The sequence below is a fragment of the Choloepus didactylus genome, chromosome 12 (assembly GCF_015220235.1).
Source record: "Choloepus didactylus isolate mChoDid1 chromosome 12, mChoDid1.pri, whole genome shotgun sequence".
NCBI lineage: Eukaryota > Metazoa > Chordata > Mammalia > Pilosa > Megalonychidae > Choloepus > Choloepus didactylus.
In genome coordinates this window covers 27,513,063-27,585,151 of record NC_051318.1, presented here as the reverse complement: position 1 = coordinate 27,585,151, position 72,089 = coordinate 27,513,063, and the positions used below count along the sequence as shown (strand labels likewise).

The 72,089-nt window shown below is 36.6% G+C and overlaps 2 protein-coding genes, 1 non-coding gene and 1 pseudogene across 4 annotated transcripts; 2 read left to right on the top strand and 2 right to left on the bottom strand.

Moving 5' to 3' along the window:
• Positions 1-1,712: 1,712 nt before the first annotated feature.
• On the top strand, positions 1,713-1,819 carry LOC119507510. The gene has a single exon (XR_005211268.1). It is a non-coding gene; the product is annotated as a U6 spliceosomal RNA (small nuclear RNA).
• Positions 1,820-27,920: 26,101 nt separating this feature from the next.
• On the bottom strand, positions 27,921-35,218 carry LIG4 (DNA ligase 4). Its single transcript, XM_037800090.1, has 2 exons — positions 35,091-35,218; positions 27,921-31,376 (listed from the first exon to the last, which is right to left on the bottom strand). Exon 2 carries the CDS (start codon positions 31,347-31,349, stop codon positions 28,611-28,613), a length of 2,739 nt encoding a protein of 912 aa, XP_037656018.1. The 5' UTR covers positions 31,350-31,376; positions 35,091-35,218; the 3' UTR covers positions 27,921-28,610.
• A 2,392-nt stretch (positions 35,219-37,610) lies between these two features.
• ABHD13 (abhydrolase domain containing 13) lies at positions 37,611-55,281 on the top strand. Of its 2 annotated transcripts, XM_037800331.1 has the most exons (3): positions 37,611-37,870; positions 52,512-52,584; positions 52,752-55,281. In XM_037800331.1, the coding sequence occupies exon 3, from the start codon at positions 52,784-52,786 to the stop codon at positions 53,558-53,560; it is 777 nt and encodes a 258-aa protein (XP_037656259.1). In that variant the 5' UTR covers positions 37,611-37,870; positions 52,512-52,584; positions 52,752-52,783; the 3' UTR covers positions 53,561-55,281. The 2 variants fall into 2 exon arrangements, with proteins under 2 accessions (XP_037656259.1, XP_037656258.1); XM_037800330.1 differs by having other exon boundaries at positions 52,512-55,281.
• Positions 40,693-41,425, bottom strand: LOC119506795 (annotated as a pseudogene).
• Positions 55,282-72,089: the final 16,808 nt, after the last annotated feature.

Below are 72,089 nucleotides of genomic sequence, written 5' to 3'. Positions count from 1 at the left end.
CTTAAACTTTCTACTTAAAACTTTGATTCGCTGCATTGTGTGGATTCTTGAATGACTCCAACCTGACAGGTATGATATCAAAAATGTACAGGTAGATAAGCCTGCTAGTAGCAGTGAAAGAAACAATCAATTTTTCAAAAGCTTCTTAGATGTAATACTACTTTAACTGAAAATCTTTGATGACGAAGTTTAAAATTGTGATCTTTACTGATTTGTATGTCTTTAATGTAGGAGACACAGCTGTTCGAAAAGTCTTTGAAGAGACTAGTATAAAATCAGAATTCAGTTCCCTCTTGAGTATTTGGCAACAGCACACCAATCCTGGAGCTTTTGGAAAGTCAGATATGTATATCATCTGCCAACTAAAGCCATAACTATTCACTATAAATTTTTGCTAGCATGTATGCTTACGGTGTGAGTGGATGGATCTCAATGACCTGGTGAAGACTGAAAATACAACTCCCATCACCAGCAGAGTCACGAGGCTGCTGCTCTATAGGTACAGAGAAGGGTTTGACAAGATTGATCTAACTATGGAAGAACTTCTGGCAGTTTACACAGGCCTGTTCTATAAGCTTTATCACAGAGAACTACAAAACTACAGGAATGTATTAAATTCACATTTACATATTAAATTTTTTTAAAAAAGGGAAACATAATACCTAACATTCAAGTTCTTGATAAACTAAGATATAGAAAAAATTTGATTATTATTATGGTAAATTTGATTAAAGAACACTAACATGGATGGTTGATCTGAATGGCAATTCCCAGAGTGGATGTCAGAGGAAGCAATGCAGCAAAGACAACAGGAGGGAATTTCAAAGGCAAAATAAAGCTCCTTTCCCTTTATATTCCTGTTTGCCCAGTGGTTAACCCAAAATCTGATTATAATCTCTTGAGTGAAGGAAGTCATATATATTCCCCACCCTGTTGTTTGATTTTTAAAATTGTTATTATTTTGATTAATTCAATACATTTGAAATCGTTTCCTGTGGAACATTTACATTAGATATTAAATTAACCCACCTTCCCAATCTGTTCAGTGTTAGTGGTATTAGAAGAAACCTAATCGTTTTGCAAATACATCAACTACCAAACAAGAACAAATATTCATACAGGGCAATAATGACTAAAATCCCATGTATGCTTTAGGCCAAACAGTCAAGTGTTTATTGTTTGTGATTACTAGGCATTCAAACTTTGATGGAATAGGGAGAAAATGCAGGAAGCCAGATTCTATCTCACACCTGCTTCCCTGCTTCACTTCCTCTATATCTGTTAAAATACAAAGAATAATGTGCAATTGGTATTCCTGAATGCTCCAGTACTCCTGAAAGCAAGATTTAGCACGCAAAAACTAAGGGGCATCTCATCAATATTGCTGTAATTATAATATAATTACATGTTAGAAATTGATCTCATGTAGTATAATAATGGGCCTCCAAGAACTATTTAAATTTAGAGCTTTGCAAACATTTTAAAAGAAAGGAAATAGTTCTGTTAAAACTCTTTTTAAATATATAGCCATTAAATATTTTTCCAGTAAAGAATGAATTTCCAACTCAAGGGAAAACTTTAATTTAGAAACATTAGGAAACTGAACTGTCAAAGGTAAGAATTCAAAATTTGTCCTGGAAATACAAGACAAGCAAAAACAGAAGAGACATGGTTTTTATGTCTTGTCTAACTCCTTCAAAAAGTCAGACAGAGTGTTCCATTTGGCAGCACATATACTAAAATTGAAATGATACAGAGAAGGTTAGCATGGCCCCTGTGCAAGGATGACACACAAATTCATGACGTGTTCCATACTTTCGTGGAATTGTAACCTATAACATTCTTTGAAATTTGCTCTCTATTTGCTAAATTGTACTTGGAAAGCTACCACTTTTATGTATATATGTTATATTCTACAATAAAAAAAATATGATAAAAGAACAACTAGACTAGCCAAGAAAACAAAATAAAGAACATTTTCAACAAAACCAGAGGAGAAGTGTCCCTGTCATCCCCCAAATATGAGTGGATGGGGTTAAACCAACTATGAAACAAGAGCTGTGTGGAAAGAGTAGCCATGCTGGATGAAGAAGAGAGAAGACAATGGACACTTATTTTGGTTCTAATAGTTGGGAAACCCAGAAATGACCAGCAATTACTTGAGGATTCTCTACTCAGAGTGCAGGACATGAAAACAATGTTGAAACTGGAGGAGAATTTGAAAACGTTAACATCTATGAGTGCAAGGGGACTGGGCTCTGGAAGCCTAGCTCCTTAGGGATCTCTGAAATGCTTTATGAACGACAGAGCCTCATACTAAGATGGATCTGTGGAAATATAACTCACATTTATCTGGACAGGAAGGCTGACTGTAAAGGAAAAAAAATTGAGATATTAGTGTTGAAAGGAAGAAGAGGAAGCAGATAACATCAAGTATTAGAGATTGCTACATGAAAAGGCCAAAGTTGCAGTACTTTGCAGAAATAGTAAATGAAGGAAACCCATGATTATGAAGCTAGCAAAGTAATGTTGGCCTATCTCCATCTCTTAAACAGGAACTTTCTCCTAAAAGTACAGGAAAACCAATTTTACTGGAATACCAGCAATGTAAAAGGTCTGCTGTCAAAACTTGGGCAAAGATATTATAAGAAAAATGAGATAAACAATCTGAATAAAAATCTACAGAAAATGAAGACATACTTAAGGCATATGGTCCCCAAAGAGAGAAAAGCCATAATCTAATATTTCAAAACATGCTATAGTATTTAAGAATGCAATAGAATCTTGGGGAAGAGGGGCAATGAACATCAAAATTAGAAAACATCAGTACTGAGATGTCTAAACAGCAGGAAAAGCTAAAGAGAGAGCTTTGAAATAAAGAAAATATTATTTCAGAAATTAAGCCTAAACTAAAGAATTTGAAATAAAAGGAAATAGTATTTCAAAAACTAAGCCAAAGCTAAAATGAACTGTATTCGTTGCTAGGGCTGCCGTAACACAGTTCCACAAACCAGGTGGCTTGAAACAACAGAAATTTATTGTCTCACAGTTCTGCAAGCTAGAAGTCTGAAATCAAGGTGTCAGCAGAACCCTGTTCCCTCTGAAACCTGTAGGGAAGAATTGTCCCTTGCCTGTTTTATCTTCTGGTATTTGCTAGCATTCCCTGGCTTATAGATGCATCATCAGTCTCTACCTCCATCTTCAAATGGTCTTCTTCTCCCCTATGTGTCTGTGCCTTGTCTCCTCTTCTTATCAGGGCACCAATCATATTGAATTAAAGGTTCACCCTATTCCACTATGACCTCATCTTAAATAATCACATCAACAACAGGTCACACTCTAAGGTACTGAGGGTTAACACTAAAACATATGTTTTGGGGGGACACAATTCAACCCACCACAGGAACATAAATGTGAATAAAAAGCACATAAATCATTGTAAGAAAACGTAGAAAGGAATGCTTTGAAAAAGTAAGCCATGCAGAAATGAAGAAAGATAGAAAGGATTCCAGAGACAATGAGAGAAATGAAATCCTAATATAGGTATAGTGGGACTGTCAAAGAAGAAATTAAACAAATAGAACAAATACTTAAGAATATAGTACAAGAAAAGTTTTGAAATTATATTTTGAAAGGGCATACTGTGCATGTAAATGAACTAACCCAGAATGCTTAACACCAAGAAACATTCTAGGAGAACCTGGAATGTTTTAAAAATGATTCCTTTTGGAATCTGGGCAAAGTCAGTTAAAAGAAAAAGATAATCTAATGGGCATCATACTTTATTACAGAAATGCTTTATGCCAAGCAATGCAATAATATATTTTAGATACTTAGGGAAATAAAATGTGAGCTTAGAAATTTTATTTTTGATTGACTAAATTTCAGATAAAAAGGTGACAGGTGAGCTATTATAAAAATGAAGGAATTTGGGAATAGTGATTCCCTAAGTCCTTCCTGAGAAATATATAGAGACCATGTATCAAATCACAAACAAATGACTGTAGAAGTGTTGACTCTATAGTGATTATTGAAGTTTTAAAGTACGGAGCTAAGAATGACATGATAATAGATAATGATGGATAAAGAATGGATGAAGAAGGCAAAGAATATACTCCTTATTGTTTTTCAGGTATTAACTTGGATTAAAGAATACTATATTATATCATATCAAAATACACACTGGGAGAAAGACAAACGTAGTGTAGTAGCTAATTTCAGTATAGCTCCAATAGAGAACAAAATAGTACATCTAAAAAGAAAGAAAAAAAAGGATCGAAGGTATTATGATGTTCAATTGGACAAAGCTAACCATTAGTACAAAAATACAAAATTTCCCAGTTACCCCCCAAAATTACAAGGAAATGAGGACACACAAAGAATAATATGAATCTCTCTCTAAAAGGCTGGTACCACCTCAGATGATAATTTTGACCTGCTCTGACACTACAGCAAGAGGCCTTTCTCTACCCCTTCTTTATCACATCCTTCAGGCACCAGCTCAAATGCTACTTCCTTCCCAAATAAACTCAATTAAGAAATATTTCTTCCAAATATGCATAGTTGTCACATTTTCAATTACTCTGATTATTTTAATGTACTACCCACTTTTGTAATTATATTGGGAAGGAACTTTCCAGTATTTGAAACCCACTCCCCACCGCATTAAACATCATGCTCTTGAGTATAGAAGATGTAAAATAAACCTGTGCCAAATTATTATGTGAATGAAAGAACCCACACTGCAATACTGAATTAGTACAAAGAAGCTAAGGAGGTATTAGACTCTGACAGTAAAAATCTCTTGGACAGATGAGCCTTTAAAGGTCATAGCTCCAACATCCCACTGACCACTGACTGTTTCTATAGAATCCAGCACAAAGGGTCACTTTGGCTAGACTTCCAGTACAACAGAGAACACAGCTCCAGAAGAAGCTCATTCCAAATTTATTCTGCAATTTCTTCTTCCTATTGAGGAAAATTCTACCACTTTCATATTTCAATATTCCTATTCTTTTCCATTATGAGAGAAAACATTCCTTATTTCACATGTTAGTTCTTCAGAATTAGAAGAATGTTGTCATGTATCCTAAGACTTTTCTTGGTCAAACTTCAAAATTCTCTGATAAGTCTTCCATAATTCTTCTCTATTTTTCAATTTCACTCCCAAAATGAGGTACCCAAGAATGAATAAATGTAGTCAATATGAGTGTGAAGCTGATTCAGAAATGCAGAAGTGTTTAAACAGAATTTGACAAAGTCAAATTCACTACTCTGACTTTTGCTTCAACAAGGACACCCAATCCAGATTTAACCCAGTATGTCACCAATAAATACTTTATCCAGGTCGATACTACATTAAAGATAATACTACAGGCATTTTAGAAGAACACAATATAAGTGTTACATAAATCTAGATGATAGAGTCTGTGCCCTAGTAGAAAAATATAAGATTAATAGGTATACTGAAACTTAAATAAATGTATATTGTCAAAGTATAATAATATCAGAAAAGTATACAATTATAATCCATTCAAAGTACAAAATTATATTTCATTCAAGAGAAAAAAACATATTGTATTATACTCAGTATTTCATGTTTTCTTAGGTGTTTGCAAATCATTTTATTGTCTTCCTCATATCAGTCACAATTCCAATACAATGATTCACTGGCCAAAAGAAAATAATATATAAATGTAAATAATAAAAAGGTATTTCTATAAATTATTTTTGCTTCTTCATAATTGTTTAAAGTTGTACTATGGATTCTTATAACTACCTTGCTCTACACATAGTGTTGAAAAATTGAAAGAAATTGACTTCAATTTAGAAAAATGTCCCAAAGTAAAACCCGTAGTTTTCTTGATCTTAATGAGCCGATTTATATACAGTTAGATCCTAGTTATCTAAAATTGGCTTAGGTGCCCTGATGCCTGTCTTTCTCACTATAAACATTCCAACTTATCAAAAATAATTCAGTATCACTCAGATTTTTGAGGCTTGGCTGTGCTAGTGAACAATTAGGGTCACATCACAGGCCTCCTGGAATAGAAATTAATAATAAATATCATTTACATAGGAGTTCCATCTTCAAACAATTTTGTAAACACTAATTAACCCACATACCACCATTTTAAAGGAGGTAAGCAGGTAATTAGCATTTTATAATGGATGAAAAACTGACTGCAATAAACCTGGGATTATGCATGGTCTAAAGGGGTTACTAACAAGTAATAGAATATCTTTTTCCATTACATTTCGGATAATTCTATAATAGGTTTTCTCAACCTCAGCACCGTTGAAATTTGGGCCTCTATAATTCTTTGATGTGAGGGGCAGTTCTGTGCATGGTAGGATATTTAGCAGCATCCCAGGTTTCTCCCCACCAGATGCCAATAGCACCAACAGGTCTTGACAATCACGAAATCTCCATACCTTGCCAAATGTTCCCAGAGGGGTAAATTCATCCCCAGTTGCGACTCTAAAAGAGAAGACAAAGAAACATTAGGTATGCTTGTTGTGAAGTTTTTCTTTGCAAATGCTTTTCTTTGTTCCAACAAAACACATTGCTATTACTTTATATCACAGCACCTCTGCATCTATTAGTTTTTCCTGCTCACATCCTGTGCAAAAATAATAACCGACAACACAGCATTCTAAGCATTGTTCTAATATATATGCACATATATTTTAGCTATTTATATTTAATCCTACATTTAATCCTCAAAATAACTATGAAATACACACCATTATATTCCTATTTTATAGAGGAACAAATTTAAGGAATAGAAAAATTACATAATTTGCCCAAGAGAAGTCAGGCATTTACTGAGTCCATGCTCTTAACTACTGAGCTATAAATGTATGTAGTTTTTTGCTTTGTTTTGTTTGAAAACCTCCCAGCAGAGAGGTTTTCAGCAGAAGTAGGAGACTCAGTTAATTTCACATATGCTGCTAGAAAGTCTCTAAAAACCAAGAGTAGTTCTATGGATAACGAAAGAAGGAAAGGGGTGAGGTGATAGTATATAGCTGTCCTTAAAATATATTTGAGAAACACTCAATAAACAGAAGACACAGTGAAGGATAAAAATGTTACGTAGTATTGTTACCAAGAAATGGGCTCACTGCCTGATGCACACAGAAGCCAATACCAAGATGCCAAGATTTTGAGAAAACATAAAGTTTTATTGTGAGGTCTAGTGGCAAGGAGACAGGAGGCAAGCTCAAATCTTTCTCCCTATTCTGTGAATTAACAGAGTTTTACGGGATGAGAACAAAGGGAGGTGATAACAATGGCAGGATTTGGGTTGGCATATTCTGATTGTTTGCTTATAGAATTATTAATATATGGTAGAAATATGCCAGTGGACTGGATTTTCCTTCTCAAAGGACCCCACACATTTTATTTGCTTTTGATGTCACTTCATCCTCATAATCTTGGTTCCAAGGAAGGTGATTTTTGTTCCTGGTGTCTCAAAATTTGTCAAAAGACGAGAATCTGTTTTCTGTGCATGCTCAGGTTATATTCTCATAAACCAGTTTTGACCTGCCAATGGTTTCAGCATTATTCATATGCCCAAAGAGCTAACTGGAATATAATCTTGGATAAATAGTTTATGAGGCAAACAATCATAGGAACACAAAAATGTCCAACTGCCTGGGTGGTAGGGAAAAGGGAATTCATTATTAAGGAATTAAGGTAGTTTTATGGATCAAGATGGCATATGATCTGTGACTTAGATTTAGATCTTTGGGGATTTGAATGGCAGGTGGTAGGAGAGGGCATTTCAGATACAGGAAACAGGACATTCATGGAAGTAGGAAGGTTGGAAAGTAGTAAGTTGATTTGCCTGGAGTTGGCTAAACAGAGAGATAAGATTTAAAAGTTAGTTGAGGGTCAGATTGTAAATGAATGTCAATCTGGATTTTTCTCCAGTAAGCCTTTCAGAGCAAATGAAGAAGGAGATGGAAGAAGTTAGTTTTTTTTTTTTTAAATGCATCTTATGCTGTGAATACTGCTGAACACTTTGAGAAATAACTTATTTAATCATTGAAGGGTTCAGAAAGAGAAGAGCATAAGAGATGTGTCTTAATTATCAGTTACTGTGCTTTCATCTACTGACTCAAACAGGAAAAGCATCTCTCATGGTTGTTGGTAGCATTCAGTTCCTCATGGCTATATGATCAATGACAATTCCTCTGGGGAAGATGGTAGAATAGGGAGCTCCAGGAGTCAGTCCTTCCACCAAGACAGCTATAAAACAGAGAGGAACTGTCTTAAACAACTGTTCTGGGGCTCTGATAGCAAGAACATTGTACAGCATCCAAGGAAGAATGGGAGGAGGAGGCTGATAAGTGACAGAAAAAAAACAAACAAACAGTGAGCTGCTTTCACTACACAGTGGCTGCTGGTGCCCATCCCCACACTAACATTGGGCCACATTGGGGTTCAGTACCTTGCTAGCTCACTGGTGAAAGAAAATGATGTAAAACATCCTCTTCCCCCAGAACAGGGGTGGGCATGCTGGATCACTGATAATGGCTTTTAACTAGTGAATTCAGAATGCTGGGTCCTAGCTCTGAGGTAGTGTTTCAACCTGGACAAAGTTTGCAGCAGCCATTTTCATTCCTGCTCCAGAGAGGGGCAGAGACCCTGGAGATTTAAAGACACAGTGCTTCCTCAGGATTCTGGGGGATGGTTAGCTTGAGAGCTGTATTTGCTGGGTAGGCCAAGAAAGCACAGATTGGGGGAGCCATCTGAGAGGTTTATGGCACCCTCCCCTCTCCCCAGGCCACTTTGGAGCTGGTCTGCACTCCCTTCATGGGTCCCTGAACCTGCCCTGGCTGGTAGATAATGACTTAAGAAAGTCCTCTCTGGGGTGACCCTCTTCCCAGAATTTGCCTTCTAGGCAAAAGCAGAGACAATGAAAGGAGTTTGATAACCTATATAGGCGAAACAAAAAAACAACAGAACAGAACAAGATTCCCAGGGAATGAAGGGAGGAAAGGAAGGTTTCTCCTGGAGATGAAACAATTGCCCAAAAAGTGTAATCTTAAAAACTGTACTGTATATCAAGGGTAAGAATCAGATGAAGAAGAGCTGAAAAAAAAATATGAACAGTTAAACACAGGCTATTCTGAAGGTATGGAATAAGGTGGACCAAGTGCCAGAGAAGGGCTTAACAAAAAGCCAGTCATCAATAAAACCCTAAACAAGAGAGAGAAACTGACCTTCAGAGTAAACTGATCAGGATAATCAGATGCCTGGATTTCTGCAAAAAATTACAAGTCATATTGAGAAATCAGAAGATATGGCCCAATCAAGGGAACAAGTTTAAACTTCAGAGGAGACACAGAATTTGGAACAACTAACCAAAAAGTTTCAAACAAATCTAAATCAATTCAAGGAGACAACAGAAAATATGGATATAGAGCTAAAGCATATTAAAAAGACAATGTGTGAGCATAGAGAAAACTTTGAAAGTATAAAAAGAAACAAATGGAAATCATGGGGATGAAAGTTACAACAGAAGAAATTAAAACTATACTAGCAGAAGAATCAGTGAAGTAGAAGACAGGAAAATCACAATCTTACAGACAGAACAACAGATAGATAACAGAATGGAAAAAGAAGTGAGCAGTGTCTCAGCGATTTGAATGACAGCACAAAGTGCACAAACATACATGTCATGGGAGTCCCAGAAGGAGAAGAGAAGGGGGAAAGGTCAGAGAGAAAATTTGAGAAAATAATGGACGACAACTTCCCAACTGTTACAAAGAGCATTGATATCCAGTTCCAAGAAGCACAACGTACCCCAAACAGAATAGATCCTAACACATAAGACACACACTAATCAGAAAGTCAAATGTCAAAGATAAAGACAGAACTCTGAAGGCAAAAACAGAAAATAATTCATCACAAATGAGGGATCTGAAATAAGAGTAAGTGGCCATTCTCATCAGAAACCATGGAGGTGAGAAGGCAGTGGCATGATATACTTAAGGTACTGAAAGAGAAAAACTGCCTGCCTAAAATTCTTTATCAGGCAAAACTATCCTTCAAAAATAAGGGAGAGTTTAAAATAGTCAGAGAAACAGAAAGAGTTTATTAACAATTGGTCTACCCTACAAGAAATACTAAAGGGAATCCTGCAGGCTGAAAGGAAAAGATAGAAAGAGTGGCATGGAGTAATGTGAAGAAGTGAAGATTATCAGTAATAGTAACTAATAGGGTAAAAAGAGAGATAAAAATGAGATATGACATATAAAAAACAAAGTAAAAAAACAGTTGAAGTAAGTACTACCTTTACAGTAATTAACATGGAATGTTAATGGCTCAAACTTCCCAGTCAAAGACATGGATTGGAATAATGGATAAAAAAGCATTATCCAACTTTATGTTATTTATAAGAGACTTAACTTAGATGCAAAGTCACAAATAGTTTGAAAGTGAAAGGTTGGAAACAGATATTCCATGCAAATAGTAATGAAAAAGATCTGGGGTAGCTATACTAATATTGGACAAAATTAAATGCAAAACTGTTATAAGAGACAAAGAAGGACACTGCACATTAATAAAAGGAGCAATCCACCAAAAATAAATAAAATCATAAATATTTATGTACCTAACAATGGTGCCCCAAATACATGAGGCAAATGCTGGCAAACTGAAAGCAGAAACAGATGTCTCTACAATAATAGTTTGAGACTTCAATACATCACTCTCATCAACAGATAGAACATACAGACAGTTATCAATAAGGAAACAGAGATCTTGAATAATATGAGAAACGAACTAGACCTAACAGACTTATATAGAACGTTGCACCTCAAAATAGTAGGATATAAATTCTTTTCAAGTGTGCATGGATCATTTTCCAGGATAGACCACAAGTTGGGTCACAAAAAAGATCTTAATGATTTTTAAAAGGTTGAAATCATACAAAACACTTTCTCTGAGCATAATGGTATGAAGCTGGAAATCAACAACAGGTGGAGAACTGGAAAATTCACAAATATATGGATGTTAAACAAAACACTTTTAAACAATCAGTGGGTCAAAGAAGAAATTGCAAGGGAAATCAGTAAATACCACAAAATGAATTAAAAAGAGAACACAACATATAAAAACTTATGGGATGCAGTAAAGTCAGTGCTGAGAGAGAAATTTATAGTCAGAAATGCTTACATTAAAAAAGACGAAAGAGCTGAAATCAAAGATCTAATTTCATACCTGGGGGAACAATAAAAAGAACAACAAACTAATCCAAAGGGAAAAAAAAAAAAAAAAAAGAAAGGAAAGAAATAACAAAGACTAGAGCAGAATGCAGAATTCAATTTGAGAATAAAAAACAAATAGAGAATCAACAAAACCAAAAGTTGTTTCTTTAAGATCAATAAAGTTGACAAACTGATTGCTAGACTGACAATGAAAAAAGTGGAAGTTGCAGATAAATAAAATCAGAAATAAGAGAGGAGACTTTACAACTACCCCACAGAAATAAAAAGGACTCTAAGCGGATACTCTGAACAAATGTATGCCAAAAAAAATTAGATAAACTAGATGAAATAGACAAACTCCTAGAAACCGCAAACAACCTACACTGCCTCGAGAAAACATCACAGAACTCAAATGACCATTTACAAGTAAAGACATTGATTTGGCAATCAAAAACCACCCAACTAAGAAAAGTCCAGGACCAGCTGGCTTCACAGGTAAATTCTAACAATCATTACAAGAATTACTACAAATCCTGCTCAAACTCGTCCAAAAAATTGAAGAGGAAAGAATACTACCTAACTCTTTCTGAGGCCACATCACCCTACCAACAGCGTAAAGGTACAAGGCAAGAAAGTTACAGATCAATTTTTCTTACAAACATAGATGCAAAAATCCTTAATAAAATACTCGCAAATCAAATGCAACAACACAGTAAAATAATTATACAACATGATCAAATGGGTGTTATCCCAGGTATGCAAGGGTGGTTTAAAATGAGAAAACCAATTAATGTTATACACCATATTAACAAAATGAAGGGGTAAAACAACAAGATTATCTCAGTTGACACAGAGAAGGCATTTGACAAAATCCAGCATCCTTTCTTGATAAATACACTTTGAAAAAATAGAAACATAAAGAAACTTCTGCAACATAATAAAGGACATATTTGAAAAGCCCATAGTTAACATCATACTCAATAGTGAAAGACTGAAATTTTTCCCTCTAAGATCTGGATCAAGACATAGATGCCCACTGTCACCACTGTTATTCAATGTTGTGTTGAAAGTTCTAGCTAGAGTGGTTTGGCAAGAAAAAGTAATAAAAACATCCAAATAGGAAAGAAAGAAGTAAAACTTTCACTAGTTGTAGATGACAGTATCGTGTATATAGAAATTCCTCAAAAGTTACAAAAAAGCTAATAGAGCTAATAAACAAGTTCAGCAAAGTGCTGGGATACAAGATCAACATGCAAAAATTTAGCTATCTAAGGATGAAATCCAGAAAAAAATCCATTTACAATAGCAACTAAAAGAATCAAATACCTAGGAATAAATTTAACCAAGGATGTAATGAACTTATACACAGAAAACTACAAACATTGCTAAAATAAATCAAAGAAGACCTAAATAAATGGAAGAACATCCCATGTTCATAGATCAGAAGACTAAATATCATTAAGATGTCAATTCTACCCAAATTGATGCTCGGATTCAATACAATCCCAATCAAAATTGCAACTGCCTACTTTGGAGAAACAGCAAAGTCAATTATCAAATTTATTTGGAAGATTATGGGGCCTTGAATAGCCAAAAACACCTTGAAAAACAAGAATGAAGTTGGAGGACTCACACTTCCTGCATTTAAAGCTATTATAAAGCTACTGTGGTCAAAACATCATGGTACTGGCATTATAATAGGTATATTGATCAATGTTATCAAACTGGGACTTCAGAAATAGACCCTCACAATTATGGCCAATTGATTTTTGGCAAGACTTCCAAGTCCACTCAACTGAGTAAGAATAGTCTCTTCAAGAAGTTGTGTTGGAAGAACCGGATATCCATATGCAAAAGAATGAAGAGACCCCTATCACACACTATATACAAAAATTTATTCAAAATGGATCAAAGACTTAAATATAAGAACCAGGACTATAAAACTCCTAGAAGAAATTGTAGGGAGCATCTTCAAGATCTTGTGGCAGGCAATGGCTTCTTAGACTTTTCACCTGTGCCAGTTTGGATCTGTCACGTCCCCAAGAAAAGCCATGTTTTTTAATGCAATTTTGTGGGGGCAGACTTAGTCTTTTGATTAGGGTGTGACCTCTTGATTGAATGTTTCCACGGAGATTTGACCCATTTAAGCTAGGCCTTGATTAGTTTATTGGGATTCTTTAAAGAACGCTCACACAGAGAGCAGAGGGACGAAAACACCCCTGGATATGCTAAGCTAAGAAACTTAAGAAACTGAAGGAGATGACAGAGATGCTTAGAGATGTTTGGAGATGTGGACAGAAGGATGTTTGGAGATGCTAAGCTAAGAGAGGACCCACAGATGCTTACAGAGAAAGCCACTGGAATCAAAGCTGGGAGCAAGGACCAGCAGACACCAGCCACGTGCCTTCCCAGCTAACAGTGGTATTCTGGATGCTATTGGTCTTTTTTTCCAGTGAAGGTTCCTCTTGTTAATGCCTTAGTTAATAAACCCCCTTTATAAAGCCAAATCCATTTCTGGGGTGTTTTGCATAACGGCAGCTAAAGCAAACCCGAACAACAACCAAAGCACAATTCCTTTGTGAATCAAAGGAATTTGTCATGAAACTGAAAAGTCAACTTACTCAATGGGAGAAAATATTTGGAAACCACATATCCAATAAGGGGTTAATATACATAATATATAAAGCAGTCCTACAACTCAACAACAAAAACACAAACACCCCAATTTTAAAATGGGCAAAAGACTTGAACAGACATTTCTCAAAAGAGGAAATTCAAATGATTAAAAAGCACATAAAAAGATGCCCAACATCACTAGCTTTTAGGAAACTGTAAATCAAAACCACGATAAGATATCATTTCATACCACTAAAATGGCCACGATTAGAAAACCAGAAAACTACAAGTGGTTGGAGAGGATGTGGAAAAATAGGAACACTATTCACTGCTGGTGGCAATGTAAAACAGTACAGCTACTATGGATGACAATTTGGCAACTCTTCAGGAAGATAAGCATAGAATTACCATATGATCTGGCTGTTCCTAGGTATATACCCAGAAGAACTGAAAGCAGGGACTTGAAAATATATTTGCACACTGATGTTCACAGTAGCATTATTCTCAGTTGCCAAAAGATGGGAAGCAACCCAAGTGTCTATCAACTGATGAATGGGTAAACAAACTGGTATATATATATGATGGAATATTATTCAGCTGTAAAAAGGATGCATGTGCATGCATCCCTGATGCATGTCACAACATGGATGAACCTGAGGACATTATGTTGGTGAAATAAGCTTGACACAAAAGGACAAATATTGTATCTCACTGTTATGAACTAACTATAATAAACAAACTCAGAGTTAGAATTCTAGAATATAGGTTACCAGGTGATAGATTGGGGTTAGAGAATGGGCAATTGATACTTAACTTGTACAGATTTTCTACTTAGGTTGATGGTAAAGGTATAGAAATGGATGGTGGTGATGGTAGCACATTATTGTGAGTGTAATCCACAGTACTGAACTATAGAGGGGAATGTGGTAAAAGGGGAAGCTTTAGGATGTATATATAACCAGAATTAAAAACTAAAAGATAAAACATAGGACTGCACAACACATTGAACCCTATTGTAGAATATGGACTATAGCTAATAGTATAAGTATATGAATTTTCTTTTATGAATTATAATAAATGTACAATACAAGGCATTAACAATGGAGTAGTATATGGTGAAAAATACACTAATGTAAATTATAGATGATAGAAAATAGCACGATTTTAATAATCTTTTATTGATTGTAAGAAAGGTAACTACTATTAAATAGTTACAATTATTTTTTAATAATAGCTTTATTGAGATATGTCACATACCATACAATTCACAAAGTTAAAGTGTACAACTCAATGGTTTTTAGTATATTTACAGAGTTGTGCAACTATCACCACAATAAATTTTAAAGCATTTTCATCACCCCAGAAAGAAACCTTATATCCATTAGAAGTCATGCCACATTCCACTACCACCCCCAAATTCACTAGTCCTAGGCAATGAATAATTACTTTCTGTCACCATAGATATGCTTATTCTAGACACTTCATGTAAATGGAATCATAAAATAGGTGTTTTTTTGTGTCTAGCTTCTTTCACTCAGCATAATGTTTTCAAGGTTCATTTATGTTGTAGCATGTATCAGTACTTCATTCCTTTTTATTGCTGAATAATATTCCAACATAGTAATGTAATCTATTCATCAGATGATGGACATTTTGGTTGTTTCCACTTTTTAGTTATTAAGAATAATGCTGCTATGAACATCATATACAAGTTTTTGTATAGACAATTATTTTTAAAATGCTATCATCAATTGCAACAAATATTCCACACCAATGCAAGGTGACGGAGGTGGTGTGGTATATGGGAATCCTGTATTTCATGCATGATTGTTTTGCAAACCCACTTCTCAACAAAAAATGCCAAAAAAGAGATAATAAAATTAAATGCAATACATGCTCTTAGATAGTATCTAACAATGGAAGAGAAAAGGCTGAAAAAGATGTTATTGGGAATATGAAAAAAATTGAAATATAAACTGAAATTTTTATACCAATGTTAAATGCCTTGAACTTCATACCTTTACAATTTTATAGTTACTACTAGTTACATAAGTGAACATCCTTGTTCTTAAGAAATGTATGTGGAATACTACATGTCCTAGAAGCATGAAGTATGCTACCTGCTCTCAAATGTTCAGAAAGTAGATAGATAAATAGATGATAGATGATTAGATAGATAGCGATAGATAAATAGATTACAGATAGATTATAAATAGATTGATAGATATGGCAAATGTGAAATATGGCAAAATGTTAAAAGTGATGGATCTGGATATCTGGGGTTGGAGAGTATGCTGGAGTTCTCATTATGGGTTTTGCATTATTTTGGCAACTGTCCTGTAAGTGTGAATATGTTCCAAAATAAAAAGTTTAAAGGAAAAACAAAAGGGCAGCAAGGGGAGAGAAGGAGTAGGGAAAGTCTGCTAATAATAATGAGTCTTACATAACAACATAATTACAGGAGTGATGACCCATCCCCTTTGATTTATTCTATTGAAAAGAAGCAAATCATAAGTCTGGCCAATAATCAAGTAGAGGGGATTATGCAGAAAGCAGGGATAGTGAGGGCCAAATTAAAATCTTTCCACCACAGTCTTTCCTCTGGCCTCCAATGATTCACCTTCCTCTCCCATGCAAAATATATTCACCCCCTCTTAAGGTTCCCTAGAGTCTCAATCCATTATAGCATTAGCAAAGAACAAAACTCATTGTCTTACCTTACCTAAGCTATTATGAAAAATACCGCAAACTGGTTTTGGCTTAAATAACAGAATCTATTGGCTCATGGTTTTGATGCTAGAAGTCCAAAATCAAGGCATCTATATGGTGGTTTCTCCCTAAAGTCTCTGGCATTCTGTTGCTGGGTGCCAGAAATTCTTGGTGTTCCTTGGTTTATCTCTGCCTCCTGTCACATGGCAATGTCCTCTTCTTTCTTGCTTCTGTTGCTTTCATGTTCTTTTTATAAGGCTTCCAGTAATCTGTATTTAGACCCACCCTCATTCATTTGAGCTTCGTCTTAACTAAAAATAATAACTTCAAGAGGTTCCATTTACAAATGGGTTCACACCCATATGGACATGGATTAAGATTAAGAATACGTATCTTGAGGTACATAATTCAACCTAATACACTTCATCTAAATCAAGTCTAGGTGAACATGAGGCACTTGACATAAACTATTAAGTATAGTTCTCCATCTATGGATATGTGGAGCTGAAGAGACAAGTTATCTACTCCCAATATATCCAATATATAATGGTGAAACAGACATAGGGTAACAGCTGTAGACATTCCCCTTCAGGAAATGTATGGAGAAGGAGTCTCTGATCCATAGCAGTTCTGAAATCCATCTAAGCAAATGTTGAGAGTACTTTGATTAGCTTTCAAAGCTGGGGACTAATTCTCTGTGGTTCTTGGCTCTTTTCTCTGAACTTTTGGTTCTGCCCTTGGAGTCATCTTTCCTTTTTCATGAAAGGTAGCACATGTTTGCAGCTGAGTAGTTTTATAAGCCTGCTTCTTGTCAGTAGAATTATGGCAGTCCAACAGCCTCCTTTCATTTCATACTCACTCTATTCCTTTCAGTCCAAGCTGGCAGTGTTGCTGCTGAAATAATTTTATCCTGAACCTTGTGAGTCTCCTAAGGATTTCAATGGGTTTCACTCTATTAGACAAAAGCCATGCCAACAAATATTTACAAGATAAGCCCTTTTCTACTTCTGCCACAAAATGAGATGGTGCAGGAACAACCCTCAACCTTCTTGCAGGCCATATTGTTTGATTGAAAGGATCTATGAGGAATACCTTTATTTCTTGAAAGGCCCTTTTGTAAGATTGCACATTCAGATCTTTAGGCATTTCTGAGGTTAGAGCAAAAGGTTGCGTGATCACACCATCAGCTTTTTCTCTATGTCATGTTTTTGGAAGCAATTTCTTAGTTTCAGCAGCTTTTGCTATTTTGAAAGGCTGAGAACTTAAAATGCCATCAAGCCATTGTTCCGTTTTGTTTAACAGACAAAAACAGATTTTGTTTAAATCCTCTATTTTATTTTAAGCAGCAAGAAACCAGGCAGCACCATCAATACTTTCCTTTGAAAGTCATTAGAAATGCCTCTCCCTAGCAAAGTAGTAAATCAAATGTAATATTACGTTTCTGGAGGGACTGAAGAAATTAGTGCCACCATTAAGGACTTGAAGGATGCAGAGATGGTGAGTCCTACCACATCCCCATTCAACTTTCCTATTTGACCTGTGCAGAAATAGGTGGCTCTTGGAGGATGACAGTGGTTTATAGTAAACTTAACTAGGTGGTGACTGCAATTGCAGCTGCTGTTCTAGTTGTGATATCATTGCTTGTGCAAACAATGCATCCCCTGGTACCTGATAGGCAGCCATTGATTGGGCAAGTACTTTTTTCTCAATACCTGTTAGTAAAGACCATCAGAAACAGCTTGTTTCAGCTGATAAGGCTAGCAATATACCTCCACTGTCCTACCTCAGGGGTATATGAATCTCTAGCCCTGTGTCACACTCTAGTCTGCAGAGACCTTGATCATCTTTTCATTCCACAAGATATCACACTGGCCCATTATATTGATGGCATCATGCTGATTGAACTTAACGAGCAAGTAGTCAACTACTCTAGACCTATTGGTAAGGCATTTGTGTGTCAGAAGATGGGAGATAAATACAATATTCAGGGGCCTTTCACATTAGTGAAATTTCTAGGCATCCAGTGGTGTGTTTTCTGACTATAAACAGCAGGAATATCTTGTTTTGGTTTATTAAACCTGGGGACTCAGCTGGAAATGCACAAAATCTTAAGTGATTCTCTGGCTGGAGGCTGAAGCCATATGTATATGTTTTCACTAACACATCTGGTGGTTAATCTTGTCTGTTGGTTGGGAACTCAGCTTTGTAGTTGTTTGGAACACCTTACCTGACCTCTTCAGGGGATTGGACTCCAATATTAAGTGTAACAAGAGAGCAAATTTTCAGAAGGTAATATTTTTATGATGTAGCCTAAGAAGTCACATAGCATTACTTTCACCATATTCTATTAGTAGAGACTGTCACAAAAACCCACCCAGTTTCAAGGGGAGGAGAAATGGACTCAACTCTTGATGGGGACTGGCAAGTTTCTAGAAGAGCACATGGGTTTGAAAATGCTGTTTGGTCATCTTGAGAAAAACAATTTCCTACAAATATTAATTTAATTAAGCATTATATATAAATTGTTTTTAAATAATTTTGTGACACTTTTTGCTTATAATCTATTCTTCATTATATCTCATTCTCATTACAACATGTCCTAGATGCACTCATGAGATTACAGTAGTTTAAAAGAGGTAAATGAAACAAAAAAGGTAGAGGAATGCTGACTTAAAGCTTTAAACTTTACTTCTTTTTATTTTGAAATGGACCATTATGCATCACTGACATGTTGATACTTGTATGTAAAAGGCCATTTTACAATAACTGAAGTAGAAAAAATTAAAGTCATGTTTCACTTTTTAAATATTAGTTATTAAACCATCAAGATGTAGTTTTCATTATTATCTTGAATCCTTGAAATAAATAGCAAAATTCCCACTTCATTTCCCCTGGTGCGACATTAATAGAGTGGCCTGTACAAGCCAGATGCAAACTTTTCATCTTAAAAGATGCTTTGCATCTTGCCATTACCAGCCTACTTGGCTTCTTCATTAACACATTTTTTCAAAGGAAAAATTGTCTATGTTGGCTGACTCCCTTTCATTTCATTTCCTTTCTGTTTTGAGCTATTTAACCCCTAACAGTCTAGTTTACCTCCTCCAATTCTACTGAAATGCCTCTCTTGAAAATATTTATATAATCAAATTAAATCATTATTCAGGAACCATCATTTTGGAATTATCCATTGTCAATTCTTTGTTGATCAAATGATTTAAACTCCCTTGGACATATGTTCTCCACATCATTATACTCACAACTGAAAACCATTTTGTACCCAGTCCTCCAAATTAGTCTTTTCTTTTGCAGATTATGTATGACTGCTATTCTCCCAATAATCATTCCCCTAAAGAGTCGAACTTAAATCCTAGGTTATGTGTAGAAGTTAGGGTTTTCCAGGGAAAAACAGTAACAACAGGAGATAAATATATATTATATATACACACACACACACACACATATAGGTATATATACACATATTTATGCTGAATACAACTTATTAATCTAGTGAGTTATCTTGAAATGAATTTGCAACATTATTACTTTACGCTCTTCTTTAACTTGTTTAATTTTAGTTAATGTACCTTGTTATTCCTTCTTTAACTAAAGATCTATTATGAGGAAAAATTAAATTATATGTGACTAAGGATAAAAACAATTTAAATCTGAATAATGACCCAAACCTCCATGTTAGCTTGGAGTGTTCCAGCTGAGTTACCATATGATCCATTAAATGAGTTATAATCCCACTTAGACTCAATCTATTACAAGTGCTCACTTAATTTTCACTCAGATCCTTTCAGGTTACTACTCCATTTTAAAGGAAACATTAATTATCTTCTTTATCAATGCATATAAAAAGCAAAGATATTAAAAACAATTACTAACATTAGATGGGAAACATCTTTGTAGACTCTCAAGGGCCCCAGTCTATCAGTTGAAAAATAATGCTCTGCCTTCAAGCCAAACACACTATAAATTGCCTGTGTCACTTACAACTAGATTACATGACTCAGCCATTAACAATGTCAAATTTCTGCAGAAAGGAAATAATTTATATAGTGAAATGGAAGGGAAAAGGAATAACATGACCTCTACTTTTCCCTTGGGATTTTAGCATCAGAACCCCACCCCCCATCCCCAAACTTGCTCCAATAACTATAAAAGTCACTGTTACAAGAAAAAAGATGTACTTAACTAATTTAAATATAACATACCATTTAGGCAATGTAATGATACATATTTTATAAGAAAAAATTTGAAGGTCTGAATTATTCATTGAATTCAATTAACCTCTTTTTCTTGAAAGGGTATACCTTAAATTCAGCAATAAACTGTTGGATACCGAATCCACACAATTTCCACCATATCGTGGTTTCTTTTTCTTTTTCTCTTCAGTTTTTCCATTTCTATTCAGGTTTTCTTCCCTTTGTTTCATTTCTCTTACTTTCTCAACTAATGACCTCTTACATGTTTCCTTTTTCCTTAAAATTTTTTCTTAATTCAGGTTTGAGGTTTCCCCCCAAAGATGTGCCCATTGTACTCACTGGATATAGAGGTTTAATTTGCTCTTCTTAACAGCTCCCTTGAACTTCATTAACCTTACTAGTGTGGCAAGATTAGATTCATGTGTAACAGGAAATCTTTTTTTACCCCATCATAATTTTGTATATTTAGCCTCATTAATTGTTGGTTGCTCATGTTTTTGGTAAGATTAGCTTTCCTGAACTTTTAGGGGAAAATGTGGAAAACAGCAGCTTTTCTAGTTTCATAGAACTCACACTTCTGTTGCTTTTCAAAATATAGTGGTGTGATCTCTGAAATTTTCAACTGTTTCCCTGCCCCACTTTCATCTGATCTTCTATTTCATTGTCTCTATTTTCCATATCTCACACATTTTTTGTTCCACTCCCAGAGTTTATCTTCAGTACAGGGTCTTTTCCTGGAAAGGAGCAATGGTGTCTCAGTTTTGAGAGTTCACAGGAGCTAGACTGCTCCAGGCTCCTTAGATTTATCTTACCCTCACCTGATATTGGATTGGCCAGAACACTGTCAAGTTGGAGTTGCTGTTCTCAGTATGGCTCACTGTGCTTTCCAATGAACGTGTGCTGACTATTAACAGATTCTGGTTTTCTCAAGTACCTCAGAGGCCTGTAGAGTTCCAGTGTGTTCTCCTCGCTTATACTAATACCATATGAGTCTTGAAGGTCTCCTGTTTGTCCTCAGCCATTTGCATTTTTGGTTTCATGGAGATAACTATGAAAATATTATACACATTGACGATGGGATTTTGGCTGCTACCTAGTTACTCTGTCAGGTTTTTACGTGGTAATTTGTAGAGATTCAAAACTATGCTGCCACTACCACCATCATCCCAAAATCTTAATAAATATTATTTTGGCTATTGGCTTTTTTGAAACATTTTCACAATTAGGAAGTCTCCCATTTTGTTGTACTTGGTTTTGCATTGATTTCTTTAAGAAAGAATACTATTGCATTTAGTATACTATTTTTTCTTCCTTTAATCTATAATTATAGTTATATGCCAAGATAGGTATGTTTAATATTAGATTATTCTTAAAAATGAAAAACAACTTGAAAATATTTTTTGCTTTTCTCCCTGCAATATCAATTTTTTTAAATATATTATTGGGATATTTTGCCTTTTTGTTAACTATGTAATCAATAGTTTATTTTAATTTCTATTTAAGTTATTTTACTGAAGTACAATTTACATTCTGTAAAATTCACAAGTCATAAATGCAGAGTTCAAGAGCTTTGACAAATGGGTACATCTGTATAAATAATATTCCAATCAAAATATAAAATATCTCCATCACTCCTAAAGTTCCCTTTACTCTTTTCCAGTCAATACCCCTCTCCAGAAGCAACCCCGCTCTGATTCCTGTCACCATGGATTAGTGTTGCCTATTTAAGGACTTCAGATCAATGGAATAGTACAGTAGCACTCATTAGCATCTGATTTCTTTCACTCAATAGTGGCAATCCACATGTTATTATGTGTATCTATTGTATTTCTGGTGTTTTGTTGTTGTTGATGAGTACTGTTCCATTGCCTGAATATACCACAATTTATTTCTCCATTTTCCTATTGATGGACAAATGTGCTATTATGAATAAATCTTCTTTGAACATTCTTGTACAAATCTTTTTGTGGACATAACTTTTAATTTCTCTTGGGTAGATACTGAAAGAGCTGGGTCTCTTGGTTCCCAGTTTTGATAATAGGATCACTGTGTTAATCTTTGTAAAAGCCCCCAGTAATTAAGTTCCCTAGTCATCAGCAGAAGTAACAACACTATACTGGTAACTTTTCAATATCCCAGCTGTGCAGACCTTTTGTGACAAAGGGAAGATCAACTTGAACAGTAAAGACTTCCAGGCTTCAATCATAGTTTCCATGACATCATCGTAGTTACACTTTAGCAAAACCTAATTGGAAACTAGATTGCTCCCCTAGAACTTCTGATTACACTCTAACTTTTTTCATTTCCCAAAGAATCCATAAATGTCATCTCCCGGATTTTCCTTTGTTCATCCCCAATTCTCTTTGATCCAAATAATGCACATAAAACTGGTTCTTGCAATCTTTCAGGGACACAGATCTTAGGCCATGAGGTCACTGTCACCACCAGCTATTAAGTCACTTTCCTTTGCAATCAAACCAGTGTGTTGTGTCAATTGCACCACACAAGGCAAGGACCCCAAAGACCCGCAGGGTCCCCTTTAATACCTAGAAGTGATTTTGTGAATCACAGAGTAGATGTATAACTTTACTTAAAAATTTTCAGTTTTCCAAAGTGGCACCATTTTACACTCCCACTAGCAGTGTATGAAAGTTCTAGTTACTACAAATTCTGTTATTTTTATTAGATATTTGTATAAAGGTTATGAATTATTAAGAAATGATTTATGAAGATGTGCATGTTTTTTCTATGCCTGCAAATATTTTAAATGTCAAAGGAATTATGCTCCTTTAAAGGCATTCTCTCCTTGATATCTGTCACTCAGGAATCATCAAGGTTGATTTGGTTTGCTAGGTGGGTATTTCCTTCTTCCCTCAATGTTCCACGGACATCCCTTCAGAAGATGATCTTTTGCTCTTGTTGAAAATTGTCTGTGCTCTTTTGCTAGAATCTCCAAGCTCTTAACATTTATGAGATTTAGCAATAGAGAGGTCAAACATTTAAGAAAATTATATATGAAAATTTAAGGTTTCAGAGAAGAAAATGGAACTAGAAACTTAGAGAAGTCTTTTAAAATGTCTGGTGTATTATGTGAAATAATTAAAATATGCAAATTCATTCAGTCATAAATTAGAATACAGGTGGGAGTGGGTAATGGGGAGTTAATGCCTAATTAGTACCAAGTTTCTGTTTGGTGTGATGGAAAAGTTTTGATAATGGATGATGGTGACAATAGCACAGCATTGTGAATATTTTTAACACCACTGAAGTGTATACTTGAAAGTGATTACAATGGGAAATTTTAGGTTGTACATATGTTACCAGAATTTTCTAAAGAAGTGCTTATGTGTGTAAATAATCAAGAGAATACAGGTTAGTTTAAATGCTAAAGGAAATAGCTTCTAAAGAGGGAGACTCAAGAAGCCAGAGGGAGAAGGAATCTGATTATTTTCCTTCCCCTCCTGCCCGCCAAAATGTGAACATCACGAAGGCAGAATTTTTTTGCCCATTTGGTTACTATCGTTTGCCCAGGTACTAAAACAATGCCTAGTGTACAAGAAATCACTCAATATTTATGAATGACTAAATAAAAGAAGGCAAGAGGGGAATTAAGAAATTAACCTTAGAAAGGAGGCTAAAATGTTTTGCTTAAAAATCTCCAATGCCACCGAACTGTATACTTGAAAGTGGTTAAAACAGGAAATTCTGTTGTAAAACCCACAGAACTGTAGAACACAAAGAGTGGATCCTAATATAAACTATGCACTATAGTTAATGATACAGCTATTAAATTATTGGTTCATCAGTTGAAACAAAGATACCACACTATTGCAAAATGTTAATAGGGAGAACTGTGTGTGTGTGTGCGTGGGGGGCTGTATTTGGGAACTCTGTGCTTTTGGCATGGTTTTTCTGTAAACCTGTAACTGCTCTAATAAAAATGAAATAAAATTTACAAATTTCCAATACACTTACTTTGAGCACAGGTGCAATCCATATTCTGTGGTATGGCATTTAAAATCAATCAAAATCTACACTAATCTTTACCTACATCTCTCCCCCACCTTACACTTTTGTACCACCATGTTTTTATGATTTTCTCTCTGCAAGGAAAATCTTTCCATACCACTATGCCTGATGAAATTCTACTTATCTTTCCAGAATCCACTTATTAGGTCCCATTGCAGATATCTCATGCACCCCTGGGTAAGAGAAGATGATAAAAGCTGGAGAGGGACTATATATTCTTACTGTATGTGTGGTACTGTAATTTAGTCCTCGAAACATTCTGATGAGATAGGTGTTTCCATTTGAAAGCTTAGAAACTGCAGTTCAGAGAGAATTTATTCAAAATACACAGATAATGGTGGCAGAACTGGAATTGAGCCCAGGATGATAGGATTCTCAAGCTTGAACTCTTTTCACTATACCAAATGGCTTTCCAGTGCCATCAATCATTCCATTAACTATGATTAGTTAGTATTTATTCACTAGGAAAACACTTTTCTTTCGTATCCCAATTATAATTATCTTTCAATACACTGTGAGTTCCTTGAGGACAGAGACAGCTTTATTCATCAGAGAGTAAATGCTTGATATATGTTGGTTCAAAGTGACTTGTAGCTGTTGTTTACATTGTTCTAATGCTGAAAGAATTCCCTACTAGATGTTTTAAATCCAGACTCATCTCATTTCTCCAATAGTGAAGATTCCAATATTCTGAACAAAGCCTTTTCACTCCTTTCCCAGGCAAAGCACAGGAGCAAGAGCTCCTCCAGCCACTTCATTTTTAAGGAAAGTACCATCAACCTGATGAAATGAATGATCTGTTTCAGGACAGTTCTAAGTCATCAGGGGCTGCAGACAAGGTGGAGTTCTTAGGAAATCTCTTGGTCTGCTTTCTGGCAAAAAATAAGTAAATAATTAAAAGGCATGGTCTTGACAAATAAAAGTATGTTTCCCAATCTGTTTCAGAAGACTCACTTCATAAATTGATTGACTAAGACAGTGAACAAAACATTCGTGGAGCTTATATCCTAGTGAGGGGAAAAGGTAAAAAATATAGTGCTTTGAAAAAAATAAGGCAGGGTAAAAGAAGAGTGAGTGCTAGGAGTGTGGGTGGGGTAAAATATGAGGTGACCTGAATGAGGTTTAAAGGAAAAGCAAACAGGCCAGCATGGCTAGTCATGGGCAAGGGGAGTACTGGCAGGAAATGAAGTCAGAGAGCTAACAGAAGATAGGTGATGCAGAGCCATGTTAAAGATTTAGGAATTTAAGATTAAGGAATTCAGTGGTTTTGACCAGCGGAGTAACATGATCTGCACTGCATCTTTAATAGTAAAAATATTGTTCTGGAGAACAGAACATAGTGGTGTAAGAGTACAAGGAGAAAAGTCAGTTAGGAAGCAACAGTGGCTCAGAATATGGTTTTTGGTGACGGTGATGAGAGGTCATATTCTCAATTTATTTTGAAGCTTTTTCTAACAAGGTTTGCTATGAATTAAAAGCCATAAGAGCAAGTAGAATCAAGGTTAACTCAGTTTTCAGCCTGAGCAGCTGGGTGAATAGATGTACCACTTAGTGAAGGGCGGGAGGGGGGGCGAGGGAGGGGAACACTGGGAGGGAATGTAAATACATTTGAAAAGTCAAGAGTTCTATTTATGAAACACTTGTACATGAAATTATGTATTCTAGAATTTACTTCAAAATAATCTGAAAGGGTGTATAATTATGAAACAAGATCAAACATTGACAACTGTTGAAACTGGGTGATGTGCCCATGCAGGCTCATCATACTAGTCTCTCTTTTGCATGCTTCCATTTTTCTATATTAAATTTTTTAAAAGAATAGTTATGGTTTGACATATTAAGATTGAAAGGCCCATTAGACTTCATGCAGATATCTAGACAGTTAGATATATGAATTGTAGTTCAGCAAAGAAACCAGAGATAGAGTAAAGAAATTTAGAAGTTACCAGTATATTTAAAGCCATGGGACAAGATAAGAACATCAATGGAGTGAATAAAAACAGAGAACAGGTCCAGTACTGAGCAACAGACTCTCCAACATGCAGAGATGAGGAAGATGAGAAGAATCAAGAAAAGCTTTTTACCAGGATTTTTGCAATTCATATCAAACACCCCTAAAAAATACGTATCTTTGAGCCAGCAATCCCACTTAGAATGCATCCTGAGAAACTAATAGGACTAGTATATAAAGGGTATGTAAAATATTTATCACAGTGCTTAATAGGAAAAGAAAAATAAAGAGAGGGTGACATGGCGAAATAAGCTGAGTCGAACAATAATGGGTGAGTTAAATACTTTACAGTTTATTGAATGGGATATTGTGCAGCAATTAAAAATGATAGATATATTTTAGTGATCTGTAAATATACTCATAATTCATTAAATGAAAAAAGTTGATTAAATACAGCATTGTAGCTTGCCTTATAATTACTTGCTACACTGTAAATATGGATTTACCATTTATACCCTAAAATAGTAAATAGTATTATATTTGGTGTTAAAATTATGGACTTTTTTTTACTATACTTATCTGTATTTTATAATTGTTCTCAAGATATAATAAAAATATACAAGTTTAAAACTTTTAATAAGGCTCATTCAGTAATATGAAATACAAAGGTCCTTAAAAAGGAATCTGATTTAAATTAATAAAAAATTGTACAGATGTAATAACATCTATGTGGCTGAAATAATATAACATGAATTATTTAAAAATAAATGTCACAAGGAATTATTTTAATAGTATATTAAATATTTAATTACATTTAGAAGTATAGCAAAATCACATATATTTGTTCTATTGCTCAGATGAAGTTTCTATTTACTTACAAATAATCAGCACACAGAAAGTTACCAAATTCCAATACTGTCATGAAAACATAGTTTTCAAAATATAAACTTTATTCCAAAATCTCATATATAAAAACCAAACACCATATATACCATACACACTGACTTTAAATAACTTAAGGATAAAAGCCATTTTTAAAAAGTCAAAGCAATTTACTTCTAATGAAAATACAACCTGAATGTAATTTTAACACTACTCACTAGATTATATCAAGGAAATCCACTGTTTGTAAACACAATTTATACCGGATTACAATTTCATGAGAATATTTTCTTTAAAACATGTTCTATTTTAGAAAAAAATTAAACACGGGCCACATACTTTTAAAATTGCAAGGTTTTTTTTTTGTTTTTTTTTAATCAGACTAATCCGACTATAAGTTTTTAGACCAATAAGTCTCATTCAACTTCCCTTAATTTAGCTAATGACATCAGTAACAAGCTAATGTGCTTAACCTTAACCTTAAAAAATGTGTGTAAATCATTTCACTTTTAAAAGAGGAATTTTAGTCTTCAAATTAAAAGAAATATTTTTCCAAGTCCAAATCTGACAATTCTATTTTCTTGCCATGCTACCTTCATCAGATAAAAACTATTATTAAAATTTTAACTTCAGAAAATCCTTTTTAAAAGGTAAAGACTTTTAATGCTCTGAAAGCTTCTAAATTTATTTGAGTCAAAATTCAGATTTCTATAGAGATATCACATAAACACCTCTTTTAAAACTGTTGATTTCATCTTAATTATAAAAATCACCAAATATTATACTGCTAACAGTATTTCTTCCTGGGCTTTGGGCCATTTAGTGTCTTTTCAATCCCAAAACTTAAAATTATTGTTTTCCCTTATTTAATAATGCCATACAGGATAGATGATCAGAGAAATAGAATTAAATGAGGTTTAATATTTTATGATTACCAAATACTGCAGTGAGTTTGCCAGATGAATCAGAGGATCTGCTCACTAGGAAAGCTAGCTTTAAATCAAATATTGATTTTCCTCCTGTAGTTCACACTTGTCTATTGAGTCAGTTACCCAACCTTCATGCAGGATTTTAAATTTTCTCTTAAGAGTTCTCCGAAAAGCTTTCAGATCTGCAATACGACTATGATCTTCTCCAACAATTACATGAGATACTCCCTCAGCTAAATAAGAAACTATTTTTGCTCCATGAAATCGAAGCTCCAAGGCTTTAATAGCTAATCTTGTTCCTTCAATTTTGGTACTCAAGTCATTAATAAAAGCATACATGTCCAAATAAATGGTGTAGCGCCGAAACATACTAAGAGGAGAGCTGTCCCAGGAATATCGATATTCTAAATCAGCAATCACAGAAGACATTTCTTCAAAAGTCTGTTCATTGGAATTTTTTATTCCTGAGAACACTTCCTTCAGTTGGTTCAAGTCTGTATCAACAAAATAACTATCACCATAGCAATCATACTCACGAGCAAAATGTTGTTTTGTTGATGGACACATATGAATCATAAAGCGAGGCTGCCATGGCACACAGCTCTTGGTCTTAAAACACTCTAAAAGCCAATCAGGCTTTACAACATCATGTTTATTTGAAGAAATGATGTTTTTCACTCTGATGTTCTCAGACCCTGCAATTATGCAGTACGTGTCTGGGCCTGGATTTTGTACTATGTAACCACCAAGTTCTGCAATTCTGTTCTCCAGATCAGGCTTTGGATGGCTGTCTATTCCACTCATAACACAAAACTCCACATCTTCAAATATATTAGAAACTTTGCTTATGTTAGAAAGATTAGGTGCTTTTAAATGTTCAATAATTCCAATAACTTTCTTAATCTTTGGGGCAACTTTCCGCTTTTTTTCCTGTGGTTCATCATCACCACCTATACAAAGGTGTTTAGAAGCAAGCTTTCCAGATGCTTTTCCCCTAAGTTGTTCTAAGTCATCCACAGTCATGCATTCATGCCATTCTTTGTCTTCCCTTATCTTTTCAATTCGTGGAAAACGCAAGGTGCAGTCAGTTTTATACATATCACTAGGGACAATCTCTGCTGCCTTAACCTGAACAATGACAGAATTACAAGGTTCAATGTACACTTCTGGCTTCTCTGTTCCACATAAAAGGCTACTTGGTGGAGCTTTTTTATGAAAAGGCTTCCAATGTTTGGCCAATTTCAAGCCCAGATCATACAGTTCTTTCATGGTGTAACCTGAGCCAACACGACAGAGAGTATGAAAAACAGACGGTTTTTCACCAGGAGGGGGCTTCTCTGCCACTGCACACAAAAAGTGGGACATCATTCCACCCCGTGAACCTTTGCCCCAATAGCCTCCAACAATTAAGATGTCCAGTTCATCCATTAGTCCACTTACATACTCTGGTTTAATTTTTAGCCATCCTTCACCTCTTTTGTCTGGCTTGTAAATGGACAGAGGATATTTTACCATAATTCCCTCTTCTCTTTTATCTATGGCTTCATTCAAAGCATCAATTACTTCTTTCTTAGTATGAGCCTGTGTTTTCTGCACTATTTCGATTCTACCTGGTATTGGTGTAAAAATACTATTAAGAATTTCATACCTCTTTTTCAGGGTCTCATGTCCTAGTTTTTTATTATTAACCATCAATATGTCAAAAACACAATAACAAGTTTGTAGATCAGAATCTTCTACCATTCTTTTAATATCAAACTTATTCCCTTTTTGCATAAAAGTTTGGGTATCAGGGTTATAGGCCATCATCTCACCATCAAGGATACAGTTTTGTAAATCTATTTTGAATGCATTATGAATGAATGGTGTTAAAGAACCTTCACGTGGCGATGCACCAAAATGATCAGTATAGTGGTCAAATCCATTTCGGGAGAAGAACTTATACACATCCCCATCTTTGTGCATTTGCATACGCTCACCATCTAACTTGGTTTCGATGTAGAAACTCTGATGTTTCATGTCCTTCTCTATGTGCTGAATATTTGCAATAGCAGCTAGCATTGGTTTAAAGGCAGAAAATAAAGTGATAGAAATATCACTGAGCCCTACTGAAGGATCATGCAGTTGCCTACAGACTTTTTCCAGATCTGTGGTTACATTATACAACTCAACAGCATCACTATGAAAAATGGTAAATATAGTTTGCTGACTAAAACCAAGTTTTAAATCCTTCACAATCATTCGTATGAGCCACTTTTGTTCAAGTGCTGAGCTTTGAGTTATAAGCTGAAGAAGACTCTTCTTTACCAGGTCCTTTCTTTTGGCAGAATTATTACTGGCAACTGAGTCTAAAATGTCATTCACTTGCAGTACAGTTAAACTTCCTTTCTGTAAACATCTTGGCTTCAACACGAAGTATGCAATCATTGCAAAGTCTCCAGCATCTCCACGAGTTCCAGTAGGTGTTCTGTAATTTAAAAGTTTAAGGGCATCTTTTCCTTCTCTTGGTAAATTAAGCAATTCGATATAAAGTTTAGCAAGCATAGTTTCTTTGATACCGTAGGCCATTCTCTCTCTTTCTAGCTGAGGAAGAATAAGTCTCATTGCTGGATAAAAAGAGTCTGTGACATCATTTTGGTTCTTATGAAGGGCATCATGAAATTTTCTCCAAGAATCTAAAAATTCGCTGAAGTGCCTGATTTTTTCTGCACGTCCTTTACTTTTTTGTATTCGTTCTAAAGTTGAACATAAATCTGCAAAAGGAACGTGTGATGCAACAATTTGTGAAGCTTGTGAGGCAGCCATTGAAGCTCCGGGGATTCCTCTGGTTTACTAATAAAGCAAAGAGAATAACTTTAAGTAAAAAATAAAATTCAATAAGTATTTAGTATAAGACCTCACAGAGAGTGCTGGTTTATAAGAGATGCTTATTAATGTTTGCTAAAGGGAAAAAGATCAATACAATAAATGATGTCTCTTTTCAAACCTCTACATTTAAGAATAATCAACTATTTATGTCAATCCTAATTAGCAATTGTTATCAAAATTATCACTAGCCCCATTTCTTATATTAACAATCCTGAAATTAATAATTTTAATTGTATTTCTCCCTGACTCTCGACTTTCATTGAATTAATTATTCCATTGCTTATTTAGCAAATAATGCAAATAAATATTGTTAATGATGACGTAAAACCAAAAAAAGGCTCGATTCACTTCATTTCTGGGCTACTGCGACAAGGTCCTTGCCTACGTGTCTCCTCTTTCTGTCAGACTACCACATACCACCAGAAACAAACTTCTTAAAATGGACATTTTATCTCATCACTCTCTTACTCACTGAACTGAAATTTGACTTTGCAGGAAGTCTAAACTCCTCAGCATAGATAGGATCCGTCACAAAAAAATAGGTATTCTCTGTTTGTAACTCTTTAGGAAAAACTCTGTTCTGCTAAACAAAGTCTACGTCTACATTTGCTTCTTCACTGATAACTATGCTAAGTCATTCCAGTATTAAAAACCCAATTCAAGATACCTTCCTCATAGCTCTTTTCCTTTTTTAGCTCTATATTATAGTAGTTCCTTACAGCTTTATAATTTTAAATTAGTACAATTTTTTTGTTAATATTCTTATGACATTTATTTCCGCAAGCATACACAAAATAAATATAAGCCAGGAATTGTGCTATGGGTAGATACAATATATTTCTACCTTAAAGGAGCATGCAATCTGGAAAGAAAAAGGGACATAATGGAACTAATTATAATAAACTGCTTTAATAAAAATAAAACAAAAGTAAAATGCCAAGATAGAGCTTTTCATTGCAGTGCCTTCTAAAGTCAGAGGGGAACTAATAGGTACCTTGCCAGAATAGGGTCTAGAATATTTCCTAAAGTAGTCACCACAAGTATGAAATTTCTTTAATGTTTTAAATATTCATGCAAGTTTTACTGGACTCTATAATGTATCAGTTATTTTAATGGTTTAAACTATGTATATTAACATTAACTTTTTCAAAATAACACTTCAAGTAAAATTTGTGCTCCAGGAATAAACCATGCTTTATCTTGTGGTTTCAAATACCTCCTGGTTTGACACCACCATGTTCCCCAAACAGCAGAGAGTCAGAGAATCTTCGTCACAGGGGATTAGGTGGGGCCTCTGTTATAGAGTATAGAGACAGAGACATCCCCCACCTCCAACCCCCTCACTTGAGCAAACAAAATGGAAAAATACCACACACACACACACACACAATTAGCATGAAGCTACATTATATAGTATCCAGAAAAAGAAATGGAATGGCTGATTGTGATAGTACATTAACTAAACAGTCAGTCTCTCAAGGTAGGGAATAATGTAGTAATTTGTGCCTCCAGTGCCTGATGCGTAGTAGGTTTGTTTACTGAATGAATTACTGAATACATAGAGCCAAGTTTCTGGAAAAGCGTGCTAGGCAAGGCCATGGACTATTAGACACACAACACACATGCATGCATATACAGATACACATATTCCCCAATGTGGCTTGTGGTTGCATTCGACTTGGTTAAAAACATTAAGCAATTACTGACTATACTGGCAATGGTTTACAACAGCCATTTGGTGGTCTATAGGGAAAAAAAGCTGCAATTTTCACCTAATTTCTGATGAAGGAAATCCACAACTTCTGCTGAGTTAGATTAAGAGATAAACCCATAAGAATATCCACCATCTGTAGACTTTTATCTTTGAATATAGTAAGTGCTTCCTCTCACCATGTCTGATTTGCATGAAACCACACCACCTGGTTATATATGCACAGTGTCTTATTTCTAAAAACATATTCCCTCAGGAAGTTATGCTCTAGTATATTATGTTATATTTAATATTTATATTATAATATATATAAAATGAAGTATATTAAGAAATACTTCTTTGTTCAAGTATTGGTATGTTGTTTCTGATCTATCTGCGGATGCTACATGTTCTCAAAGCCAAAGTTTCCCTGAGCAAGTGCCAGGCAAAGACTCAAAGAATTTTATAATAGTGTTGACATTTAGGTAATGGTGTAAATAAACACATATCCTAAACCTATTATATAGATAAAAATGATTCCAAAATTAGTATAAAGTGAATAGACCTAAATATTTTGATTCATTACAATTGCAGAGAAAGTCAAAGATCAGGATTTTGTTGTGTTTTACATGTTCTATAATTTTGCTTTTTTGGATTTTGCAGTTTTTAGCTGATGCTTTCTATTGGCAATTAAACAAAGGAGATAAGAATCAGGTGGATAGGGCTCAGACTCTCAAATCCAACAGATCAGGGTTCAAATGCAGAATTTAACATTTAATAGCTATGTGATAGACGGCAATTACTTAATTTCTCTAAACTTCAGTTTCCTTAAGTATAAAAGGGAGTTAATAGAAATTAGGATGACGATAAATGAGATAATCCATACAAGGTGCTTAACACAGTATCTGCTTAATACAGATAAATGTTAGCTGATTCAAGCAAAATTTAAAATATAAGTATTACAAAATAAAGAGTAGGTAAGATGGGGGTCAAGACACTTCAATTTTTGACAATGATAAGCAAATCTTTCAAGAGAATGAATACAGGTAATTAATGTACATAGTGATTCATCATCCATTTATCTGCTGCCTATATTGTTCTGAAGTGACACAACAAAACAAACTAGCGACGTTTTATTCGGTGAATGTGGGAGATGATTCAGTGCTATTTTATTGGAGAGAAAGTGACAAATACAATTAGAGTTTCATTAGTGCAATCCTTGTTGTGTTTGATGAGCTGTTGTGTTTTCCTATGAGACAAAGTGTTTACAGTAGCCTATCTTCCACAGCACTTTGTGACATTTCAGGAGAATCTCAGCAGAAAGAAATTAGCGGTAAGAAAAAGACAGAGGGGCTCTGGAATCCAAGAAGTTAAGAAGAGAACAGTGATTCCCAACAAGCCTAAAGTTTCTCTCACGCCAATTCTACCGATACACTCTTGAAAACGCACATCTCTGAAGGGTCCATATCACTCCTTTGTCTCCCAAAACGCTCATGAATATGAATACTTGGCCTTGAGCAAATGAAGTTGCCCCTCCGACACAGAGGGTCTTCATTTGCAAAATAGTATTCTGGTGGTTTCTTACTGGGTTGTTGTCAAAAGTACAACGTATACAATTAAAGCACCTGACTTAGTTCTTAGCAATCAAAAAATGGGAGAAATTATAATCCCTTTTTCCCCAAGAGCCGATGACGCGGTCGCTATTCACTCCGTGAATTTGGCAACGCACTAATAAACTGGTGATTCGTGCCCCTCACCTATAAAACCGGGTTAGGCGGATGAATTAAAGGATTTTTGGTATCCCATCCAGAAAGAGAAGGAAAAAATTAAGTCAAGGTGTATGCCTTCGCTTGTCCGTCTCCCAAGCTCCTCACTGCCAAGCACATTGCCAATAAACATTCGCTGGACTGAGAAAAGAGAGGCCAAAGATGACCATCTCCTACATTAACCATCCTTGTTGCCCCAGCCTCCACCTGCCCAAACTTCACCTCTTGCTTGTTGTGTTGAATACAAGGCCACTTCTGTCCAGCGCCGCTGAACGAACTTCCCTCCTAAAGTGGGACCAAAAGCAACGCCACCAAACCGGAATCTGAAGCCAAAATAGGCCGGTTTCGCCAGCTGTTTCCTGCGCAGGCGCAGCCTTGACCGGGTTTGGGGAGGGAGTCTGTGATGTAACGGGCGACTTGCGCAAGCGCGGAGAAGCTCGCGCAGGGCTTGCTGGAGGATTGCGATTCTGTCCCGGCCCTGGGCGGCCCAGAAGGAACCTGTAGTAGTAGGAGCTGGGGATTTTCCGGTAGTGCTCTTCTGTTTGAGCCTAACAGATGACAGTTGTGACTACAAACACGACTTCCTCTGACTTCAGCAGCAGGTGCTGTCTCCACAGCGGTTGACCTGCATGAGTGGATTTCGTCGTGGAGCGAGACCTAAGATCCCTTTGTACACTGACTTGTTACTCGGACCTTGGCATTCAGACTCCTAGCTTGAGCCGTGTGCTTGACCTACTCTTATGGAGTTTTTGTTCTCTGTTTATAAAAACAGTGATAAAACTTTTTTCGCAGATTGTTTGTGTAACCACCCAGAAAAGAAGATGAAATCCTCCCTCTCCAAACATCTGCTGTTTCATCAGATTTAAAAATGTTTTTACAAAATTATCTAATCCTGTCCTTTCCTTTTGTGTTTTTCACGATTATGTGACTTTGATCTGAGTTCTTGTTTCTAACCATAATACAAAAATAAAGAATTGCATACCCATAAGTCAACTACGAAGTCTTCCAGTATCTATTCAAGGATTAAAAGCAAAGTTATTCAAAAAACTTTTATTGAGATCCTACTGTGATACAGTAATTGTGCCAGGTACTCTGGATTGACAGATGAAACAAACAAACAACAACAACAAAATCCAGTCCTTATGTTCCAGAAGCTGTTGATTTCAAATTTATATATATATATTTTTTATGGTGTCTGTCCTCTTCCACCATGAAGAATTGTGAAAAGATCCATAAAACGTGGGAAAACAACTTTTAGAATGATTTTCTTTTGGTGCAAAATGTTGCTGTAGATGACAGTGAAATTTTGCTGGAATGAACTCTGATTAAACATTTCAGAGCTGTTACGTGCCCTCAGGGATTGTCGAATGTACAAAAACCTCATTTTACAAAGCTGACAGTTATTTAGATTCACAGTGCTAGTTTGTAGAGCTATAACCCAGAGTTCCTTAATCTGTGGAGTTGTAAAGTCACTTGATACTGTTTGTGGTTAATTTCTCTACCTACTATTTAATTATCAATTAATTCGCTTTTGAGGCACACCCAACAGTGTAAGGTAGAGGCCCCTCCATTTGCTCATCTTATGAGGGGCACTTGTTTATGGAAATATTTGTGCCTCCCCTCAATATCAACTGAACCCCTAAAATATGTCATACTGTTCTATTTATTAGTGATATAAAGGAAGCAGCATGGATTATGAAACCAGACAAATTCTAAATTGAGTCAAATGCCCAAGTTCCACTGACATTATTTTAGCCTTTCTAATATTTAATTCAAATAGAATCAAGAAATCTCAGTATCTTCTAGTGTTGCTGTTATTATTTATGTAAATCTTCCACCTTAGTACTTGGCACTTAAGTTATCAAAAATGGGAAACTATTACCAAGAGCCGCTCTTTGGTTTCCTGTGTCCTTTAAGATACATATCTTAAAACAGAAGCAAACAAAAAAAAAAGCCTTAAGAAATATCGTCCGTATGTAAACTGGGATACACAGAATAGGGACTGACCAAGGGAGGGAAAAAGACTTTCTCAACAAAATTCAACACAATTTGGTGCATAGGGGGGATTGATAGTGAAGCTAAAGAAGATAAAGATTCAGGACCCCATCTGTATGGTCACTTAACAAGCCCTAGGAGGGGCCCTAGCAACGTGTTCATATTGTGCTTTTGAAAAATTTGCAAAAATTAGGTGATTTTCTATTTTTTCTGTCTCTCTTTAAAGGGCTCTCCGAATTGTATAAGGTTCAGGTCCCACAAAAATGACATCTGTCCGATAGTCCACCCTAATAAAAATAGGAAGGGGTTGGGTTAGAAGATAAAAAATAGCTATGGAGGTGCTTTAAATACTATAACTGATTCTGAGTCCCCTAAAATCCCTATCAAGCAGAAACAATTTCTCCTATAAAAACTGCATCGCAGGGAGACCTAGTGGCCTCTCCAAGGTCACAGACTGCTAAGTCGGCCCGACCCCAGGTCAAGCCTCTCCTCCACTCCTGAGGTCCTCTCCGAGGAGTGCGTGAAGCCAAGAACTGCGAGCCAGGGAGCAGCAAGCGTACCCATTGTGAGGACTCGCGTGACGGCTGCCTCTACTGGGAGAGACTCCTCCCTCAACCGCAGCACACTCGCCGTGTTCTCGCGGTTGTTGGCGCCGAGGTATCTTTTCCGTCTGAGCCACCGTCGGGGGTGGGCGCGGGGACGCCCCTTAGCTGCGGTTTCTGCGCACGCCTGAGAGGGCGGGCTGGTTTCCCAGTCTGGGACGGAAGACGGAGAATAGGTTATGTGGGACGCGGCGGGGGTATTTGCGGGAGACACCCGAGCGTAGGCCGGAAGTGGAGGAACCGAGAGCGGCGCCTTAGGAGCTCCCGCATAGACCGTGAAGACGGCGGCAGCCCTTGGGCAGCAGGAGGAGGATGAAGAGCGACGGAAGAGGCGCGGGTGGAAGCTGCTTCGCGGTAACCGCTTTAGTGCTGGTGGCCGACTGCGCAGTCTGCGAGCAAGTCTAAGTAAGTGGGAGTCCCGGGGAAGCCGGTAGCCTGCGAGGCCAGCAGCTGAGCCCGCCGGTCAGCTGAGGTCGGCTCCTTAGAGGAGGGTCGCCGGCGAAGCCGCAGGCGTCCTCACAGGTGCTCAAGCTGAGGACGAGCGCTGCTGGCCGCCTGCATCTCGCCTTGGTGAGCGGCGAAATCCTCCCAGAAAGGCGGGGGTGATGGAGCCCCCGGAACCCTAAACAAGAAGTAAACACACGGTTCCACCTTCAGATGTTGAAAGGGGCTAAGTGTCTCGGTGCTTTGAGATCAACCCGTAGGACTCTGTAACCAAAACCCCGATGCTCTACGTCTTCCAGGGCAGCAGCAGCCGGTCTGTCACCCCAGAAAGTGTTAATTCCGTAACCTCTTAAGCAGAAAATATCCATTTTGGAAACTAAGGTGTGCTTATTTCCAGTGGCTCATCTGGTGTCTTGTAATTGGAACCTAGTCCTTATTTTACAATTACATATCAATTGCCTTTACAGTATCGTGTGCAACCCAATACTTAGAAATCACACACCCCCCATCCTCCCACATACAGATGAAAAGTAAAATAGAAAATCCCAGTAACTGGGTTTCAGAGATGGAGTTGTCCTAATCTGCTCATGTAAGTAACAGGTTTAGACCTGCGAATATCATGGTAGAAACTTTGCCTTTTTGTTTTTAGAATAGCAAGAAAGCAACTCATACAATTGAAGTCAGTTTTCTTGCAGTATTTGTCAAAATCCATTTTATTAATCCACTGGTATTGTTGCCTAATGTATCATAACCAAAAAATAAGTCCTTTATTTTAACAGCTTTTTCGCATGTTTGCTATGTAATGGTAACTGAATAGAAAGATACAAGAGTATTGGTTTTAAATTTTGATGTTTGATTTTCATTGATTCTCTCCTGGTTTCTTTTGGCAGGTTTAGATAAATCATATTTTTTACCAGAATATTAGCATATTTGCGTCCAGGTTTAGATAAATCACATATCTTTTACAAGAACATTTTTTATTACTAAATAAGAATTTGTGTTTGTCCATCTAATCTAGTGTTTTGTCATAATTACCCTACCTAAGACCTAAATTGCTCAATTTAGTAATTGTTAATTTGTGCCAGGTACTGCTATATATTAAAAATATAGAGTTGAATAAATGAGGTCACTGGCATCAAAGAACTCATAGTTTAGGAGAGACAGGTAGATAGGAGAGGCAGATGTGTAAGCAGATAAATTACACTAAAATATAGTAAGTGCTACCACAGAAGTTTTTACAAAGTACAGAGTGTGGAATGACTGGCAGTAGGAGTCCAAGGAAGTCTTCCTAGAGAAGCTGCTATATGAGTTGGATTTTTACTAAAAAAATAAGACATTTACTTTCTAATTTTCTGTGTGCATATATTCATGATAGAGCCCATTGAGTCTTGTAAGTTATTTAATCCAAGTCCAGCAGACCTTCTAGTTGTACTTATTTATTCTGCTCTAGAGATAATAAAATACTTTCAATGTTGTCTTGTAGATGTAGCTGTATTTATTAACACATTATATGCAGAGCACATTGGGCTGTGTGTTACATATAATCTCAGTAGTTTTTCCAATTACTTTTTTAAACCTGTTTTACATGTGAGGAAATATATATTTAGAAAAGCAGAGTAAGTTGGCAAAAGCTACCTGGCTATTAACATACACACCAAGCCAGAAAAAATGTCTCCACAGAAAACCGATGGCACACTGCCTCCCTTCTCAGGCACACTTCAAGCCTTTATGCTGTCTGAACGATGAGGGTATTACTAACCACGTCCTGTACCAACAATATGACTTATTGGTGGGTACAGGAAACTGTTAAACCTAAAACATTTTTCTGTGATGGTCCCTCTTGTCATTTACCTCTGGTGACTCTGTTTGTTTTTCTCCATTTTCATTAATTTAGAGCTCATTTAATTATTACTCTTAGATTTAAAATCTTTCTAAATCTTGTTTACTCATCTCAGGAAAGTCTAAGGCTTTTTTTTTTTCCCACACAAATAACTTATTTTTTTAATAAAATACATCATTTTGTTAACATGAGCTAAACAATCTAAAGCTTTTAGATATTAGGTAGTGCAAGTGGAAGGGAATGTTTGATTCAATAAAATGAGTGTTAATGAAAACCACACTCTAACCTAAACTTTCATAGTGAAAAATCATGAATCTGGATTCACTGTATGTCATGTAAGTCTATCATTTAAACAAGCTCAACCTAGAGGAAACAAAAAACTCCTGAACTCAGGAAAAAACTTAATTTTAAAATTTATAAAATTTTTGCAATTTAGGAAAAACGCTTGGTTCCATATAAGTTAGTTCATTTAACTAACTTTTAAATTTGTTTCTCTTACATATAGAATTTTATATAAGGAGACAAAATGTGAAAAGGGGTACATAAGGGGTGGTTACAGTAAAAATTATTTTATATAACTTTTCAGATTACTTTCTTTTTATCTTGCACTTTATTTGAGTATTACACCCAATGTCAATTTTTCTACATCTTTTGTATTTCTTTTTTATGCATTGCATTTCTCTTTTAAATATTATAGTCATACATGCTGATGGTAAAAAATTTTATAGTCTGGTAGTAAAACAGTCTGCTTTAATACCTAATTACACTCTCCTCTCCAAAGGTAGTCAGTCACTTTAACATTTTAGAATGTGCTTTTCTATAAAAAGTTATATGCATTTTTGAACAAAGATCTGTGAGTGATTGGTGAATGATTTTTTGAGTCATTCATTATATTTTCATGCCTCAGCATAATTTTCCAATTGCCCCACAACATGTTGATGTGCTAGATTTTGTCTGTAAATAGATATAACTTTTTATATATGTAGTCAGTTCCCCAACTTTTATGTTGTTCTTCAAAAGCATGTCTCAAGGCAAATAATATTGCATTTTGTACTAAACAACCTGTTAATTTCTGTGTCTGGAATATAAAATGGTGGGCCTGCATGTTTAATTGGATCATAAGAAACAACGGATGCGAGGTACTGGAACCCTTTTTTTGTTAGGGACAACATTATATCAACATAGCATTCTTGATCACCTGGATTAACAGCGACTAAGGCTCCTCTATCCCAAATCCTGTCAAATTTGCCAATGTTTACTCTGGAAAGATCAAAAATGCTGCAATAGTACAATGAAATGTTCCCGGAAGAACTCTTAAATACTTTGACTCCAGGAATTTCAGCAATTGGTTCTTCTAAGTAAAAAAGATTCTGCTCTGTAAAAAAAATTCTTGAATCCCAAGTTTACTGATCTTCACACCAACTACACTGTGTCCTAGGTGTGCAAACCATCTCATCTCAACTGCTTTTCCACAAAGAGGAAAATATATCCTGAGTCCACTCATGCCGTTAAGAAAAGTTTCCAAATGCTTCTTTAATAGCTGACGTCCTTGTTCTTGATGAAATGCAATGTTGCGGCTCACCCACTTTTCTTGCCAGTCTTCCAGAGTTAGTACTCTGTAGTAGCTCATTATCGGGGTACTTTTTAATTTCAAGTAACGTTCTTGTATCATTCATAGTTTGGTAGACACCTTTGCTTCACAAGCACATATCTCTAATGCCTCTTCAGTCGCCCACTGCCTGCTGCTCTAAGGCTTTCTTTAAAGTGGATCTAAATAAAGGTCTAATTATTCTAACTAAGCTTGATTTTTCTTCAAATGACAGACTTCGTAATACATTATTACATTTTCTATAACTTTTCACATAATTCTTAGTCCTCCAGCAGTGCTTTCTACTGGAATCCCTTGCAAAGGTGTGGTATTTCCAGTACATGAACTATATGAATTTATGCATTAGCTTGGGAATCTACTTACATAACATTGATTTTATAACAAAATAAGTTTCATCCATCTAGTTTACAAAGTTTTGGAACCTTTGCCCTTCATAATTTGGAAACTTCCTGAATTTCAAGACTTATTTCTGGCATCACTGTTTACATTTTTAGCCTTGTGGATCCAATATTTTTTTTCCCATTTTCTTTCTCACACATTTATAGTTCAAAACAAATTATGATTGGCTTACATAGTAACATTAACCCATCATCTTTGTTTTATCAGAATTGGCTACATTTGCCAAGTTTAGAATGCTTCAAGTGAGGGAGAAAGTACAAAAATGCTGTGTTGCTGCCTAGTATAATCTGTTTGAGGTATTTGCTGAAGCAGGTTTAAATCCTAGTTTAAAATGCTCTCTGTACTACTCAGTTACTATCCACCATCTCTACAGGCAGTTATTGTTCATCTGTCCCATAGGACTATTAATACACAATTTTTCTTTATTGATGACATGTGGTTAACCATTAGGGAAATTGATAATTCATTCTGTGGTGTCTCTAACACATTGATAGCAGCTATTTGTGTTTCCATTTCAGCTGTGCAGCTGGCATAGTTTCTTAACTTCCCAACGTTTAGCAGAAAAAGAGAGATATCCATGCAAGAATGCTGAATGTGAATTCTATTCTACTTGAAATGTGATTTGGGAGAGAGATGCTTGGAAGCTGTGGATTCTCCCAGAGTATTCAATGAGTACCAAGGGATACTCATTGTTTCCCTGTGATCTAGATGTTAGCAATAACATGTGAATTTGCTTTCCACTTTTCACGTGTATTTGCTTGAACCCACACATTGTTCTAGCACTAGTAAGTGCTTTTAAATTACGAGCAGTGTTTATTTTTGAACAAGCTGTTCGTAAAATTATCAACTTTAGATACATATAGGGACCTTTAAAAAATAATGGTCCATTTGTGACTTAGGATGTTTGTTTTAAAATTGTATTTATGATTGTTTAGCCTTTAGCCAAATTGTTTTTGGTTAATTCATATTTAATTCATATGTAGGTAAAAGCATCTTTAGTAGTTTTCAAAGACCTTTTACTGTTGACAGAATCAGTAAATCAGTATACACTGCAAACAAATCAGTATACAGTGCAAACAATGTAAACAATGTAAAACAATGTAAACTTTTACAGTCATGAATGAATTGGAACAATTAAGCATTTAATTATTTTGTGGGGCAGTTTGCACCTCCTTTGAAGCATAATTTTATCTATAATTTAAGGAATCATATTTTTCTATTTGCAATAATATTTGCAATAATAGTTAAAATATCCACTGCCATGGTTTGTTTCAGTGCTTTATATATTTAAAAAATTTGCATAAAATAATACTGAGTAAAAAACTGAGCTTAATAGATCACCAGCTTCAGTGGGAGAGCTATAATATTCTTTGGCAAAGGGAAAAGTTTGAGGGTGGTTATTATTCCAGACTTGGAATTAATCTTTAATATACTGTTTGCCATCATTTTTTTTTTGGCGGGGGGTGGGGGGCGGTGGAGAATAAACCTTGAGTTCCGTTAAAAAATAAAGAAAAAAAGCTACAGAGTTCATAGAAACTCATTATGACAGTTTCATATGAATTTTCCCTGCTTTTTCTCTTCTCTCCCATTAATTACACACTCCTAAAACATACTATATCTGTCTGTTTAAAGATAGGTGGGTTAGCTAGCTATCTTCTACATCTTTAACTGTGTACTTTTTAAAAATATGTTACCTTGATGACAGTGGTCTGGTAAAGATACTGAAAATGTATGATGAATGAAATATTTTACAAACCTCAGTTGACTCTGTGACTTGGGAATGTGCAAAACAGCACTAACGCTTATGTTTATGATCTCCAGGAACCTGAAGAATGTTAGATACTTTTATTAAAAATATTTCTCTTCTAGTACATAGCAAGCAGTCTAGTAACCAGTATATATTATAATGCACAAAGGACTTATAGTAGATACAGTATATGATTCTTATTTTGAATTAGGCCATTTTCAGGGAAGAAAAGCTATAAGGTTACATGTTTAGAAAGAATAGGATGGTGGTTCTTAAAACCCCATAGAGTGTTCGCATATGTGGATTGTATTTATAATTACGTAATATCTAACACAGTAAATAGCTATTTATTGTATTAGACACTAAAGCTGGAAAATGTTTGAATATTTAATAATTTATTTTTTAAATGGCAATAATAATTCCATTATATATTAACATAAATAGCATTTTATGTGAAACAGCTATATTGCAAAAATTAATAAGTGGTATTTTAGGTTTTTTTTTGTAAATATCTGTAATGTCTGCTTAATGGAAAGGGAGATTAACATCTGTTACTGAATTCAGTCTCTTAAGATACTTTGTTTAGATGAAGTATATGAAGAAAGTCAGGCCTCACACATATTTGTAGTTGGAAAGGGAGAAGTATTTTGTTGTTTTCAGGTTAATTGTGAATATTCTTTGATACTACTCCAGCCCTTGACTGGTGATAGTTTCTTAAAGATTATTTACATTGTGGAATCTGAAATGAATATCAAAGAACTTTTCATCTCTGTTATATTAAAACCCATTGGCTTATGTTGTAGTTTCAGTGAATCTTTTACTCATCCCTGATTTTGTGACATTATTCATTGGTTATTTGGAAAATAATAGGTTTACTGAATTATGCGGATTCTTCCAAATGTTAACACGTCATAGATTATCAGAAATCATATTAGTTAATATTACCACTCCTATGATGTCAGAAAAGTCTCTGGAATTGAGAAGCTATCTGAAAAGGTCACTTCATTCATCTTCAAAAAAATGTCTGCTAAACACCTAAATCTGAATAACCATAGTTTGTCATTTGTTCTGTTAAGTAAAAATGGTGTCACCTGAAAAAAAGTAGCTAGTTCAGCTCACCTGCAAGCACTGCAGGTGTGCTTTATGTATACTCCCCCTTTTGTTACACAAAATATTAAAAATGTGTACTTAGTGTTTGAGATTTAATTAAATAAAGGATTTTTGCTGCTTCAAGGACATTCTTAAATGAAACTGGCTTTTTTTGTTTTGTTTTTACTGGGTGTGTTCAAGGTGATAAAGAATACAGTGACTTCTATGGTTTATTGCCACTGCCTTGATCCTTGCTCAAGGCACAAACTGTTTTATTTATAATTGCTTTTGCATAATGTCTTAGTATTATTATGACCTATTAATCTTGCAGACCCTTTGAAAAACCCCCAGGAGTCTGAGGCTGCATTTGAGAACCATTAGCATAGAACAATCTCAGGTTTAATAGGGACCTTAAAATTCATCCAGTTCATTTGTTCTTATTTCCTCTTCAGTATCCTTGCCAAGTATTTATTTAGATTAGGCTTGAATACGTTCAGTTCTTCTGAATAATTGTGCTAAATGCATAAATATAAGTGGCATAGACAGCAGCTTGATGGAAATAAGAGGGAATCATAACCATGGAGTTGTGCTTTGTCCTGTTTTTAAAAAGTTTGCACAAATTTCCACTTGGTTTCTGTAAGTAATAAGCATGTTGGAATTCAGAGATTACTAAAATTATGTCGTGAAGAGCATAGTCAGGGTTTTTTGTTTGTTTTTGTTTTTGTTTTTTGCTGTATTTCAGGACAATTAATAATCATTCTTTGATTTTCTTTCCTGTGTAGTTAAATGAACTTATGTTAGACGTATACAGTTACATATGTCCATGTCTGTTTACTGAGTAAATCATGAGCTACTTGAGAGCAAGGACTGTGAATTTATTTATTTTTTTTTAATAGCCTACAGTGCCTAAACACTATGATTCGCATAACAGTTGTCAGTACTTATTTGCACATTGTCTTTAATCTCTAAATAGTATGGTCAGATGCATTGGAATTTGATTATCAGATCTTTGGAAAAGAGGCTGGGAAACCAGCTGTGAGACTGTTTTATTAGTCCAAGCTAGGTTTGGGACAGCCCCCAGGGATTTTGGGGTAGTATTCTAGAAACTCATATTCTAGAAACTTAAAGGCTGTCAGAATATCAGTATTGATTTTTTTTAACATCACTTTATAAAATACTTATTTAAATAACTTTTTCCTTAAAAATGGGACCATTTGAGATCTTCAGGTATGTATATGAGTGAGCATATGAGATGATTAATGGAGATCTGATGAACGTGCCCATAACTCATTGAGTTGATTTATCACTCAGCTAATACTGCTAGCCAAAACAGTGGTTCTCATAGCTTACGGATTTCAATTGTTGTTATTCTTAGTATTAAATTGGTTATTGCGTACTGATAATGGACTAATAGTTAAGGACAGGAAGCTCAAGGAGCACTGAAGGTGAAAAAAAAAAAAAAACAAGTCAATGAGGACCATTAAATTCTAAAGATAATCGTTGCCAAATCTGTAAGTTGCATTCATACCAATAGAAGTAAGTCTTTCTGTGTAGCATATCAAGAAGTCATTAATACTTTAAAACCATTCTTGAAAAGAAAAACTTAACCATTATTATGTCTAATGCATCTGTATATTATAACAAAGGTTAGTAACGCCTTCAATAGATTTCTAGAGATAAGCTCACTCATCAATATGAAACCTCTAACACTTCATTTAGAAAGATAGCACAAAAAATATTTCCAAGGTTAATTTTTTTTTCATTCAGATGCAAGACTTAAATATGTTATAATAGGAAGTCTGTTTTTGATACTGTAGCATAATTAAATTTTATAGTATACATTTTATTAAATATTGAATCCCAGAATCAAACCTATGTTTTTAAAAATTGTATTTATTTACATGTAATGCTTTTTTTTGTATTTAATTAACTTCAGGCATGCAGTAAGTTAGCTAGGGAGGAGGATGAATTTAGTTTTGGGTAAGTTTGAGGTATCGGGATCTTTGGGTATTGGAGGAACAGGCAGATTGAGATTGGAGATGAAGAGTACACATATAGATTGGGAATATGACAATACAAAGCTGATAGTTGAAGGCAAGAATAAAATTGCCATGAGAAAGACTGCGTTAACCTAAAAAGCCAGTGGACCTAATCTTGGAAAACACCCACATTTAGGAGACAGGTCAGAGAGAGAAAAAACACTAAAAACTGTAGGGGAGGAGTCACCAGTTTTATCCGCACTAAGAAGGTGGGAAATTATTGCAGGGTGGATTGAAAAAATTCATTGGATTTATTAGTAAGTGAGGTCTGCTTTTTATTGACAGCTCTTTATGAGAGGTAGCTCATCTAAATTCTCAGTAAATTGTTAAAAGAGTTACTGGGGGTGCTGAAACCTACAAATCGGCAAGTTTTAGAGAAGTTTGACATGTTGATGAGAGCTGATTTGATAACATGGCAGAGATACAATTGAGAAAGGTAAGTCAAGGGTTCATTTTGTAAAGATGTAGGCATAAGGTTAAAAATAAACATATAGTAATAATGTAGAAGAAGCATGGAACATGTGAGGTTAAGTTTCTGTGCTCTACAGGTCTAATGTTCTTTCCCACCAAGCAGCTGTTATAATTGGTATAAACTTTGATTTCACTTCTGAGTATATTACACTGATTGAAGCAGAGTAAAAATTTGGCTTGGTCTGTGTCCCCAGTCCCTGGGGAGGTCCTTAGACTTTCCTATGATTGGAGTCTTTGTTATTCATGGTGACCCCAGGACCACATCTGGATAGTTCATATACTAACTAGATGACAGGATGAGGCCAGCCATGCCGCTAGTCTTAGGATGGGGGACTAGCCACACCTGAAAGACCAATAATCTGATTTAGAGAGTTGGGGCTTGGAGCCATATCATGTCAGCCCAACCTTCCTAATCTCTAGGAGGAGGGGGGAGGGGGAGTTCAACCACCTGGGTATTTGATTCCATCAGTCATGCCTATGTAATGAAACCCCATATATACTTGGGTTACTCGAATCCCGAGCTGAGCTTCCACGATTGGTAAGACACATGGCTGTGCCAGGAGGATGACACATTCTTACTCCACATGGAAAGTACACAGAAGCTTGCATTTGAGACCTTCCCAGACTTTGCCCTATGAGTCTCTTCTTTTGCTATAATAAAGCTGTATAATCTTAAGTATAGCACTTACAGTGAGTTTTTTGTGTTCTAGCAAATTATCAAACTTAAGGGGCTGGTAAGAACCCTTGATTTTGTAGGCAGTCTGTAAGAATTGTGGGTGACCTGGGCCAGTGAATTTGTGACTAGTGCCTGAACCTTGTAAAGGATTGCTCTTAACCTGTGGAGTCTGGCCTAACTTCAGTAGTTAGTCTGCGTTAAATCAGATTGAGTTGCTGCAATATTTGCAGTTAGTGTCAGAAGTTGATTGAAGTTTTTGCACCTTTTATACTCATTTCTCTTATTTATGATGCTTAGATCTTATCAGCAAACTCATTTTAGCATGCAAAAGAATCTGACACTCCATCTCTTCTGACAACACATTTCGGAGATGTTTTAGGCATGCTTTAAGAGTTAACTAATTGCCTCACTTATTCTGCCTAACCAGCAGCAGTGGTCTTGGGATCAGCTGGACATTCATCCTCAAGACCCAGTAGACTATCAATTTAGACAATCAATGTTAGAACATTTTTACCCTGAAGAGGGTTCACTGTGTTACACAGTCCCATGTTTCATCCTTCTAGTGATATACACAATCCTAAACTTTCCCTTTAAAGCACAATCGTACCCATATACCATCGCTGTTAGTTACAGTTACTATAAGGCACTCCCATCACCTCCATCCATTTCCAGACATTTAAATCAACCTTATTACATGCTCTGCACAAATTAAACATCAGCTCCCCATTCTCTGCCCTCATTCTATCTTACGATGATCATAACACCATGAGATTGCTAGTTATATTAAAATCACGTTAGTGAGGTCATACAATATTTGTCGTTTTGTGTCTGACTTATTTCACTTAGTGTTATGTCCTCAAGGTTATTCCATGTAGTCACATGCATTTTGATTTCATTTCTTCTTATAGCTGCATAATAGTCCATCTTATGTATATACCATGTTTTGTTTATCCATTCATCAGTTGATGGACACCTGGGTTGTTTTCATCTTTTGGCAATTGTAAATAATGCCACTATGAACACTGGTGTGCAAATGTCTGCTTGCATCCTTGCTTTCAGTTCTTCTGAGTATGTACCTAGTAGCAGGATTGCCAGATCATATGGCAGTTCTACACTTAGCTTCCTGAGGAACCATCACACTGTCTTCCCACAGCAGCTGCACCATTCTACATTCCCACCAACAGTGAATAAATTTTCGTCTCTTTCCACATTCTCTCCAACACTTACAGTTTTCTGTTTTTTTAATAGTGGCCATACTAGTCGGTGTGAAATATCTCACTGTAGTTTTAATTTGCATTTCCCTAATAGCTAGTGATGTTGAATGTCTTTTCCTGTACTTTTTAGCCATTTGTATATCCTCTTTGAAATGTCTACTCAGTCTTGTACCCATTTTTTAATTGGGTTATTTGTCTTTGATTATTGACTTGTAGGATTTCTTTATATATTCTGGATATTAAACCTTTATTGGATTTGTGGTTTTCAGATATTTTCTCCCATTGCTTAGGCTGCTTTTTCACCCTCTTGATGAAGTTCTTTGAAGTGCAAAAGTATTGAATTTTAAGAAGGTCCCATTTTTTTTCTTTTATTGCTTGTGCTTTATGTGTAAGGTCTAAGAAACCACCTCCTACCATAAGATCTTGGAGATGCTTCCCTACATTTTCTTCTAGGAGTTTAATGGTTTTGGCCTTTATATTTAGGTGTTTGATCCATTTTGAGTTAATTTTTGTATAAGATAGTTGTCTTCTTTCATTCTTTTGGATATAGATATCCAGTTCTCCCAACACCATTTACTGAAGAGAGTTCTGTCAAAGTTGGGTGGATTTGGAAGCCTTGTCAAAATCAGTTGACCATGGAGGTGAGGGTCTATTTCTGAACTCTGTTTGATTCCATTGGTCAATATTTCTATCTTTATGCCAGTACCATGCTGTTTTTTATCACTGTAGTTGTTGTAGTATGCTTTAAAGTCAGGAAGTGAGAGTCTTCCAACTTCATTTCTTTTTCAAGATGTTTTTGGCTTTTTGGGGGCCCCTCACCCTTCAAAATAAATTTAGTAATTGGCTTTTCCAATTCTGCAAAGTAGGCAGTTAGAATTTTGATTGCGGTTGCGTTGAATCTGTAAATCAACGTGGGTAGAATTGACATCTGAATATTTAGTCTTCATCCATGAAAACAGAATGTCCTTCCATTTATTTAGGTCGTCTTTGATTTCTTTTAGCAGTGCTTTGTAGTTTGCTAAATGCATGTCCTTTACATCCTTGGTTAATTTAATCTTAGTTATTTTATTCTTTTAGTTGCTATTGTAAATGGAATTTTTTTCCTGATTTCCTCTTCAGATTGCTCATTTCCAGTATATAGAAACACTGCTGATTTTTGCATGTGAACCTGTATTTTGCTGAGCTCATTTATTAGTCTAGTAGCTTTTATTAGTCATAGATTTTTCAGGACTTTCTATATATAAGATCCTCTCATCTGCAAATAGTGCAGGTTTTACTTCTTCCTTTCCAATTTGGATGTTTTTTATTTGCCTAATTTTCATGCCTAATACTCTACTAAAACTTCTAGTATAATGTTGAATAATGGTGACAGTGGGCATTTTTGTCTTGTTCCCAGTCTCAATGGGGAAGCTTTTAGTCTTTCACCATTAAGTACAAGGATACCTCTGGGCTTTTCATATATGCCCTTTAATATACTGAGTAAGTTTTCTCCTATTCCTATCTTTCAAAGTGTTTTTATCAAAAAAGGATGCTGGATTTTGTCAGAAGCCTTTTCTGCATCAATCAAGATGATCATGTGGTTCTTCTCCCTTGATTTGTTAATGTGGTGCATTACATTGATTAATTTTCTTATGTTGAACCACCCTTGCATACCTGGATAAAACCCACTTGATCAGGTGTATAATTCTTTTAATGTGCAGTTGGATTCGATTTGCAAGTATTTTGTTGAGAATTTTTGCATCTGTATTCATTAGAGAGATTGGTCTGTAATTTTCCTTTCTTGTAGTGTCTTTATCTGGTTTTGATATTAGGGTGATGTTGGCTTCATTAAATGAGTTAGATAGTGTTCCTTCCTCTTCAATTTTCTTGAAGAGTTTGAGCAGGATTGGTATTAATTCTTCTTGGAATGATTGGTAGAAATCACTTGTGAAGCTGTCTGGTCCTAGGCTATTTTTTTTTTTTTTGCTGGGAGGCTCTTGGTGACTAATTGGATCTTTTCCTTGTGATTGGTTTGTTGACATCTTCTGTTTCTTCTGCAGTCAGGGTAGGCTGTTTGTGTGTTTCTAGAAAATTGTCCATTTCATCTAAGTTGTTGAGTTTGTTGACATATAGTTGTTCATAGTATCTCTTAGGACTTTTTTTTATTTCTGTGGGGTCAGTAATAATGCCCTCCCTCTCATTTCTGATTTTATTTGCATCTTCTGTCTTTTTTCCTTTGTCAGTCTAGCTAAAGGCTTGTCAGTTTTGTTGCTCTTCTCAAAGAACCAACTTTTGGTTTTGTTGATTCTCTCTATTGTTTTTTGTTCTCAGTTATTCAGTTCTCTCTCTTGTCAAAGCTTTTTTTGTTGATTGGGGTCTTTGTTAATGATCTTCTTCCACACTTGGTTCGTCAGTATAACCTAATCAGGGCTGGGTCATGGAATCATGAAGAGGGCACACATAAGCTCCACAGGGCCCCAGGGAGAAAGTCAAGTAAAGATGCCTAAAAGCCTTTAATTCCATTCCCCAAGTATGCACTTTCCTGGCCTACTCAGCATATTATCCCTCTTCACCCAAAAGCCTTTGAGATGTCTTCATGGAGGTGCACTTTCCTGGCCTGCCAGCAGATGGTGCCCTTCAGCAACCTAATCCTCTCAGTCCTCAGAGAAGGTGGGCTCTTAGCTTGTCCCTGTGGACTCCAGACAATGGTGTATCAAGCCAGGGGGGTGGGTTAAACCACCGGTGGTCCCGGCAATCCAAATTTAGCATCCAAAAGCTGGCAGTGTGCTAGATCATGTCCTGCCCTGGAGACTGGAGAACTGGACGCTTTTTTGCCCCGAGAGTGGGGTATGGGTGCCAGGAGCTGGGGTTGAGGAGGGTTTACTCATGTTCTCTCACTGCAGCTTCTTTATCTCTTCCTCCTGCACTTTCCTGGGTGTTGTAGAATACTGTCCCTAATCTCCAGAGCCACAGATCTGTTGCGGACAGTTTCTGCCTAACCCCTGGTTGTTTTTCTGGGAGAGAAGTGATTCTAGCCTCTCCCTAATCAGCCATCCACTGTAAACTACCTTTTAAAATTTGCTCTAGAAATACATAGCTTAGCAATAGATGCACCATGAACCTTGGAATCATGCGTGTTTGCCTCTCACTTCTGTTACCTGCAGATCTGGCACCTTGGCCAATCCATTTATGTCCCTGAGCCTCCATTTCCTTGTATTTTAAAAAATTGGGAACATACAGCAACTTATTTTTTCTGTAAAATTAATGAGATCATGTGAATGAAAGTACCTGACAGTAAATAAGTATTTTTAAAAATAAAACAAATATAATTCAGTGAATGTATTTCATAAATGCAGCAGTGAAGGGATGCAGTAGAAAGGAAACTGTTGAGAACAAAAGGGGGAATGGGGAATTAAAGCAACTAATTTTGTGGATGGGTAGATGTAGGCTTCCAAGGATTTGCTGTAATTCGTTACATCATGGTTCTTTTGAAATAATATGTGTTGAATTATTGATTGACACTCTCTCTCTGTTTTTAGGATACCTATGGAATAATAGTTCACGGAGAGCTACAATGGAAAAGTCATGGATGCTATGGAACTTTGTTGAAAGGTGGCTAATAGCCTTAGCTTCATGGTCTTGGGCTGTCTGCCGTATATCACTTTTACCTTTAATAGTGACTTTTCATCTGTATGGAGGCATTATCTTACTTTTGTTAATATTTCTATCAATAGCAGGTATTCTATATAAATTCCAGGATGTATTGCTTTATTTTCCAGAACAGCCATCATCTTCACGCCTTTATGTTCCCATGCCCACTGGTATTCCACATGAAAACATTTTCATCAGAACCAAAGATGGAGTGTGTCTAAATCTTATTTTGATAAGATACACTGGAGACAATTCACTGTATTCCCCAACTATAATTTATTTTCATGGGAATGCAGGCAACATAGGTCACAGGTTACCAAATGCATTGCTTATGCTGGTTAACCTCAAAGTTAATCTTTTGCTTGTCGATTATCGAGGATATGGAAAAAGTGAAGGAGAAGCAAGTGAAGAAGGACTCTACTTAGATTCTGAAGCTGTGCTAGACTATGTGATGACTAGACCTGACCTTGATAAAACAAAAATTTTTCTTTTTGGCCGTTCCTTAGGAGGAGCAGTGGCTATTCATTTGGCTTCTGAAAATTCACATAGGATTTCAGCCATTATGGTGGAGAACACATTTTTGAGCATACCACATATGGCCAGCACTTTATTTTCATTCTTTCCAATGCGTTACCTTCCTTTATGGTGCTACAAAAATAAATTTTTGTCCTACAGAAAAATTTCTCAGTGCAGAATGCCTTCTCTCTTCATCTCTGGACTTTCTGACCAATTAATTCCACCAGTAATGATGAAACAACTTTACGAACTTTCCCCATCTCGGACTAAGAGATTAGCCATTTTTCCAGATGGAACTCATAATGATACATGGCAGTGCCAAGGCTATTTCACTGCACTTGAACAGTTCATCAAAGAAGTAATAAAGAGTCATTCTCCTGAAGAAATGGCAAAAACTTCATCTAATGTGACAATTATATAGTAGTTCCTTTTTTGAAGAATGCACTGTGTTTTAATTTGTGCAGAATGATAACGAATGTTTCTTTCTAGAATCGTGTTATGTCTGTACTTGTCTGAAGAGTGACATTAAATTTTGAAAGGACTTCAGTGCTTCTTTATGATGATCCAAATAGTTTTTTACATTTGAAAAACTATAATTCTTGAGATTATTTCATTTTCATCAAATGTTTCAATGGAATTAGGATCCATATCTTTAGTTTAATATGAAAGTATAATAGAGACTATCCAAATGTTTCTTGTTGCTAAAGTGGTATAATGTATGTTACTCTTAGATTACTGGCTGGGTGTGAAAGGAGATATGTGAACAAGAAACCTTTGGGTATTATTCCTTTAGTAAATTTTGGGACAGTCACAGCAAACTTAGTTCTGTAACTGCATTTTTCACATTAAAAGTTAATATGAAATGCATGATGGTATTTTATTCCTTGAATTATGCAATGCAACATTTTTAATGTAAATAGCACTGGTCATATACTGATGTATATGGTTACCTGAGTTATATCTATTTTTATGTAAATTCTATTTTGTTTTTGGCAAGAAGTGTAATTGAGGCCTATGTGCAGGTTGCCATTGAATTTTGCTCTGGTAAATGCTGAGATTCAGCTTTTTCTTACAAATAAATGGGACCCCATTTTCCAATACAAATGTACCGTGTTTTTGTTAGGTACAGTCCTGGATCATGGCACGTAAAAATAGAAATTTAGAATTTTACTGCAGCTTTGTTGTGCATATTTGAACTTTTTAACATTTGTAATTTCGGTGGCAAAGAAAATTTTAGCTTATGTCAATTTTGTAACTCTACAGCTGAAACACAAATAGCTACCATAGTGAAGATTAGAACTTAAGAATTAAATTAGGAAATCATATTACATGATTGTACATACTATTTTACAAAAATTCCCACATTTGGTTTTAAATTGCACTAAGTGTATCTAACCACCAATGCCAAGATACAATTCTTTGAACAAAAATTAAAAAAAAAAACAAACCTGTTATTTGGTTTAATATTTCAATTGCTTTGCAATAGAATTTCTCCTGCTGCAAAGACAGATTGTTTTAAGAAGTCTATTTATTTATTTTTTACATGGGGGAATGTGAGAATGAAAGAATTCTAGAGCTTTTAACACAGAACTTATTACTACATTTAGCAATTAAATGGTGTAAGTGAGAATTAGAACTTGATATATAGAAAAGTAAGAAAAATCTTACTTAAAAAAAATTAGCCTCTTAAAATTTGCCAGACTTACCTTATTAAATATATAAGCTATGAGGTATAATCGTTCTAGGTTGTTTCAAGCAGTCCCCCAAATTTAGCTGTAATTGAGTTTTGTAAATTGTAATGCCAGCTTTATAACGTTATATTTTGAATATTTTAGCCAATTTATTTGGCTTTCTGCTAGCAGCTAGTGCAGAGATATAATGAGTCAATAATGTTGACCTTAATTTAAAATCTTTCCATGGAAATAGGGCTAGAAATACTTTTGCCAAATAACCTTCTTACTTCATGTCAGTGTTTAGAAAAATAAAGTATAGCAAGTATGATTTCTAGAGAGTAATGTTTTCTATAAATGATTAATTATACAAAGTCTTGCTATTTTATAAAAGATTGGTAAAGCATATCATGGAAGGTGTATTTTGTATGTATACATTCACCACAATAAAAAGCTACTTTTCATCTTGTCAGTCATTGTTATGTAGAATGACTATCTTAAATAGTAATGTATTAAAATGAAAAAAAAAATACTACAAAATGTACCATATTTAAATGCAACTTATATGGCACACCTTATATTTGTATCACTTTATAAGTTTACAAAATACCTTCTTATGTTTTCCTGTGATTATTGAGTCTACTGTACTATTGGAGGGATTTGTCCACATTAGTTGTAAATATTTTGCTGATGAAGCATAAAAACTTTTTCTTCGTCGGTATTTGTTTTTATGCTGCTTAAAAAAAAACAAACAAACAAAAAACACAACTTCCAGTTTATAAACCGTCTTTTTGGTTCTTTTGTAATGCTAGGACTTAAAAGTTGCCAAGTACTTGTGTACCATCCCCTCCCTTCACTTTCTTCTTAGGGCTAATGAGCCTTTTTTACCGCAGCAAAGGGAGGACATTGAGTCTAGAGTTGTATTTATTTCTTTCTCGGCTATTTTCTGTATTTGAGACTATACCCATAGTTAGATGGGAAGAGGATGGAAAACAAACTGATTTCCAGGGTCCATGAAGCTCATGGCATCATTTTTGTTTGAAACATTTCTAATTTCATGGCCAAAACAGCTGATCTTAAGAAAAGGTTGAGTTCTTAGTGAGTCCCTCCTTCATTTTGGACCTATGTCTTAGTGGTAGTGGAAGTTTGTCCACGTTTATTAATTTCTGATTCATTTGCTCAAGAGCAGAGTATAGGAGTTTATAAATGAATTTTAAGTTATTGTTACTGTAAATTTTAAAAAACGATTGTAAGTACAGCAAGATATAATTCATTTAGAATAAAATCTGAAGTCCATTCTTTAAAAAGGGATTATTGAAAACAAACTGGTAATTCATCTAATAAGGATACTGCAAAATCATTGGTGAAAGGTAAAAAGAAAACTAATAGGATAAAAACAACTAGAAAGGGAAATGTGGCACAGTTGAATGTAGATATAATAAGTAATAAACTGATGAGTTGGGTGAAAAGAAAACTGCAAAACAACATTTGTATATAAAGCATTTCTAACAAAGTCAATGGGACCCCTGACACTACCTATGTTCTTGCAACTTCTTGGACTATAAAATTGAAACTTACTTTAAAGTGCTGTTCTAATTCTTGTTACAGAGCAGCTTAAATTTATTTTATGATAAACTGTAGACACTTGTTGATTACACAAGTTCCAGCTATGGAATTGGAGTAATTTTATTGTAATACTACTTGTTGAGAATTCATATACTTACTTAGTCACTTAGACATAGTGTGAGAAATATTTGTGAGATTTGGTTTGAGGTGGGGATAGGTTTCTTTGATGGAATTAAAGAATGAAGGCCACATGCAATTCAATGTAAATTATCTTGCACTCTGACAGCTTCAGTGTAGTTTATATTAGTGAGTCCCCCTCCTTCCTTGAGGTTAGGAGTTAGTAAGGTAGACTTACAAGGATCACAGCAGTCACTTTTTCATTTCAGTCATGATTGAGATACTGAAATCTTCCTCTGACCTGTCTCTTCTCCCTCTTTTTCTATTATGTTTCATAACAATTATGAAAATAAATTTTTTAAAAAACTGTGAAAGGAAAAATTAGTCATAAATGCTTGTGGATTATACACTTAAATTTAGGTATTTTCATATCACTCAGGTAAAATTGGAAATGACAGAGCACAGACATCTATTTTTTAAATTGATAGGGTAGAAAATGAAAAGCACTCTGTTTATTGATATTACCACATATGCACATCAGCATCTTAGCTATTCCGAAATATACATTTACATAGTGAAATAAATGCAGTCATCCTAATACTACTCAACATGTTGCCAAATGGCACAAATATACCTCCATTTATATTTTGTATCTTAAAAATATAGATTTAAAAATAGGACTATGTATAAGACACTTTTTTACAAAAAGTGCCATATATACATATGTAACAGGGATGAGTGTGTTGTCTAACATAATTTATAAGAGTTTCTGTCAGTACAACATATTCTGAAAATTCAAGTTGTTTTCAATATAGTCAAGTATGTTCAGGATAAAGTAAAATAATCCATCATGTAAAACATGTTTCTGTTATTTGCCATATTTTATTTGAAACTAATAAATTTTTATAATTCAAATTTAAATGTTATAGTAAATTATGTGCAAACCATAGCACACAAGATTTACATTTGTTTTTTACAATAAATTTCTTTTGAAATATACTTTCTATTTTTCTGTACTGACATGCAATAAATTGATACATTAAAAGATTGAGTAATGTCTTAAGATAGTTTGCATCAGTCTTTTTCTTTCTTATTTTCTGTTAACCTACATCCTCTGGAAGGACATTTAAGTTTCTTTAATGGTTAAATAAAATCCCTGAATTTGTCCTGAAATTAATAAGTTTTTATTCTAGTAATGGTATGGGTAAACACCTAGAAATTTGGCTTATATTCCCTTCCCCCAAGTACATTATCCTTCCATGTACCTTTTTTTTTTTTTTTTTTTCATTTTTATTGAGATTGTTCAGATACCATACAATTATCCAAAGATCCAAAGTGTACAATCACTTGCCCCTGGGTACCCTCATACAGCTGTGCATCCATCACTACACTTAATTTTTGTTCAATTTTTAGAAACTTTTCATTACTCCAGACAAGAAATAAAGTGAAAGATGAAAAAAGAAAAAAAGAAAAGGAAACTCTAATCCTCCCCTATCCCTAACCAACCCCCCTCAATTGTTGACTCCTAGTATTGATGTAGTACGTTTGTTACTGTTTATGAAAAAATGTTGAAATACTACTAACTGTAGTATATAGTTTGTAATAGGTATATAGTTCTTTCCTATATGCCCCTCTATTATTCTAATTGTATTGTCATACATTTGTTCTGGTTCATAAAGTGATTTCTAGTATTTGTACAGTTGATCATGGACATTGCCCACCATAGGATTCAGTTTTATACATTTCCATCTTTTGACCTCCAACTTTCCTTCTGGTGACATATATGACTCTGAGCTTCCCCTTTCCACCTCATTCACACACCGTTTGGCACTGTTAGTTATTCTCACATCTTGCTACCAACACCCCTGTTCATTTCCAAACATTTAAGTTCATCCTAATTGAACATTCTGCTCATACTAAGCAAGCACTTCCCATTCTTAAGCCTCGTCCTATATCCTGGTACCTTATATTTCATGTCTATGAGTTTACATATTGTAATTAGTTCCCATCAGTGAGACCCTGCAATAATTGTCCTCATGTGTCTGGCTTATTTCACTCAGTATATTGCCCTCGAGGTTTTGTCATCAACCCATTTTTTTTAATATGGTTTTGTTCACTTACCATACATTCCATCCCAAGTAAATAATCGATGGTTTTCTGCATGGTCATACATTTATGTGTTCACCACCTTCACCACTATCTATATAAGAGCATCTACATTACTTCCACAAGGCAGGAGGGAGAGTCAAAGAAGGTAGAGAGGCAAAAGAAAGAGGAAAAAAAAAAAATGACAGCGAGGAAGCAGCAAAAGGAAAAATAACCTTAAATCAAAGTAGAATAAAGAATCAGACAATACCACCAATGTCAAGTGTCTAACATGCCTCCCCTATCCCCCCCTCTTATCTGCATTCACCTTGGTATATCACCTTTGTTACATTAAAGGAAGCACAATACAATGATTCTATTAGTTACAGTCTCTAGTTTATGCTGATTGCATCCCTCCCCCAATGCCTCCCTATTTTTAACACCTTGCAAGGTTGACATTTGCTTGTTCTCCCTCGTAAAAGAACATATTTGTACATTTTATCACAATTGTTGAATACTCTAGATTTCACCAAGTTACACAGTCCCAGTCGTTATCTTTCCTCCTTTCTTGTGGTGTCTCACATGCTCCCCATCTTCCTCTCTCAACCGTATTCATAGTTACCTTTGTTCAGTGTACTTACATTGTTGGGCTTCCATCTCCCAAAATTGTGTTCCAAACCACACACTCCTGTCTTCTATCACCCTGTAGTGCTCCCTTTAGTATTTCCTGTAGGGCAGGTGTCTTGTTCACAAAGTCTCTCATTGTCTGTTTGTCAGGAAATATTTTGAGCTCTCCCTCATATTTGAAGGACAGCTTTGTTGGATACAGGATTCTTGGTTGGTGGTTTTTCTCTTTCAGTATCTTAAATATATCACACCACTTCCTTCTTGCCTCCATGGTTTCTGCTGAGAGATCCGCACATAGTCTTATTAAGCTTCCTTTGTATGTAATGGATTGCTTTTCTCTTGCTGCTTTCAGGATTCTCTCTTTGTCTTTGACATTTGATAATCTGATTATTAAGTGTCTTGGCGTAGGCCTATTCATATCTCTTCTGTTTGGAGTACGCTGCGCTTCTTGGATCTGTAATTTTATGTCTTTCATAAGAGATGGGAAATTTTCATTAATTATTTCCTCTATTATTGCTCCTGCCCCCTTTCCCTTCTCTTCTCCTTCTGGGACACCAATGATACGTACATTATTGTACTTTGTTTCATCCTTGAGTTCCCGGAGACGTTGCTCATATTTTTTCATTCTTTTCTCCATCTGCTCCTTTGCGTGTAGGCTTTCAGGTGTTTTGTTCTCCAGTTCCTGAGTATTTTCTTCTGCCTCTTGAGATCTGCTGTTGTATGTTTCCATTGTGTCTTTCATCTCTTGTGTTGTGCCTTTCATTTCCATAGATTCTACTAGTAGGTTTTTTGAACTTTTGATTTCTGCCGTATACATGTCCAGTGCTTCCTTTACAGCCTCTATCTCTTTTGCAATATCTTCTCTAAAATTTTTGAATTGATTTAGCATTAGTTGTTTAAATTCCTGTATCTCAGTTGAAATGTATGTTTGTTCCTTTGACTGGGCCATAACTTTGTTTTTCTTAGTGTAGGTTGTAATTTTCTGTTGTCTAGGCATGGTTTCCTTGGTTATCCAAATCAGGTTTTCCCAGACCAGAACAGGCTCAGGTCCCAGAGGGAAGAAATATTCAGTATCTTGTTTCCCTGAGGGTGTGTCTTAGAAAATTGCTCCACCCTTTGATGCCTCAGGTCACTGTGCTTTTCTGCCCAGCAGGTGATGCCTGTTAGCCTATAATTCTTGCCTGGTGTGAGGAGGTATGGCCGTGTTCCCCCAGCTCTGGGGTCTGGTTCTGAATGGAAAGGGCCCCACCCCTTTCCTCCTAGAGAAGACAGAGCCCCCAGGTGGAGGTCATTAGCATTTCAATGGTCTCTCTCTCTGCTTGTGCTGTCTCCACCCTTCCCAGAGTCACAGCCCTGGAAACTGAAAATGACTGGGGCTTTCTCCACTGAGCCGAAAAAGAAACAGATAGTCCCCTTCAGACCCAGTCAAGGCGACCCTCTGGCTCTCCCAGGTCAGTCGTCACCCAAAGCCTCTGTCTGTTTTTTGGGGCTGCGTACCTGTAGTGAGCAGTTCACATTCACTACTTAAAACCCCAGTTGGAGCTCAGCTGAGCTATATTCACTTGCTGGGAGAGAGCTTCTCTCTGGCACCACGAGGCTCCGCAGCTCGGGCTATGGGGGAGGGGGTCTCCCGACCTGGTTCTGCAGGTTTTACTTACAAATTTTATGCTGTGTTCTCGGGCATTCCTCCCAATTCAGGTTAGTGTATGATGAGTGGATGGTCTCATTTGTCCCCCCGCAGTTATTCTGCATTATTTACTAGTTGTTTTTGGTTTTTTGTAGTTGTTCCAGGGGGGCTACTTAGCTTCCACTCCTCTCTATGCCGCCATCTTGCCCCTCAGTCCTTCCATGTACCTTTAATTTAGATAGTAGTAAAAATATTTTCTATGTATGAAATTTTGGTGAGTGAATGGTCCTAAAAGCATTTGTTAGTTAAAGGAAACTAGGGATGAAAAACTTTTAACTATTCATTATCATGTTCCTTCAGATTTCATAAAATGCCTTTTCAAACAATTCTCAAGTTACTTTTTTCTCCCATTATTAAAGTTAGTGTTTTTGAATGATTAATAATGACTTGATTTTCACTCAACTTTCGGGGTATAATAACACTTTACCTAATAAGAAACTTGGCCAGGCTCGAATACTGTTAGAACCAGCTGGATGATAGAGTATGACAAACCTTAATTGGTCCATTGAAAGTGAAGATGAGGAACTCACTTATTCTTTCTTCTCTCTCCCAAATTCCGGTGGTTCCTGGCAATCCTTGGTGTTCCTTGACCTGTAGACGAATCACTTCCATCTCTGCCTACATCATCATGGTGTTCTTCTGCATCTCTCTCCTCCACATCTTGTAAGGGTTAGGACTTCAAAATACCGTTTTGGGGAACAGAATTCAATCCAGAAGAGTGAGTGCAATTCTCATCCCTTCTCAATGCATTGGACACAGAACTGGCATACAATAAATATTTGATGAATTGAATTAAAAGTTCTGTGGTATATAGTAAGGTATTCCACTGTATTATTACATTATTGGGAAATATATGTAAATACCCTTACACTCCAGAGACATTATCTGTAGGATTAAAAAGTTCTAAAACCTACAGTAGTCTCTATTTGTATCCCTGTCCCATCCTAAAAGGTTGTAAAGATTACAGTATACAGGTCAAAGTTAATGCCAAGTATTCAAGTTAAGGTGACTACAAAGGTCGTTGGCTCTGTTTAAGTGATACTTTTAGCATTAAAACACAACCTTTAAAGGTTAGTTTACATACTTTGTTTACTGAAATCTCAAAATATTGGGAGTAGTTACCTAATAATCTTTCATACTTTTTTTCATTAAAAATTAAAAATTAAGTTAGATGCCAATTTGGGGTTGGAGTGGGGATTCAGACCTTTTCATATGCTCTTGAAAAATTGTAGGCTCTAGGCACAATGCCTATATTGTCTGATAGAAATGTCCTATAAAGATGTTTTTCTCAGTTTTACCTCATATTTGGTGCATGCATGGTGCATACTAAGAAGGGGTGGCTAATCTAAAATATTACCCATTAGTATCCTAATAGTATAAGAATAATTATTGTTGCTTGGACCTCAAATTCAAGAAAACATTCATTGCCTCTGTGAGTAAAATTAAAAGGAAAGAAAGGCTGAGGACAATTCCACCTGAGAATAGTTAAAAAGATTATTACTTTAGCAAAGTGATCGTACTTAGATATGGAAAAGGAAATGCAAAGGAGTTGGAATATGGGAATGTGAGAAGCACACACCTAGATTATCCTGAGCTACAGATGATAGCCCCACTTTTGATCATGTTCAGGATTAAACTGCCCCATGGCATTTGGTTGAATTTCTCTTCCTAATTAACTACTTCTTTTGGAGATATTAGTAGTTCCCTCAATTCTGTCCCCTCCCCACTTCTTATTCTCTGCCTGCTCCTTTATTATATTGTTCATTTTTGTTAACTATCCTGCATTTACAGAGAAGTTGGAAATAACAGTAAAAACATTTTTAGTTATTTGAAAGAAAATTTCAAAGCTAATGCACCATCACACCCGAGTGCGGGACACTGTTATCGAGTTCCAACTTGGCGGGCCTGGGCCAGGGGAACTGATCAGCCCCTAGGAAAGGTAGTGGAGCACGGGTGCTAGCGCCCTCCACGGCCCCCCGGGCCTGAGAAAGTGGAGCCGAATGCAGGCCCCATTTCCTCACCCCAAAGTACAACCGTCAGGGGAAGCTTGCTGGAAAAAACCGCCCCCTTTACCTTGCCCGCCCACTCCCCGTTACCGGAGCAACTCCCGCCCCTTTTCAAACAACCTCCGCGCCCTCTCAGAACCAATCCAAGCCTTTAACCTCTACAGCTACCCCGCCCTCTAAACCGCCCGATATAAGCTTGTACTCTCCCCTAATAAACTCTCTTGGCTTCTTCACCCTAAAAGAAACATGTCCCGCCTGTTCCTTTCTCGCCGCCCTCTATACTTTGCACGCCACCGCCGGGGACCTGGCCAAGTCCCCCGCCTCGCCCTCGCCTCCGGGAAAGAGCCCCCGCCGCCGGTACCCTCCGAGCAATCCTGAGAGCCTAGGATTTAGCAACCGGCCGCCACCCCCCCCCAGACGAGTCAACTGCGACCGCAACTGGCGCCCAACGTGGGGCTCGAACCCACGACCCTGGGATTAAAAGTCCTCTCCACGCAGCGGTCCAGTAAAACCACCCGCTCGCCCGGACGCCTCTCCAACTCCCCTTCTCCTCGCCTGCAAGATGATGCAGCACAACCAATCTGGATCCCGGGAAAAGCAATCCGACCCGCCACCAGCAGCCAAACGGCTGACAAGACGAGAACGCCGCCGTCTCCGCAGCCTAACATACCAGATGACAACCTTACAACTGGACCAGGAAGGCCGTCCGAGAGCACCCCCGGAGAGCCCTGAAAACTCGCAAGAGGAAAGACAAGAAATCGTCCAAATCATGAGCCTATACAGACAGGCAAAAGCCAGCCCCCTACACCTTCACAACCCTCACCCAAGCATAGCTTCTCTTCTAATAGCCATGTTAACCCTCGCCTCTTCTACACAGGCCAACCCCCACCAGCCTTGGAAATGGACACTAGCGCAGTGGGAAGATAACATAATTATACGAACCAATATCTCTATGCAAGTCTCCTTTTCCATTTACGCCTCCAACCTATTCTCCCCAGGTCGTTTCCCTACCAGTCTTAACCAGGCCCAATATTACATGTGTCCCCAAGTAAATCTTGGAAAATCATATTGCAACTCCCCAAAGGACTATTACTGCCCGTACTGGGGGTGTAAAACAATAGCCACAGGTTGGAAACCTCCCGTTTCTGATTGTTATCTAACCCTTACTGAAGTTGAAAATGCCTGTATGTCCAACAACGGTCTGTTTGAGTTTCTCACCTGCCCCAAAAAGCTTATGCTCACCGTGCAGCTTCCTACTGATCCCTCTTGGCTACTCGGTCGAACTTGGGGCTTCCGAATTTACGTTCCAGGAGGCGACCCAGGTTCCCTTATTTTGATAAAAAAGGAGGCTGTACTAAAAAACCCCTCTGCTATCGGTCCCAATAAAGTCATTAACCCCCTTTTTCCACAGCCCTCCAGCCGCACCTCAGCTCCAACCAGCCGCACCTCAGCTGCAAACAATGCATCGCCAACCCCACCACCCCGACCTCCTCTAACCCCCTCTCGCTACTCCTCTCGCTACTCCTCTCCCCTCCTCGGCCTTATCCAAGCGGCCTTCACCTCAGTGAATTCCTCCAACCCCAATCTTACCTCCTCTTGTTGGCTTTGCCTCTCCACTTCCTCCCCCCTGTATGAGCCAGTTGCCTCCAACCTCTCCTTTTCAGAAAACACAGAGGACAGCCCCTCGGAATGCAATTGGAATACCTCTGCCGTCCCCCTAACCTTTCATTCAGTCTCCTTTACAGGAAAGTGCATCCGCCCTCGCTCAAGTAACTCTCCCAACCTCACAGCTTGTGCCAACTACTCATCTCCCAGCAGCTCTGCCAAATTTCTCATTCCTCATAACTCCTCCCAATGGCTCTGCTCCTCTACAGGACTTACTCCCTGCCTTAACGTGCAAACCATCAATATAACTAAAGAAACTTGCCTCCTAATTGTCCTTATCCCTAGGGTCCTGTACCACAGCGAGGAAGACTTCTTCCTCCACCTGGAAACAACTGCAGTTCCTGCCCCTCTGCAAAAGCGAGAGCCCATCACCGTCCTCACGATTGCCTCCCTCCTAGGTCTTGCAGGCGCTGGCACCGGAATCGCTGCATTAGCCAGTCAAGGCTCCGCCCTAACTCACCTCCGGGCGGCTGTTGACGAGGACATTCGTCACCTACAAGACGCTATTTCCCATCTTAAAAATTCTGTCAATTCCCTCTCTGAGGTCGTGCTCCAAAACCGCCGAGGTCTCGACCTTCTCCTCCTCAAAGAAGGAGGCCTTTGCGCCACCCTAGGAGAAGAGTGCTGTGTATATGCCAATTCCACAGGTCTCGCCGAAGACAGCCTAAAAAAGGTCCGAGAGGGACTAGAACAACGCAAAAGAAACTGTGAAGCCACCAGCTATTGGTCCCACATCTTTACCCCCCTCCTCCCATACCTCCTCCCTCTCATCGGCCCCCTACTAATGATTATTCTAGCTCTCACCCTAGGGCCCTGCATTATCCGCAGAATTGTCCAGCTTGCTAAGAACCAAGCCAATGCTGTCTTTTCATCATTTGTGCAAGTCCAGTATCAACAACTTGCCTCCACTGAAGAAGCTGACCCTCCACAGCGTCGCCACCCTCGTCCATCCCGCAAGCAGCGAGGCCCCTCTCGAACGCCCGGGCGCCGCACCAACGTCGAGCTCCAGCCTCTCTAACTACCATCTACCCCTATCCCTTCCCCCACCTCCCCTTTCCCTCATCCCTTGGCGGATCTCTCTGGTAAGCTTCTTCCTCTAATTAGAAAAGAAGGGGGAAATGCGGGACACTGTTATCGAGTTCCAACTTGGCGGGCCTGGGCCAGGGGAACTGATCAGCCCCTAGGAAAGGTAGTGGGGCACGGGTGGTAGCGCCCTCCACGGCCCCCCGGGCCTGAGAAAGTGGAGCCGAATGCAGGCCCCATTTCCTCACCCCAAAGTACAACCGTCAGGGGAAGCTTGCCGGAAAAAACCGCCCCCTTTACCTTGCCCGCCCACTCCCCGTTACCGGAGCAACTCCCGCCCCTTTTCAAACAACCTCCGCGCCCTCTCAGAACCAATCCAAGCCTTTAACCTCTACAGCTACCCCGCCCTCTAAACTGCCCGATATAAGCTTGTACTCTCCCCTAATAAACTCTCTTGGCTTCTTCACCCTAAAAGAAACGTGTCCCGCCTGTTCCTTTCTCGCCGCCCTCTATACTTTGCACGCCACCGCCGGGGACCTGGCCAAGTCCCCCGCCTCACCCTCGCCTCCGGGAAAGAGCCCCCGCCGCCGGTACCCTCCGAGCAATCCTGAGAGCCTAGGATTTAGCAACCGGCCGCCACCCCCCCCCCAGAGGAGTCAACTGCGACCGCACCCGAGAACCTTAGTGTGTATTTCCTGCAAACATTCTCATACATTCCCACAATACAACCATATAAATGAATGAATGAATAAATAAATAAATAAAGCTACATTGCTACCATCTAATTCACAGATTCCATTCAAGTTTCGCTGATCATTCCAATAATCCTTTATAGCCGAAGGATCCGGTTTCAAACCACATGTTTCATCTACTTGACAAGTCTCTGGTTTCTGTAGTAGACTGAAAAGTGGCTGCCCAAAGATACCATGTCTAATACTTGGAGCCTGTAAATGTTACCTTTTAAAAAGGAGAAAGAGTGTTTGCTGAAGTGACTGTTGAGGATCATGAGATAGGGAGGTATCCTGGATAATCCGGGTGGGCCTTCTATCCAGTTACAAGCATTCTTGTAAGAGAGACAGAGGGAGATTTGACATGTGCACAGAAGGAGACGTGAGGGCTGAGGCAGAGTCTGGAGTGATGCAGCACAAGCCAAGGAACGCCAAAGAATGACGGCAGCCATAAGAAGCCAAAAGAGGCAGGAAATGGATTCTCTCCTAGAGCTTCAAGAGTACAGCCGTGCTGACACCTGGACTACAGACTTCTGCCCTCCACAACTGTGAAAAAATAAATTTCTGTTGTTTTAAGCCACCAAGGTTGTGGTAATCTGTGTGGTAAACTAATACAGTTTCCTTCAGTCTTCCCTTGAATTTCACAACTTTGAAATTTGCAGATTACAGCCAGTGATTTCATGGAATTGTCCTCAATTTGGATTTGTCCTTATGATTAGATTCAGGTTATGCATATTTGACTGGAATTCAGAGAAGTGATTCTATACTCTTTGCACTGTTTCCTAGAAGGTGCTGCACAATTTCAATCTGTCCCATTAATGTTCATTGGGATCACTCTAAGGAGGTGTGACTCACTTCTCCATTGTAAAGGTTTTCTTTTTCTCTTTGTGGAGAGGGACTGAAAATTGTGTAAATAACCTATTTTTCCTCAGACTTTCAATTTATCCACTTATGTATGTATAGACTCGTTTCCTTTTTTATTTAATAGGCTATAATTTCTTATATTTAGTTTGATATTCCAGTTGTCTCCTATTTGGCCAGTGGGAATGTATTCAACATGGGTTCTGTTTTATTTTGACATGTCTTCATCTTCTTTTCTTTCTGTTGTATCACATATTCTACGTTCATCTTGTACTTTCCCTGCCTGTCAGTTTCCTAGCTGCTGTGACAAATACCATGGAATGGGTTAGCTTACTAACAGAAATTTATTGGCTGATGGTTTCAGAGGCTAGAAGGCTTACTTCTGAGGTTGGTAATGTTCTGGTTGGCCAGCAATCCTGGGGTATTTGGCTTTCCCATCACATATCAGTGTCCTCTCCTTTCTCTTCTGGGTTCCGTTGACTTCTGGCTTCCACCTCCTCCCCATGGATTTCTCTCACTATTTCTGAATATCTTCTGTAAATAAAGGATTTAGTAATCTGGATTAAGACCCAACCTCATTCAGTTGGGCCACACCTTAACTAAAAATAACATCTTCAAGTGATCCTATTTACAGTGGGTTCATCATGCCCATAGGAATGTAGATTAAGACCAAGAACATGCCTAAATTTGGGGTACAAAACTCAAGCCACCACACTACCCAAGTTCTAGAATTACCCAAGGAACCCTGCATCTCTGGTTCTTTTTAGTGTAAAATGTTATTTGGAATCCAAGATCTGGATCTTAGGTATGTTCATGTTATTAGGTATTGCTGTTTGGGATGTTATGTAAACATTCTTTGAGTGTGAGGAGATGGAAACACAGATAGCAGACAGTCAAACATGCATGAAAGAACAGCTATAATAGATCAAAGAGCCTGGATGGGGAGAGGAGAATGAGTACAGAGGAGGGGCCTGGGGCTTACCTAACCAAATTTCCCCAAAGGGTCAGCAGAATGAGGGGGAAGAAGGAGAAAAAGAGAGAACAGGTGAGTCACTGTCTCTTGCCTTCATTGTGACCCAGAGGGGAGGGGTAGGGCTTTCCTGTGGATACTGATGATTGGTAGTTTTAAAGTATATGGTGCAAAAAGCAGAAGTACAAGGATCCCAAGGTCCTTTGGAGAAGCTGAGGGGAACTCTTATTATCCAAGTCATATGGAAATACATGCCTGGCTAGTAAATTATGCAGACCAAAAGGACAGAAGCAGCAAGGGCCTTTTGCAGAAGCTAAGGCTGGCTCTTATCCTCCAAACCAGTTATACGGAGGTACAGGCCTTGCTATTTGCAGTTACTCCCTGGGCAGGGCTAACTGAGATGGGTTGCTCAAAAGGGAAATTTAGTACAAAGCCAGGCAGGATGATGAGGCACCAAATATGATTCTTATATGCCATTATACTCACTATTTTTAAACCCTTTTGTGGACAGGTCTTGAGTAATTATCTATATACCCACATGCACATGTACTTACACCTGTATTAATTTCTATGTCAGTATAATTTACTTGCAGTTTACATCTTGAATGCAGATCATATAAAATGTTTCTTCTTTGCCTACAAATGTGGTTTATGTTTCTATCAAAAGCCAGTTTCCTCCTAAAAATGTCTTATTTTATTCAATCAACTTGTAAATACATTTGAATTACTATGGAAAGTGACTCTTTGTTCTGCAATTTAGGGAGTCTTCTGATCTTGGTATGTTTCACTTTTTGAAGCCTTGCTTTCCCTGGTCTACCAAATGGTAGTTTGGACTAGTTGACCCCAAAGGTTTCTTCCAGCAACAGCCTTCTTTGATTCTAAATATGCTGAACTCCATAGTCATATAGACTCTCATAATGTTGATTAAAAGCACAGGCTATCACCTTGCAAATATATTAATTTACTTTGAATTTTTTGTTATATTTATGTAAATTATGGGCAAAAACAAATTCAACTTTGTCCCCCACTGTTTTTTATTCAGTCACATAGAATAGAAAACATATGTCAGTAATGTCTATGAGTGTCTTGGACCAGTTTAAATGCCATTAGTCTCATTATGAAAGACTTACAAAACCTCCTATTTTCATGATTGAATTTTTAAATTAATGAAAGTATGGTTTAACAGGCTGATTACAACCTCAATATAGGCATTGCCAAGTATGATATCTCAATAGCTGCAAAAAAAAAAAAAAAAAAAAAAAGCATTTGACAAATTCAGCACACCTTCATGACAGAAATTCTCCGTAAACTAGAAATAGAAGGGAACTTCCTCAAGCTCCTAATGAGCATTAGTGAAATAATCATAGCTAACATTATTCTTAATGTTGAAAGATTGGAAGCTTTCCTCATAAGATCAGCAACAAGACAAAGATATCCCCTCTTGGTACTTCTATTGAACAGTGTACTGAAGGTTCTAGCCAGGGCAATTAGACAAGAAAAATAAATAAAAGCATCCAGATTAGAAAGGAGAAATTTAAAACATCTCTAATTACAGATGACATTATCTTAAATATAAAAAATCCAAAAATCCTGAGGAATCCACTAAAATATTGGAAAAAATAAACAAGTTTAGCACAGTTGCAGAACATAAGAATTATCAATTTCATTTCCATATGCTGTCAATAAACAATCTGAAAATGACATTAAACAATTCCATTTACAATAGCTTCAAATAGAGTATAATAAAAATACATTTAACAAAGAGGTACAAAGCTTATTCTATGAAAACTACATAACATTGTTGAAAGAAACTAAAGAAAACATAAATAAATGGAAAAGCACTCCATATTCATGGATCAGAAAACTTATAATTAAGATGGCAATACTACAAATTCTACAGATTCAGTGCTATCCCCATCAAAATTCCAGTTGACTTTTTTGCATAAATTGACAAGCCTATCTTAAAATTTATGTGGAAATGCAAGGGACCCTGAAAGGTCCAAGCAATTTTGTAAAAGGACCAAGTCAGAGATTTAATCCTTCCCAATTTCAAAACTTACTATAAAGTTATAATAATCAAACAGTGTAAGGATGGACATATAGAGCAATGGAATAGCATGAAGAGTCGAGGAATAGAGTCCTCACATTTACAGTCAATTGCTTTTATTAAAATTTAGTTTTATTGAGATATATTCACATACCATACAGTCATCCACAGTATACAATCAGTTGTTCACAGTGCCATCATGTAGTTGTGCATTCATCACCACAATCAATTTTTGAACATTTTCATTACTACAAAAAAAATTAATAATAAAAGTAAAATTTTAATGCCCAAAATTTCTGGTCACCCCTGTCGCCCTTATTACTCTTAATTTTTGTCCCTATTTTCTACTCATCTGTCCATACACTGGGTAAAGGGAGTGTGAGCTACAAGGTCAGGAGCAAAAATGTCAATGCATAAAATCTAATGATAAATTTATGATTTGGGACATATAATGAACAAGATATAAGTAGTAACAAGTCAAAAAAAAAAAAGTTGTGGAGGGAGGAAATGGAGGGGGATAAGAAAAGTATATATGTATGCTATTGAAATCAAGTTGGTATCAAACAAAACACGATTGTTATATATTCAGGATGATAAATTTTAATGCCATAACCAAAGGAAAATACATGAAAAATGTATCCAGGTACAGAAGAGAAGACACTCAATATGGTACAGCACAAAAAAAATCAAATAAATACAAAAGTAGGCATTAACAGAATAATTGAGAGGCCAAAAAGGTTTAAGACTAACAAGGACTAAACAGCAAAATGGCAGAATAAAGCCAGGCATTATCAGTAGTTTAAATGGATTAAACTCTCCAGTCAAAAGGCAGAGATGGCAAAATGGATAAAAAAGCATGATCCAACTACATGCTGTCTGCAAGAGACTAACCTTAAATTCAAAGCTACAAGTAGATTGAAAGTGAAAGGATAGAAAAAAATGTACCATGCAAGTAATAAAAAATAGAGCTGGGGTAGCTATACGAATATCAGATAAAATAGACTTTAAGTCAAAAACAGTTACAAGGGAAATAGATGGTCATTAATAATGATAAAGGGGTAATTTCAACAAGAAGACATAACAATTATAAGTATATATGTACCTAACAGCAGAGCCCCAAAACCTACAAAGCAAATACTGACAAATTTGAAGGGAGAAATTGACAGTTCTGCATTGATAGTAGGGGACTCTAATACACCACTTTCAATAATGGATAGAACATCTAGTCAGAAGATCAATAATGCAATACAAGACTTGAACAATACTCTAAACCATGTAGACCTAACAGATATATAGAACACAGTCTTCTTGAGTGCACAAGGATCATTCTCTAGGATAGAATATATATATATCACAAAGCAAGTCTCAAAAAATCCATATTGAAATCATGTAATGTATCTTCTCCAACCACAGTGGAATGAAGCTAGAAATCAAAACAGAGGAAGAAATGGAAAATTCACAAATATGTGGAAACTAAACAACATACTCATAAACAAGCAACTGGTTAAAGAAGAAATCACAAAGTTAATAAGAAATTATCTTAAGGCAAATGAAAATGAAAATACAGCATATCAAAACTTACGGGTGCAGCAAAGGCAGCACAGAAAGGGAAATTTATAGCTCTAAATGCTTACATTAAAAAAAAAGACTTCAAATCAGAGACCTAACCTCAAAACTGGAAGAACTAGAAAAAGAAGAGCAAACTGAACTCAAAGCAAGAAAAGGAAGGAAATAACAAAGATTAGAGTGAAGATAAATGAAATAAATAGAAAACACACATACGCGCACACACAAAACAAGAGAGCAACAAAATCAAATGTTCATTCTTTGAAAAGATTACTAAAATGGACAAACCTTTAGTTGGATTGACAAAAAAAAGAGGATACAAATAATGAAAA

Excerpts from the sequence above, each read along its gene's own strand:
- LIG4 (XM_037800090.1), bottom strand. The coding sequence starts at position 31,349 with ATGGCTGCCTCACAAGCTTCACAAATTGTTGCATCACACGTTCCTTTT.
- ABHD13 (XM_037800330.1), top strand. The coding sequence starts at position 52,547 with ATGGAAAAGTCATGGATGCTATGGAACTTTGTTGAAAGGTGGCTAATA.